At 28.9% G+C, this 60,948-nt stretch overlaps 3 protein-coding genes across 8 annotated transcripts; all 3 read left to right on the top strand.

Annotated features, from left to right (window-relative positions):
* Window positions 1-2,795: 2,795 nt before the first annotated feature.
* On the top strand, window positions 2,796-11,972 carry LOC137816600 (RNA pseudouridine synthase 3, mitochondrial). Of its 2 annotated transcripts, XM_068619802.1 has the most exons (10): window positions 2,796-3,028; window positions 3,857-4,186; window positions 7,504-7,575; window positions 7,740-7,898; window positions 8,026-8,073; window positions 8,161-8,241; window positions 10,595-10,711; window positions 10,842-10,943; window positions 11,051-11,209; window positions 11,381-11,972. In XM_068619802.1, the coding sequence occupies exons 2-10, from the start codon at window positions 3,857-3,859 to the stop codon at window positions 11,753-11,755; spliced, it is 1,443 nt and encodes a 480-aa protein (XP_068475903.1). In that variant the 5' UTR covers window positions 2,796-3,028; the 3' UTR covers window positions 11,756-11,972. The 2 variants fall into 2 exon arrangements, with proteins under 2 accessions (XP_068475903.1, XP_068475904.1); XM_068619803.1 differs by lacking the exons at window positions 2,796-3,028; window positions 3,857-4,186 and adding an exon at window positions 4,566-4,692.
* Window positions 11,973-13,219: 1,247 nt separating this feature from the next.
* LOC137816599 (endo-1,4-beta-xylanase 1-like) lies at window positions 13,220-15,273 on the top strand. The gene is made up of 3 exons (XM_068619801.1): window positions 13,220-13,681; window positions 14,464-14,831; window positions 14,920-15,273. The coding sequence occupies exons 1-3, from the start codon at window positions 13,604-13,606 to the stop codon at window positions 15,215-15,217; spliced, it is 744 nt and encodes a 247-aa protein (XP_068475902.1). The 5' UTR covers window positions 13,220-13,603; the 3' UTR covers window positions 15,218-15,273.
* Window positions 15,274-17,386: 2,113 nt separating this feature from the next.
* LOC137816598 (endo-1,4-beta-xylanase 1-like) lies at window positions 17,387-25,702 on the top strand. 5 transcript variants are annotated; one of them, XM_068619800.1, is made up of 10 exons: window positions 17,387-17,545; window positions 17,632-17,692; window positions 17,856-17,918; window positions 19,566-19,892; window positions 21,582-21,949; window positions 22,038-22,194; window positions 22,422-22,774; window positions 22,980-23,157; window positions 23,336-23,872; window positions 24,370-25,702. In XM_068619800.1, the coding sequence occupies exons 5-10, from the start codon at window positions 21,585-21,587 to the stop codon at window positions 25,483-25,485; spliced, it is 2,706 nt and encodes a 901-aa protein (XP_068475901.1). In that variant the 5' UTR covers window positions 17,387-17,545; window positions 17,632-17,692; window positions 17,856-17,918; window positions 19,566-19,892; window positions 21,582-21,584; the 3' UTR covers window positions 25,486-25,702. The 5 variants fall into 5 exon arrangements, with proteins under 5 accessions (XP_068475901.1, XP_068475900.1, XP_068475899.1 ...); XM_068619798.1 differs by lacking the exons at window positions 17,387-17,545; window positions 17,632-17,692; window positions 17,856-17,918 and adding exons at window positions 20,350-20,420; window positions 20,530-20,714 and having other exon boundaries at window positions 19,588-19,892; XM_068619796.1 differs by lacking the exons at window positions 17,387-17,545; window positions 17,632-17,692; window positions 17,856-17,918 and adding an exon at window positions 20,350-20,420 and having other exon boundaries at window positions 19,608-19,892.
* Window positions 25,703-60,948: the final 35,246 nt, after the last annotated feature.

Raw genomic sequence — 60,948 nt, 5'->3', positions numbered from 1 at the left:
TTTTATTCTGAAATTTCAAATCCTAAATAATAAATATAATTCAAAACCAAAAAAATATATTTAAAAAAAATCTGGAACACAAAATTAAAAATGCATTCTAGATAAGATTTTCCAGAATTTAAAAATATGTTTTCGAAATCTAAATCCAAAATATTTTTGGAAAAAGGTTTCATAAGTATTTTTTATCCACAACCTCTTTTTGTTTAAAATTATTTTCGTCATTTTGAAGAGACATTTTCATTTTCAAAAAAAGATCGGGTATATATTGAAATTGATATGGTAAAGGGAGAATTTGCCTTCTTCTTTACACACTTTTTTTTTCTTCAAACTTTTACTCTCTTAGCAATGCATATCTTAACATTATTTTAAAAATTTGTATTTTGTTATAAGATAGAATAAATTTTGTATTTTTTTATTTGTCAGTCAGAATTGATTGAAAAATATAAATTAAGAGAGAAAAATATTAAACAAGGTACATGACATAAAAAAAAAGTTAAAAAAAATTGAATTTAATAGTAAGAAACCGTGTTGAAAAATGAGTTTTAATAGCATTTATATTTCAAAATTTCTAGTGTAGATTTTTTTTAAAAGTGTGTAATATTTTTCAAGTTGTGAGAATAGTGAATTTTGATAATTGATTGAATTTTTTTAATTGCCTATTAATATTATTGAAATGATTTTTTTTAAATAAAAACTTTTATATTAGGTATCACTACAATTTGACATCTAAGCTATACTGACACCTCAAGTAACAATAAAAATAGAATAATATTATTATGATGGAAATTATTGACTTAACCACGGGAACAAATCATCCTTCTTACAAAGAAAAAATAATTTAAAATAATTAAAATTTGTCTATTTTATCGAGAACTTCTATCAAACACCATGATTCAATATTATTATATTAACTCTTTCGATGTATGTAAGTATAATTATTACATAATGATATATATTTTTTTTATTTGAAATAACCGTTTTCAAAAAAGTTTCAAAGTCTATCTAGGTTTTATCAAGTTTGTCTCTTATTAATTGGATTAAAGTAAATATTGATGATGTTGTTAGAGATTCTCTTGACCTTGATGCAATTTTAAAAGGGAGTAGTATGAGGGAGTTTGTTGGTAATTTTTCTTCTTTCCTTGGAATTGAGTCTTCACTCTTTGTTGAGTTTATTAAAGTTATCATTACTATTAAACATGTTATAACAAAGAGGAGGTTGATTCTACCTTTGTAGGTATTGCTTTTTCTTTCAGACATATTTATATTTTGGTCTATTGTAAATGAAATAAATATTTGTCTTTTTGTAAAGATATTGAATTTAAAGTTTTTCATATTTTTAGAGAGGGCAACATGATGAACTTGCTTCTTTAGAGTTGATATGTTTGGTATACTTAAATATGTTTGGTATATCAGTGTGTCGTCTAACATTTCTTTAGATTTCTTTCATAATAGGTATAAAATTCCATACATATAATTTTGCTTAGACTATCATAAGAAGTTTTGTTTGTATTTTTTTGCATGAGTTTGATTTAGTTCTCTATATTTGTTTGTTCTTTTTTCTCTTTTATGTTATGTTTCATGTAATGACATATGATTGATGGAGCATTGAATCTCATCTAGCTAAGATGTCAAGTTTCATAATAGTTCATAACACTTTTTATAAAAAATATATGAAAGCATAAGTCTATAAGTTTAAAAATTGTAAATTTTCACATCCCTTAAAAATACATTTGTAAGAAATATAATTAAAAAATAGTTTTAGATTAGAAGTGATATATTTTAAATGACACTTTAATATTTGATTATTAAAGTGAAAAAATATATGAATAGAAAAAAAATTATTCTTGAGGTTTTATTTTAAAAGAATAACTGTCTCTCTATAATTTATCTTTTTTCTTTCCTATGCCTCTTCTCTAACTTTTTGATACCCGATCATAATCCTAGTTAGAGTAAGTTCAATTTTGCTCATTTTTCCTTTGAGTAATTTTTTAGTTTTTAGGTTTGTTTCGGTAAATGTTTTGCATGTAATGTTTTTAGCTTCAGGATTAGTCTTAGTTTAGAGTTATAGTAATATAGGTAGATATTTGATCAGGATTTTGTGGTGTAGGTTAAGCTACCTTTAGGCTTTGTAGGATTTGAACTATTTATGAGCACATATGCTCAAACTCAGGTAAGGAGAGCTAGTTTTTATTTTTCAATAGAACCATAGGTTATAAATGTGGAAGTAATACGGTCACCAATTTCAAATTTGTTTGTCTTTAAGTAAATTGGTGTTTTGATTTAGATTGAATGTGAAAATATAACCATGATGAATTTATTGATTTGATAAAATATATGTTGATGGTGATTTAAACAAGTTATTTAATATTTTAAATTATATTATGAATAATTTGAAGTGTAAACAATGAAGTTAGTATAAAAATAATGAATTATATATATTAGTTCACATAAGAACTTTTATGATACTACAACTTTAAGCAATATGGTATAAATTTTGTTTTGATATGTTTGGAAAATTTACTCTTTGAGATTTAGTTTTTTTAGAAAAAACTTAAAAAATATCAGTTTTATGAGGTTTCAGTTAGCATTTTTCGCTTAAAATGGTGCAATAAAATTAATTTTATTTTCAAGTCCACTTTTACTCAAACGAGAAAAGTTCCAGTTCAAGCAAAAATCTCATCCATTTTTGCTCAAATAAGAGAAGTTCTCACTCATCAGATATTTTGGTTCAAACTTAAAAAAACTTAAATTATTATTGTTTATTGTTTTTAAGTATTTTTTTTATATTTAAAAACGTGGTTAAAAATCGCTTAGAAAAAAACCCGCGAGTTCTCTTCTTCTCACACTGTTATCTCTCACGCAGAACATTGCTGAGTTCCTTTTCCTCACACAGTGTCGCCAGTTCCCTCTTTCCGACAAAGCTCTCGTCGCCGGCGACGAAACCCTTGACGCCGTCTTGAAACTCTTCAAGAACTTTCCGACGCTGACGAAACCCTATTGTTAAGCCGCTCCGAAGCTTTCAATCGAGGTAACCCATTCTTAATCCCCTAAATACTGCCTCTTCACTGCTGTAAAAACCACATAATGTCTTAAATTGATGTTGATTTGAGGCTGATTTGGAATGTGGATTTGAGGCCATTGAAGTTGAGATAGTGATTGGGTGGGTTAGTTTTGTTTGGAAGAAGGGGTTGGTGTCTTCACTGCCAGGTCTATCTGAATCAGTTTGGCCATAAACCGTGTATCGATGCTGAGTAATATGAAGATAAGTGAGTTTTCTGATGAAGCAGAGGAAGAGATGACTTGTACAATTATTTTTTAAACAAGCTAACGGAAGAATGAATTTTGTGTGAAGAATGCGATTTGAGAAATCTCTTTACAATTTTTTTCTTCTTTTAAGATGAAATTATCAATGCCTCACACTTTGAAGGACAAATTTTGCGATTTCCTCTAAGTTTAACCAACTACTGAGCATGCTTTTTTCAAAAGCTGAGGTTTCTTGTTGATGTTGCGTGGAGGTTTGGTCCAGGCATCGTGTAAATTTTAGTATGTTGAGCAATCTAAAGCTTCACAACTTTTGACAAAAATGTCACATGACATGCAAGATGAATAAAGCCATTTTTTAGCAACTACTAATAAATGAAAAGAGAGGGAGAACGCGATCCTTAAACAACATTAGCAAGCTTTCTCATTTGTTAAACATTGGTCCTTTTTTTTTTCTCATTTTTTTCTGGTTCAACTTTTACCTTTTTACTGAATGTGATTACTTTTGAAGCATTCTATCTTGAATAAAGAAATAAAGGCCCAACAGTCCATTTGTTTCTGCTAACTAACTAGTGTTTTCCTTTGTTGGCTACAGATGTTGAATCGTGTGAGGAATAATAATAATAGCTGCTCATGGCTGTTGTTTGTAGTGAGGCACTACTCTAGAATTCAACCCCCAAGACCTGTTTCTGTTGAACCAGTAATCAGAGTATCTAACAATGTTGCTCGCCTGGATGCTCCTAAAGAAGGTCCAAAACCCAGACAACTGTTATCATTGCCTCCTTTTCCTGGTCACCCCTTGCCTGCCAAGAGCTCAACTAGTGATCCTGGACAGCGTGATTATGTTACTGCTGTGAATTGGATTAAGTATTACTTCAAGGGTGCATGGGGTTCTGTCATTGAATCCCATTTCAGAGAGGGTCTTGTAAGTATCTACTACTTATTGTATTTACAATTTATTTTAGCTGCTGCGGTGTTGTTATATAGGCGCTATAGTGCTATCACAGTGACATTTCTTGACTCCACAATTGCAACTCTTATTGCATTCACTATCATTGTTATGGTTGCATTGCAGCATGCGTCCTGCATCCTCTTGGCATGTCTGATAAGTCTTCAGCCAATTGAACTTTTGAGTTAATAGAATGCCAATTTTTGTTTGCAGATGACATATTTTTATATACACATAGAATTGATATGTATCATATATTTCAACTGTTATGTGACTTCTGCTGTATGATATAGCTTATTATTGGACTTCCTCTATTTCCGCAATCCACAATTGATAACATTGATGTGCTGCCTAATCTTATTATATACTTGTTAACATTTTCTTAAATTGGTTGTACAATCCTTACTGGGACCTTTTCTGAAAGAATTGGTGAGAGGTTGAATCTTCATATGCTCGAGGGAACATAGAAGTTACAACACATGGTAAGAATTAAGATTAAGAGCCAAGTCTGTAAGGGTTAGCATGTGATAACATTGTAGGTTTGATTTCCTACTCACCCGTCTCCCACAAACAGACCTTAGTGCTTACACCTTCAATAAAAGCAGATAAAAGGAGGAATAAATAATAGAACCAGTGCTCATTTCCTACAAAATATTGAACTTGGCCAATGTACCAAGTAACTGAATTTGCTTAAACTTGTGGTTCACAAATTATTTTCATATTCAAATTATACCTTAATTTCAATGAAAAACATAAGGGCTTGATTTGTTTCCAAATTCCAATTATTGTAATTCCTTTGTGTTAAGAAGGTCATAATGTTCAATTTGGTGGTCTTGGAGGCACCTATAATAGAAGAGCTAACTTAGCAAGGAAGTGCTTGCTGTTGTATACATGATGCTTTTGAATATTCTGTTTGCTATTGATGAGAATCTTGGAAGGTTGCTCTTGAAGGAGGGTTGACTATCTCAAGCTCTAAGCAAAGAATCCATGGTTTAAGGCATGGGGTTGCTTATGCTTGCTTTTTGGTTGTAGAAAGCTTCTTGATTGAATCTTGGAAGGTTTCTTGGTTGGTTATGATGTAGGTTTGTGGAAGCTATGAGGAAGAGTGGATTCAAGTTCTTGCTTGAATTTTGATGTTGTAGGCAAGGTTATCAAACTCGAGGATCTACATAAACTCGTGGGAGCTCCATAAACTCAATTCGTAAACTCGTAACTCTTACAAGTTTACTTCATATGAAAAAAATAATAATTTATACAAATAACATACTAATTCAATATTTCAATAATATAATTAAGCAAAGCAGTTAAAACAAATAAGTTTGCAATACTAAAATAACTACATTTATTAGCGAATGACAATTATATAAGTTCAAAGTACCTTGAATAAATATGTTCATACAAATATTACAAAACATAAATTATTAAAGACAGAAATTAAATAACTAGAAATGGACACATGTCAAGTTTCTATGTCCAATCCTCTAGTGACATCATCCTCTCCATCATCATCTTCATCACATTGTTTTTGAGATGAATGAGGTACCTACTGATTAAAGAAAAATAGTCCTTTTAGGACTATTCGCCAAGAAGTTACAAATAGAACACCTTTTTTTTATCCGTCCGCCCATCAAACATAATTGTGAAACATGTTCTCTTCCACTCATCCCCATATTCTTGATGGATTATATCAGTTTGGTGCACTGCTTGCTTCAAGAGCTTCTCTCTAGCATCAGAACCTGGATTTTTAATTGCACTCTTGTGTAAAAAATTCAACAACTTGAGCACCAACTTCTTTATAGCCTTTTTAAATTATTTGATTTATAGTAACTTGAACTTCCCCCTACTACTACCAACTCTTTCTTTTCCCTTAAAACCAAACATACTTTGTCTTTCTTCAACCCCCTTACTTTCTTTTCAGTCTTCATCAATTATATTCAACCTTCTTTTCTTCAATAAAGCTTCCTAGCTTCTACAACAACTTTTATCATCAAATTTTTTATTCTTATGAAATTGAAGCACATGGTTTAGAATCCTCCCTAGTTCCAACAATATGATGCTTGAATCTAAATATTCCACCACTAACAATCTTTGAACAATAATTACATTTCATTTTTTACCATTCCCATTATATATATATATATATCCCATGCTATCCAATATCTGGTTTATTTCCTACAACATTTTTACTACTTTTATATGACGAGGATGCACTTGGATTGCCTTGAGTTGATCTTGATCCACTCCCAGACATACCTTAAAAAAACTTGAATTTAAAAAACTGAATTTTTTGTAATTAAAAAACAAAATTCAAAAACCCTAATTTAATCCCTTGCCTGCTCTAGTTCTCATTTTCAATTAAAAATTAGAAAGAAACAAAAATCTTTGCAGAGCACGACCAAACCAAACATATCTAACGTTATTTTACCAGATGGCCACGACAAAAAAATCATTGTAGAGCGCGACCACATCAGTCGACAACGCACCACTACACAGGTGGTAGTGTGGTGAACAATTGGAACAAAGACGATGATGACAAACATAGTTAACCTCATACCACCATGCAATGGTGATGCGACGAACAAAGACAATGGTGAACAAAGAGAATGACAATGACAAACACGAACCAACGACCACAAACAAAATGTGAGCAAAAATGGAGGAGACGAACAAAACAAGTGAATTTGTTTAATTCCATAGAGGAAACGATATAGATTTGGGTTTAAAAATTCCCTCTGAACTCGCCAACTCGATTGCAGACTCGCAAGTTGGACCGAGTTCACAACTACATAAGGCTTTTGCATATAAATGACTCTTCTTTCCGAAGTAAAAGTCTTTACAAAATAGCCTAAGGAATTCCTTATATGGAAGGCATGGGAGAAGGGAAGGAGGCCAAATACTCCTCTCTTATACATGTAACCAAACCTAAGGTTACTAAGAAGTCTTTTCTTGTTTCCTTGCAAACTCTATACCCAAACAAAGGGTTTATTTCCTGAAAACTATTGCCTATTTTTTTTAAAAGTTTCCTAACTTTGTAGAGCTTTTACTTTTGCCTCTGTCTCTTTACTTCATCCATAGTTTGAAGTAATTCCTTCCTATTTATGATGACTTCAGTTATTACACTCCAAGGGAGATTCTTGTTAAACTGTATTTTCTTTGCAAATTGGAAGAACTAACAAGATATTAGCATATACATTTCTGTATTAAATATTATTTAGTTCATACCTAATGGTCAGATATAAATATGGTAATTGATAAGTGTACTTATAGGCCTTGTTCCTAATTTCCTATTCTAGGTGCAAATGGAGGACGAAGTTACTGCTGACTCTTACACTCAGAAAGAAAATCTGATGAAACCTATGCGAAAGGTATTCATGTCTATATCTATCCTGTTAATTCACTATTTTCTATGAAAAAAACCTCTGGGTAATTTCCTCTTCGTCTGTCTCGGTTTTTCAACAACAGATTTTAGTCAATTGCTTTAGATTTGTTTTAGGTTTAATAATACTACAACTTTACAGCTTAACTGCAGATTAGACCTAATGAAGTGATGAAACATGGTGCCAGAGTTCACGTTCCTGTATCAATTGCTGAGACTAGGGTTTCCAAAAGATACGATGCTATTCCTTGTGGAACACTATATCCAAATGCTGATGAAATTAAGTATCTGCAAAGGCTTGTGATTTACAAGGTATACGCTTTTGTTCAATATCAAATTTATTTTATTTCTTACAGTCTTATGTTGCTATTCTTATTGTTCAATTCCATTAAAATATATTTTATTTGTTGCGTATTGTGCTCAAATGTAATACTTTCAGGACTCAGCTATTATTGTGCTTAATAAACCTCCAAAGTTGCCGGTTAAGGTTCTAATTTCTATTTTTTCACATTTTTACACTAATTGACTTTGAGTTTATTATGTGATTTTAATTTCTTGCTTATGACTTTGTTAGGGGAATTTACCAGTTCATAATAGCATGGATGCATTGGCAGCTGCTGCACTGTCCTATGATTATGATGAGGGCCCTAAACTAGTAAACTACTCTTAACTCTTCTTGTTCATCGTTACAGGGGAACGATTTGGCATATACTTCATCTAACAAATAGATATTTATTCAGTTAGATATGCTGGCACCCCAGTTTTACTAAATTATTAGCAGATGAAAATCTGTGGCCACTCTGAATGGTTTTTTCAATTTGCTAGCTTAGTCCCAGTTTCTCATTGGATGAAAAACCTTCAAGCGAACTATCAATAGGAATAGATTCATTTGAGGCACAGTCCTATAATTGAAACCAAGACAATGAATATATCTTATGCTTAAAAAAGATACAGACTCTCGAGTATTCAATCTATCTTTGTTGATCTTTGAATATTTTTCTTCTTGTGTCCTTCTCACTGACAATTATTACATTTGTTATTGTTCGTATGTGCGTAGAAGGAGTCATTTAGGATTGTCTGGCCTGGCTATATGTACTTTTAGAGACTGAAATGGAATTTTAAGGTATGCGGGTTGACCAATCCCACCCTGTATCGGGCCTGCACGTGCTATGGGTTATGCGGGGCGAGCCTAAGTGGCCAACATGTTAAAATATCTGCATTGACATCCCTACTTTAAAGGCTTAGAGATGACATAAGAGAAATATTATCACATCTAGTTATTGGGATACGACCCATTGGTAACAATAATGTGATTATTAGGAAGAGAAACATATGATGTTAAAAGAGATAAGGGAGGGGTTATATGGTTTGTCGCACCACAGTTTAGAACCCAAGAGTCCTTACATGAAGTTTTAGAAACATTAAAAGAGGAATTGGAGTTCTTACCAGTCATGGTTAGATAGCAAGTACTAGAAGGTAGCTTCTGATAGACTCCATGAGAGATTTTAGTTGTCAATTTTAACATGTAAAGCAAACGTTCCTTCTTCAATCGAAGATGATGAAGGAGTCTTGTCCGGATTTCCAGAATTTGAAGTTGCATGATAAGCCTTCCCTAAGGGCTGTCCTTTTAATTCTACTAGACAATTGAGATTAGATTTTTCTCTTTTCCTTGTAGCTCGAAGCAGGTCTCTTTAGTGTGACAATGAGAGCACCAACAATCTTCCTTACCTTTAAGTTGAGTTTGAAGTTTGTAGGATTTAACGTTTGGAACCCTTTCCAGAGAACATGGCAGCTCTTTCAGTGGAGGTCTCATTCATCATGACCATTCGACAGGTCTCCTCACCTTAGACAATGTAGAAGACATCAGAAAGAAAAGAAAGTCTTTCCTTTCCAAGAATTCGTGCCTTAACAGGGCCATATTCAGAATTCAATCCTGATAAGAACTTAAATATCCGGGATCATTTAACGAACTAAGAAAGAGTGACATCATCTTTGCTATTTTCAAGCTTCAAATTTTGATATTAGTCCAAATCAATCCAAAACCTTTTTCTACATTTCATAATATTATGCAAGAGGAGTGTCCTTCTTGGCACCAAAGATCTTGCTTTCTAACTCATAACTTGTAGAGATGTCCTGTTGCATGGAATATGTATTTGCAAGGTCTTCTCAAATTGCATGGGCATTGGAGTAGAACATATAATTTGTACTGATTTCTGTAGTCATGGATCCCCATAATCATGTAATAATTTGTGAGTCATCATTGTCCCAAATTTGGAAATTAGGATTATCTTGAGATATGGCCTCTCCTTCTATATGGTTGAGTCTACTGGTATCCTTTAAGGTGCGTCCGATAAATTGAGCCCATCGGATATAATTTTGACCATTAAGGCGACTATCATTAGGAAAGTGTGGAAGATCAAAATTGCTTAGTGGAGTTGTTATGCTAAGATAAATAATAGGGATTCCTTAGCCTCCCTCCTAAGCGAAACGTTACAGTAAGACAAAGAGCTTTGGCGACAGTGACAACTAGCGACGACAACGAGAGTGGTGATAGAACAACCAGTTGGGTGCACTTCATGCTACCCCAATAATCAAAGGAAATCGGTGCATTTCAGGCAACCTGAAAAAAGAACCATAGCTAAACAGTAAAGAAGAAATGCAGAAGCAGGGCCCCTAACCAAGTTGAAAGGATTAATTTGGATGAAGGAAGATTTTTTATTCAATTGAATTATTTGAACCAGTACATCAACCTCTATATATAGAGAACTCTAGCCATAAAGTACTTATTAGAAAGAGATCTTTAGAATATTGTAGTAACAAGAAGCTTCTAGTAGTACATTTAATATCCTACTAACAAAACATTGATTATTTTCTTCATAGTATGTCAAATGGTGTAATTAAATTTTCAGCTCTTCTACTCTATTAATCTGTTTTGGACTGTGAAGATATTCATTACAAATGGTTTTTGCATATTAAAAACACTTAATTATTTTGTTGGCCCTTTTCAGGTTCACCGTCTTGACAGAGAGACCAGTGGCATCCTTTTACTGGGGAGAACTAAAGATAGTGCATCTCATCTCCAATGGTTGTTCACTAACATTAACAATGCCAAATCTTCTTGTAAGGTGCCTTACATACAAGAAATAATGAACTCCTATTTTCTGTACGTCGTGTCTAGTTAGTGAATCTTTGAAAACACTCTGGACAACTGATTGATATTTTCATTTGAATTTTAACATTGATTTGTTGTTTTAGGCTTGGAATGATGCATGTGAAGCTACGTATCAGAGGTATTGGGCATTGGTCATAGGGACTCCCAAGGAGAAGGAAGGCATAATTCATGCTCCTCTTTCTAAGGTTTATGATCTCTCATTTTTATACTCTTCTTTATATGCATTCAGTGATAACATGTTTAATGTGGCTGCCACCTTCCTGTTTGTTGATTGCACGCCTTCTTATTCCAGGTGCTTCTAAATGATGGGAAGACTGAGAGGATAATACTAGCTAATCATTCGAGTGTAGAACCACGCCAAGAGGCTGTAACCGAATTTCGGGTGCTTGGTCCGAAGATAAATGGATGCTCATGGGTTGAGTTACGTCCACTTACTTACAGAAAACATCAGGTATCTTGGTATCAATTTTGTATTCTCTCTCCATCTGTTTATTGCATGATGAATTCTTTATTTGTTCAAATATGGTAAGTTTAAGATATCAGTTAACTTTTTGAAATAGTTCCCTGTTTAAATATATTTCTGTTTTGCCAAGTAAATGTGATTTCTGTTCCCATTTTCCAGTTGCGCGTTCATTGCGCTGAAGCACTTGGCACACCAATAGTGGGTGACTACAAGTATGGCTGGTTTGTGCACAGTCGATGGAAGCAAATGCCACGAATCGATATCGAGCCAACCACTGGAAAACCATACAAGTTGCGTAGGCCAGAAGGCCTAGATGTTCAGAAGGGAAGTGTTTTATCGAAGGTTCCCTTATTGCATCTTCACTGCAGAGAACTTGTGCTCCCCAACATTGCTAAGTTTCTACATGTTTTGAACAATAGTTCAGAAGAACTACACAGTTCACTTAACCAGCAGCCTGAAGTTCTACGATTTGTGGCAACAATGCCATCCCATATGAGAATTAGTTGGAATCTTATGTCATCGTATTTAGTCTGAACTTAATTGCATGATGCAATTTGTTAATTAACTGAAGGGAAAATAGTGTTAACCAGCATTTTAGGCAAGGTATGCTTTGCTATTCAAAATTTATAGTGTTACTCTATCACAGGTTCAAGTCCAAGTACATTGAAGCAACATATTGAAACTTCTCTGATTTGTCAGAGTTCACTTTTTGATGAGTTGAATATATATCTGCATCAATGTACTCATGTTATTAATTTGTTCATATTTTCTGGAGACTTTTATAACGAATTCTGAGGTATAACTCGTATTAAACAAGAAGAATTACATACATATACTCTTTCAAAATCTTATTTGAGACGATCCATTTCAGAATGGAAGTGGGTAGATTAAGACTTTGATACTGTATTGAAAAAAATTATCAAATAATTGTCATGTAATCATTACAAATAGTGAGGTTCTTTTATAGAAGGTTTCTAATTGTTTTTGACAAAAATACTCTTGATCAAAATACGTTTTTGCAGCGTCAAAACATGGAAAAAAATATATATTCACTACATGTAAACAAATATCTATCAAAATACCTACAAAAAATGTTTGTTCTCTAATGAAAATATATTTTTATTATTAGTAACCATCACGATATGTACTGTCTAAAATTTGCTTCCATCGTATACTTTGAAATACGCAATAAAAATGTTTTTTTTTTATTAAGGGTGACTTTACTACAATAAGTTTCCGTTGTATATTCCGATAAACTTCGTGGAATTAAACAATGAAAATGCATTTATGACAAATGAAATTTTATTATATTTATCGACAAAAAATTATTAAAATATATAATGAAAATGTATATTTATTTATGTTTCATAAGATTTTTCTGTATGCACTTAGAAATATTAAAAGTAACGACTTCAAGAAAAAAAAAACACATTTTGATTATGTATGTTAAAATTACCACTAGAGTGTAATTCTTTATGTAATTGGTATGAGTTAATTTATAAGTATAAACGGTAATTTTGATTGACGTAAGAGTCCTATAAGATTTCATTTTTATAATATCTGTCTCTAAACTGCTGAAGAGAAAAGTTGCTTAAGTGATTTTTGACAATTACTTCCTTTACTTAACGCACCCCATTTTTATGTTAAATGATAAAGATGCCTTTAAATAAAAGAGATACAGATTAAAATACATTTTGGATTTAGATTTTCAGAACTTTCTTCTGATTTTTGGAACTTCTTTTTCAGAATACATTCCACTATTTTGTTTTCTGAAATTTCTTTTTTACTGTATTTTTTCTATTCTAAAATTACTTTTATGGAATTGAGATTTTAATTTTTCAATTTTATATCAGAATTTTATTTTAGGAACAAAAAAATCTATTCCAATTTATTTTTTCAAAATGTATTTTTTAAATTTTAGATTTTCTATTATAGAATTAGAATGAGCCAATTGCTTCCTGCACGTACCGAATTCCAATGGAAAAGACGAAAATGTTCTTAATGTATTATTTTTTGTATTGTGGATTTTCTTAACTTCCTACCCTTCATCCTTACTTAGGCTTCCATTCCAATTCAAGTATCACTAATCTGCAAGATAAAGCAAAAAGCACTAGTGAGGCAAGAACAGAGGCAGGAGATTCAAGAAAGCTACTTTCAATTTTTTAACTTTTTAGGTGTTTGGTTTGTTTGAAAGGGTCTGTTTAGGGTTTAGGGTCTGTTTAGGGTTTAGGGTCTGTTAATGTTGATTGATTGTTAAATTCATTTGATCCCAAAGGGTTTGGTTGGATAATAATATATCCAAATGAGGGATCAAGTTGTCTGGTTGGCCCCAGTGTTATCCGTAGCCTTCACTCACAAATTTGCTGAGGAAGAGGGTATATAATGAAGAGGTTTTCTGCCTTCTGCTTCACAAGCAGAATCTCTAAGTTTCACTCTCACAGGAAGCATAACCAATCTCAGGTATTCTACCCCTGAGGGTAGTTTCTTTCTGTGTCAAAACTCAAAATCATTCACATTGTCTTTGCTTAATGATTCATATTTTTTTAGTTATGAATTGTTCATGCCACTGTCATTTTTGCTTTAGCACTCCTTGATTAGCCAGCTTAGTCCTTTTATTAATGAAGGTTTTCCTGCATTAACCACATTGCCTAATTTGGTAGCCTCCGACAAGGGAAGCTTCATTGCCGAATTTAGCTTTTTTTTCTTTTCTTTTCTGCAGGTATGTAAGGTTACTGCTACTTAGATGTCTCCAGTTTCTTGTGTTGGATTTATAAATGTGTAAAACTATACAAACATAAGTGTTAGACATTTGTAAGTTGCAAGCTCACAAGGACTATTGTTGCAACCAATTAAGTACAACCTTAGTATAAGAAAGTATATGAAACATTGAACTCCTTCCCTCCTCCCCAATTGCTATTTATGGAAGGTCACATTTGGGACTCTTGGGTCCTTGCAAGGGGAAAGACCGGGAAAATTTGACACCAAATGAGTCATGAACATTCTATATAAGAGACCAAAACACCACCTCCAACTTAAAACCTTTAGATAATAAGTTTGAGTCTTTCTTTTATATATTGCTTATCTTGATTATTTTTACTCACCTGGGACACAAACTCATACTTGGAATCCTACCAGAGACTTATGAGAGTTCTTCCCAATATGCTAAACACATAACAACCAGTATAAATCATGCATAGAGTCCTCTCTTGGCTGTTTTCTCTGATATTGTTTTCTTTTGACAGATCATGGCAGGAAACATTTCTGATCCAAGTGGGAGCAAGGGTGCAAATATTTTACTTAATCATGACTTTTCTAGTGGCTTGAGCTCTTGGCATCTCAATTCCTGTTCTGGCTATGTGATTTCAGCTGAAACAGGTGCTCAAGGAGGAAATTCGATGCAGTTGAGTGCTAATTATGCTGTTATCACTGACCGAAAGAAATGCTGGCAAGGCCTTGAGCAAGACATCACAGATAGAATTTCCACTGGTTACACTTACTCGGTTTTGGCTTGTGTGGGAGTATCCCGTCTTTCTCAGGGATCTAGTGATGTTCTAGCTACTCTGAAACTAGAATATCATGATTCAGCTACTAGTTACTTGTTCATTGGAAGGTATGAAGATTTGTGATTTCATTGTATCTAATTCCTTGCTTTAAAGAAATTCAGGAAAACGCCCTTACATCTCCATGATTTTCTACAGAACTTCTGTTAATAAGGATAGCTGGCAAAAGTTGGAAGGGACATTCTCATTGTCAACTAAGCCTGATAGGGTTGTATTTTATTTGGAAGGACCTGCTCCTGGAGTTGACCTGCTCATACGATCAGTAGAGATAAACTGTTCCACTCCAAATAATAATGTATGTTATGTACTTGCAAGGTTGCATCCATCATGTATTTTCTATAAAACAAGTGGAAGAATTTTTAGTTGGATCCAATTTGTGCAAGCGTTGTTAAATGTACTTGCAAGGTTGCATCCATCATTGCTCAAAGAAAGATAGAGGACTAGGAAATACAATTTCTATGCATGTTTAATGATCAACATGCAATTGTTCAATCTCATGTTCTCATAAAAATATTTTCATAAGTTGCTTAACAAGAAAGACAATTATCAATGAACAAGACTTTAACCACTAATGTCACTACTACAACAAAATATAGTTATATCAATATTGTTGGCTCGGGTTCAAATTGTAATTTTTGTGGCTGAAATGGACACACTGAGAGTACATCTTTTCACAAACATGACTTTCCTTCCAACCTTGATCACAAGAACAACAAGGTGTGTCTCATTATGGTAAAATTTGCACTCATTGTGGTAAGAATGGACATATTATTCATGTGTGTTATAGAAAACATGGGTTTCCTTCGGGACATTGATTATACCATGACAAATTTTCATTCACCAATAGTGTTGTGATTGATGAAGGAAAAATCATAGAGAAAGGTAAGAAGGCTACTGCTAAGGAGCTCCAAGAGATTCACTTTTCACTTTAGTAATATCAAGCTCTATTAACTTTAATTCAACAACCATTGAATACACCTTTAACATCCCAAGTTAATCAAATTGGCTCCATTTCATCAACATACACACACTCCTCCAACCCTCGCTACAATAAAGTATAATGTGGATGGAAGTATAAAAAGATATAAAACATGCCTTGTTACCAAAGGTTACAACCAGATCAAAGGGTTAGATTACCTTGATATTTTTTTCCTTATTTCTAAACTTTCTATTGTTCCTTGCTCTAGCTTCCATTTATAATTGGTACCTTAAGCACTTTAATGTCAACAATTCTGACATGATGAACTACATGAAGAGGTTTACATGCACTTACCTCCCACCATTACTCCCTTTCTTCCCAATCAAGTATGCAAGCTCTAACGTTACTGATAATGGTTAGAACAAGCTAATCAAAAGTGTAATATTCTCAACTTTCTTCATTTCTTCTCAGCCATGGTTACCACCATTATGCATATGATCATTCCTTGTTTCTCAACTTTTCTAGATTAATGACCACAAATTTCCTTGTTAATGTTGGTGATATTGTTCTTGAAAATATAAACATTTATGAAATACAACATATCACCCAACTTCTTGATGACACTTTCAAAATAAAGGATCTTGGTAAACTTAAATATTTTCTTGGCCTTGATGTTGCTTGGAATAAGTTTGGTATTTACATCTCTTAATGAAAATACACTCTTAACATTCTCTCAGATTGTGGCATGCTCGTTTCTTGTCCAATTTCTACACTCATGGACTATTCCATTCGGCTCTATGCCACTATCGACAAACCTCTCTTTGATGCATCTACTTATTGTCACCTCATCAGTAGATTAATCTATCTAACCACTACCTGTCATGGCTTCACACATGTTGTTCATAATCTTAGTCAATTTATATATATGCTCCTACCAAAACTCATTCACAAACTATATGTCACATTCTTCATTACTTAAAGAAAACACTCAACTCAAGTATTTTTCTGTCAGCAACCAACTCCCTCCAACTCAAAGCCTTTAGGAATTTTTATTGGGTTGGTTGCCCAAATATTTAATGTTCAATTACAAGATTCTCTATTTATCTCAATGACTCTCTCATTTCTTGACGCTTCAAGAAGCAACCCACTATTTCCCGTGGTTCATCGAAAGTTAAATATTGTTGCCTAAACTATCAAAACCTTACACATTCCGTTTGAATGTCCAAACTCCTCTATCGTAATAATCAATTTGCTCTTCAAATAGTTGCTAATTAGGTTTTCCATGAACGAGCACATTAAGATCAATTGCATTTATGAGAAAACTAATTTTGGTTTATTCAAAACTCCTTCAAGTAGTTTTTTTTCATATCGTTAATATCTCTACTAAAATTTTATCACTTTCAATATTTCAACATTTTCGTTTCAAATTGGACATGTTAAACATACATTCCTAGCTTGAACTGGGTGTTTTATGTCAATATATTTAGTTTTCTTTTTTTTTTCTTTTATTCCCAACAATAAAAATATGCAGTTAGTATTATTATGTTTTTTCTCTAGGATTGTTTCTGTAAGGACCAAGAAAAATAGTCTTAGAGTAGAAATGGTACAATTAAAATGACACCTGAATATTTTATTATTAAAGTGAAAAGGCTATATAAATAGAAATTTAGTTATTCAGTTTTCATTATAAAAAGAACCATTATCTCTCTAAAAACTCTTTTTTCCTTTCCTCTGCCTTCTCTCTAAAATCCTGACCTTCTCGCTCATCTGTTTGACGATCGGAGTCCACCATTGGACTCCTGGCAGCGAGATCTACAAGATTGACCGATCAGAATCTTTCATAGAGTATGTTCATTTTTGTTCTCTTCTTCCTTTCATCTCCCTTCTCTCTTAGATTCTGACCTCCTCTTTCATCAATTTGATGATCAAAGTCTGCCATTGGACTCCTGGCAGTGAATTCTACAAGTTTGACCGATCAAAATCTTAGATAGAGTAAGTTCATTCTTGGCTCTTTTTCCTTTGAGTTAGTTTTGATCTGATTGGGTTGCCTTTTAATTTAAGTTTGCATGTGAGGTTTTTATCTTCAGAATTAGTCTCTGTTAGCTCAGGGTCCTAGTGATGTAGTTAGATTTGTGATCAGGACTCTATGGTGCAGGTTAGGGTATCCTTAAGCTTTTGGTGGGTTTGGAGCTCTTAGTGAGCATCTGCTAAAGTCCAGGTAAGGGAAGCTAGTTTAAAATCTTCAATAGAACCCTAGGTTAGAAGATTTGAATGTGAGTGTGACGGGGTCACCAATTCTAGATTTTGTTGCAAGATTTCTTGTTCTGAGTAGATGGTAGTTTGTTTGAAATTGAAAGTGTTGTGATTGAGAATTGGTTGTTTGATTTAAATGGTTTTGGAATTAGAAATCATATATATGTATAAATGGACATAATAACTCAATGATTCAATGAGAGTGATTGTATCATGCTGAACAGGAACTGTGTCAATGTGAATGAGATATTGATTTATAATCTAATAGGTATATTAAGTTATGCAGAATTTTTCTGCATATTTCGCTTAAGCTAGTAAGTGCTAGCTCAAGCTAAAAATTTTGGGGTGCTCTCTGGAGGATTTTAGCCCAAGCTAGCGAATTTTAGCTCAAGCTAAAATTATGGGTGCTCTTTGGAGGATTTTAGCTCAAGCTAGCGAATTTTAGCTCAAGCTAAAATTCTGGGTGCTCTCTGGTGAATTTTAGCTCAATCTAACGAATTCTAGCTCAAGTTAAAGTAAAATAAAAAAATAAAATAAAATAAAAATATTAAACTAATTTTTATTCGCTTTTAAAAGATTGATTTATTTATTTCTATATAGTTTTTCTTATAAAGTATGTAAACTTTTATTTCATGTATAGTTAATTGAAAATCTCTTTAATTAGACATTTATATAATTAGTCGATGAATTGTTGGGTATTTTGGAAATTCTAAACATTGGTATGATTTGATTATTTGATGTTGGATATTATGAGGTTCAAAATATGAATTCTAATCAAGACATAGTATTTTCAGGAAAGAGAATACCGTGTTGAGATTGTTATTAGGATGTATTGATTTGTGAGTGTCCTGTGAATGAGACGATCCTGACTCTACTGATATAATGGAATCACATAGATGAAGTTATTCAGTTGGTGAGAGTTGAAGGAGGTCCATTTGGCTGAGTCTGAGGTTTGAAAGAACCAATGTTGTCAAGATCGCGAGTTAACTCGCCGATCTTGCGATTTTACGATCTTTTTAGGCAAAAACGAGTTGGATCGGAGGTGAGATCGAACCCTCTCTGGATCGGAGCGATCCAGTAATCCAAGGGTTGGATCGAACGATCCATGAGCTTCCGCGATCCATGACGCGGTTTAAAAAAAACCCTAATGCGCCGCTTGTGCTCGCCGCCGCCTTCGCGCACCACCGCAAACGCATGTTGTGACGTCGGCGAAGTATGAAGAAGGAGCTGTGGCGGCGGCGCCGCGCGTAAGGAAGGAGGAGCTGCGACGGCGCCGCGCATAAGGAAGGAAGAGATGATGGCAGCACATGTCTAAACCTAAATTTTAAGAGACATAACTTTGGGCCTAAGGCCCATTTCAATTTTAACCTAATAAAACTTAATTCAAAATTTAAATATGAGATGTGCTCTGTTATGTGCAGCTGGAATCCTAAATAAAATTCACAGTTTACTCTCTGAAACCCTAAATAAAATTAACAGCTTACTCAAAATTAGGTTTTTTGGACCCATCTAAAAAATTACAAATTATTTTCATCTCCAACACATTTTCTTATCCTAAATAAAAGTCATAGCTTACTAATTTGGACCGTTTAATGAATTATCTTATGTATAGAAACTCGAATAGTAACTCTTCCGAGTCGAGTTACGATCTCCAAGTTACGAGTTTTTTTTCCCTCTCCGATCCGCCTCCGAGTTATTGGAAAGAACTGATCAGAGCAGATCAAATGGATTTACCCTGTTATGAAGATGATGAGGAGATATTGAGATAATTATGCGCATGTTCACATGAAGCGTTTTTCATCCAATGACAAATTTCATAGTCAAGGTACAAACGCAGCGTTTCTCACAGCAGCACCACCTCCTAATCGTACGAACCGCTCCTTTTCTCGTTGGACCGAACCGGAGACACACAAACAACAACTAGTTCATTTTGATTTAGGTAATGCGTCATATCATATTCCATAATTTATTATTTTATTTTTCAACGGCACGATTCCAAATATTCACAAACTTACGAGCTATATCTTATGATATAAACAAACCTTGTAAACGTGGTTTTACTTGTAAGATTAAGAGCAAAGTCACAAAGTTTTAGTACAAGGACATAAACATAGTATTTAGAATTTTGGTTTCTTTGGAATTTGAATGTTGCAAGATGCTATAGAGACTGCATTATAGTAGCAGTAGTGTTGTTGTGTCTTGTTGGGTATCTGCAATTCAATTCAAGTTTTTATGTTCATATATATACGGAGTAAATTGGATCCATTGTGTTATAAGTACGGATAGAAAAGCCAATTCCACCTAACACTGCAAAATCTTGTAATCAAAGACTCATCCAATTGGATCAGATTTTTTAATATTCCATTCTTAACTTCCTACCCTTCATCCTTACTTAGGCTTCCATTCCAATTCAAGTATCACTAATCTGCAAGATAAAGCAAAAAGCACTAGTGAGGCAAGAACAGAGGTAGGAGATTCAAGAAAGCTACTTTCAATTTTTTAACTTTTTAGGTGTTTGGTTTGTTTGAAAGGGTCTGTTAATGTTGATTGATTGTTAAATTCATTTGATCCCAAAGGGTTTGGTTGGATAATAATATATCCAAATGAGGGATCAAGTTGTCTGGTTGGCCCCAGTGTTATCCGTAGCCTTCACTCACAAATTTGCTGAGGAAGAGGGTATATAATGAAGAGGTTTTCTGCCTGCTGCTTCACAAGCAGAATCTCTAAGTTTCACTCTCACAGGAAGCATAACCAATCTCAGGTATATTCTACCCCTGAGGGTAGTTTCTTCCTGCGTCAAAACAAAATCATTCACATTGTCTTTGCTTAATGATTCATATTTTTTTAGTTATGAATTGTTCATGTCTCTGTCATTTTTGCTTTAGCACTCCTTGATTAGCCAGCTTAGTCCTTTTATTAATGAAGGTTTTCCTGCATTAACCACTGCCTAATTTGGTAGACTCTGACAAGGGAAGCTTCATTGCTGAATTTAGTTTTTTTTTTCTTCTGAAGGGTATGTAAGGTTACTGCTACTGAGATGTCTCCAGTTTCTTGTGTTGGATTTATAAATGTGTAAAACTATGCAAACTATAATTGTTAGATATTTGTAAGTTGCTAGCTTACAAGGACCATTGTTGCAACCAATTAAGTACGACCTTAGTATAAGAAAGTGGAAGTATATGAAACATTCTTAAGTTTTCTCATGGCAAAATAAAATAACTATAATTAGCCAGCAGATAAAACAATATATTGTACAGTTCAAAAGTGGAACCGTTGAATTCCTTCCCTCCTCCCCAATTGCTATTTACGGAAGGTCACATTTGGGACTCTTGGGTCCTTGCAAGGGGAAAGACCAGGAAAATTTGACACCAATGAGTCATGAACATTCTATATAAGAGACCAAAACACCACCTCCAACTTAAAACTTTAGATAATAAGTTTGTGAGTCTTTCTTTTATATACTGCTTATCTTGATTATTTTTACTCAACGTGGGATACAAACTCATACTTGGAGTCCTACCAGAGACTTATGAGAGTTCTACCCAATATGCTAAATCATAACAACCTGTATAAACCATGCATAGAGTTCTTTCTTGTCTGTTTTCTCTGATATTGTTTTCTTTGACAGATCATGGCAGGAAACATTTCTGATCCAAGTGGGAGCAAGGGTGCAAATATTTTACTTAATCATGACTTTTCTAGTGGCCTGAGCTCCTGGCATCTCAATTCCTGTTCTGGCTATGTGATTTCAGCTGAAACAGGTGCTCAAGGAGGAATTTCGAGGGAGTTGAGTGCTAATTATGCTGTTATCACTGACCGAAAGGAATGCTGGCAAGGCCTTGAGCAAGACATCACAGATAGAATTTCCACTGGTTACACTTACACAGTTTTGGCTTGTGTGGGAGTATCCAGTCTTTCTCAGGGATCTAGTGATGTTCTAGCTACTCTGAAACTAGAATATCATGATTCAGCTACTAGTTACTTGTTCATTGGAAGGTATGAAGATTTGTGGTTTCATTGTATCTAATTCCTTGCTTTAAAGAAATTCAGGAAAACGCCCTTACATCTCCATGATTTTCTACAGAACTTCTGTTAATAAGGATAGCTGGCAAAAGTTGGAAGGGACATTCTCATTGTCAACTATGCCTGATAGGGTTGTATTTTATTTGGAAGGACCTGCTCCTGGAGTTGACCTGCTCATACGATCAGTGGAGATAAACTGTTCCACTCCAAATAATAATGTATGTTATGAAGTTATTTATTTTTGGAAATGTTATTTCTTTGTGCAATTCTACATATTGACATAGTTTAGTACTCTGATAAATATCAAGCTCATTCTTGTACATTGGTTATTACTTTCTACGGTTAGATTGAAATTGCAATGAATATTTGTTAGTGTAATTATATGTCCTGTGGAATCTGTATGTTTTCAACTACTAAATGTACCTTTTTCCTCTTATTTTAAAAGACCACAAGCACAGCATGTGTTTCAGCGGGAGATGACAACATCATCATCAACCCGCAATTTGATGATGGTCTGAATAACTGGTCTGGAAGAGGCTGCAAGATTATGTTGCATGATTCCATGAATGATGGGAAAATTGTTCCAAAATCAGGGAAATTCTTTGCATCTGCAACAGAACGCACACAGAACTGGAATGGAATCCAGCAAGATATCACTGGACGCGTGCAGCGCAAGCTGGCCTATGAGGTCACTGCTTCAGTTAGAATCTTTGGAAACAATGTATCTACTGCTGATGTACGTGCTACTTTGTGGGTCCAAGCACCAGATCTTAAAGAACAATATATAGGCATTGCAAAGTTAGTATCTGTCTTTTTTTTTCTATAACTGTATTTCACATAGAATCTGAGGCATAACATGACTGTTTGTTATTCTTGATTCTTGATTCTTGATAAACAAAACAGAAAAAAAAAGTTTCTGTAGTATGTTTTAGTGATATAAGAACATTAGCATGCTCCTTTACCATTTCTTCGGCTTGCTGAACAAAGCTGGTGTGTTCTGAAGTTTGCAGGCAACAGATAAAGATTGGGTTACTATGCAGGGAAAATTCCTTCTAAATGGTTCTCCATCAAAAGTGGTCCTTTATTTAGAGGGGCCCCCTCCAGGCACTGACATTCTTCTCAATAATTTGGTCTTAAAGCATGCAGCTAAAACACCTCCTTCATCCCCACCAGATGTAAAGGTTGTACATTTGGAGCATTCTTCTTTAGTAAATTACTTTGATAACATTAATGCTAGTGTTTCCTGAAAATTGGGTTTGCACAAGCATTGCTTATGAGCTTAGCTGTTGCCTTAAATACTTTGGTTGTGCTGTCAGTTCTATGTTCCAAGCACCTAAAAAGTTGATTTTTGTTTTGCAGAATGTTACTTTTGGGGTTAATATAATTGAGAACAGCACTCTAGCTGATGGCACCAATGGATGGTTTCCCCTTGGCAATTGCACTTTAAGTGTTAAAACTGGTTCACCACATATAGTTCCACCAATGGCAAGAGATTCTCTTGGTCCTAGTGAACTCCTAAGTGGGCGCTACATCCTTGTAACTAATCGAACACAAACATGGATGGGTCCTGCTCAGATCATCACTGATAAAGTGAAACTCTTTTTGACTTATCAAGTGTCTGCTTGGGTCAGGATTGTCTCAGGATCATCAGGGCCACAGAATGTGAATGTTGCCCTTGGTGTTGACAACGAGTGGGTCAATGGAGGACAAACAGAGGTTTCTGATAACACGTGGCATGAAATTGGAGGGTCCTTTAGAATTGAAAAGCAGCCATCAAAGGTTATGGTTTATGTTCAAGGTCCTGCTTCTGGGGTGGACTTAATGGTGGCTGGACTTCAAATTTTTCCTGTGGATAGACATGCAAGATTGAGATATTTAAAGATCCAAACAAATAAGGTGAGATCAAGTTTCCCTGCATGTCTTTTGTCTTAGAGAATCTTCAGAAACATAAGGAATGTTCCAAAATTGTCTTGCACTTGAATTTGTTTGAATGAGTGACATTTGCTTAATACCCCTCCCTCGGCCATACCCGAACATAAAGAGAATAAAATATGTAGAATAAGTTCCATGCAGACACATGGTACCAGCACATAGATTACCAAATTTACCATTAACCTGTCCAAAGGATTGCTTGATGTATGATACTGAGACATGTTTACCTCCTTTTGTTTTTACATATTTCATGAATTGCTCAAGATTACTAAAAAGCATAATTTTAATTATGAACAAAACAAAATTTTCCAGGCAGGAAATAAATGTTACATGAAGCTAAGTATATTTCAGACTGTAGTACTTTATCATTACATCAATAATCCATTCTTCTTTGATAGGATAAGTGATGCTTTGCATTATTTTCTTACAAATTGTAATTTATACTGATTTACTTCATGCAGATACGTAAACGTGATGTTATCCTGAAATTCTCTGGGCTGGACTCTGGCAGCTACGCTAACACCTCAGTGCAAGTTAGACAAACACAGAATGATTTCCCAATTGGAACATGCATCAGTAGATCAAACATTGACAATGAGGACTTTGTTGATTTCATGGTGAAGCATTTTAACTGGGCTGTGTTTGGAAACGAGTTAAAGTGGTATTGGACTGAGCCACAACAAGGGAATTTCAATTACAAGGATGCTGATGATCTGTTAAGCCTATGTCAGAAGCACAATATACAAACTCGTGGTCATTGTATCTTCTGGGATGTGGATGGCGTAGTTCAGCAGTGGATCAAATCACTGAACAATAACGATTTGATGACGGCTATTCAGAACCGCCTAAACGGGCTTCTAACTCGTTACAAGGGCAAGTTTAATCACTATGATGTCAACAATGAAATGCTGCATGGTTCATTCTTTCAAGATAGACTAGGCAAGGATATAAGGGCTAACATGTTCAAAACTGCAAACCAACTAGACCCTTCTGCTACACTCTTTGTGAATGATTATCATGTTGAGGATGGATGTGACACCAGATCATGTCCAGATAAGTACATCCATCATATTCTTGATTTGCAAGAGCAAGGTGCCCCAGTTGGAGGAATTGGAATTCAGGGCCACATAGATAGTCCAATAGGGCCTATTGTGAGTTCTTCCCTTGACAAGTTGGGTATTCTTGGTCTACCTATATGGTTCACTGAGCTTGATGTGTCTTCCATCAATGAATACGTCAGAGCAGATGATCTTGAAGTTATGCTACGTGAGGCCATGGCTCATCCTGCAGTAGAAGGCATAATGCTGTGGGGTTTTTGGGAGCTGTTTATGAGTAGGGACAATGCACACTTGGTGAATGCAGAAGGTGACATCAATGAGGCAGGGAAAAGGTTCCTAGCTCTAAAACAAGAGTGGCTTTCTCACAGCCGTGGCCATGTTGATGAACAAGGCCAATACAACTTCAGAGGCTTTCATGGAACATACAATGTGCAAGTTGTGACCCCATCAAAGAAAATTTCTAAGACATTTGTGCTTGACAAAGGTGACACGCCACTGGTGCTGTCCATTGATTTATAAGCATTCTGCCTCACCCCAAGAACTAAAGTTGGTGTCTTTTTTATATCCTTGGGTTCGATGAAGCACTGTGTTGGTGGTTTATTGTTGTGGATTTAAGTTGTCTGCAATATGCACAACTGCACAAAATCTCGACAAAAAAGTATATTGTTTCAGCTTATAAATATACTTGTAAGAAACTGAAAAGTAAATGAAAATGATACTTGTTTGATCTTATAAACTGCATACAATCCTATTCCTATGGCTCATTCTATTATTAGTTGTTTTTCGTTTCAAACTTTTCATATGTTGTGAATTCGGGTTAGTCTATCATGGGCCAACATTTTTATGGGCCATTTTTGGCCAATTTGACTTCCTATTCAAGGTTCTAACTTCCCAAGGGCAAATTCGAAAATCAAAATCTTATTCTGTAAAAATAATTTCAAAATGAAAAAAAAAAGTTCTGAAAACAATTTCGAAAAAAGAAAATCTGGAAACATATTCCAGAAAAGGATTTCAAGAATTCAGAAAATTATTATGAAAATCCAAATCCAGAAAGGTATTCAAGGAAAAGGGTTCCGAAAGTATTTTTTATTCACATTCCCTTTTATTTAAGGGCATTTTTGTTATTTCACATAAAAATCGGGTGTAAGATCAAATTGATCCGATGCAAGAAGTAATTGCCCTTCATACACTATGATTTCTTTAACACCCATACATTTTGGATTAGACTCTCTCTAAAATGTAAGTATCTGAGGTGCCAAAAGAAAATTATGGGTGTAAAAAGAAACACTAAATTCAAAATTTTCTTGTCCCGCACGTCCTTCGTAGTGAGTCATGAGTCAAATGGACTGACCCATGGTCAGTTATTTTTAAATATATAAAACATTAAAAAATAACAAAATAATTTAGTTTTGTATAACATGTTAATAAAATACTTTTAATAGTTATAAACTCAAATATATTTGTACAATAAAATATAATACATAATAATAGAAATATAAGGAAGTGCGTCAATTATTGAAACAAAATAATAATAGAAATAAAATAAAGTGTATAACTTATAACAATATATAACTTCAAAAGTTATAAAAAAACCAATATCCATAAAATATGAACCTTATTAGGGATTTCTAATATTACATGAAAAAGTATTATTAAGTAAAAACAATAATAAAATATATTTATTTTGATCATATCTTCTTCACACTAATAAAATTGAGTCTAATTAATTTTTTAAATTTTTTTTATATATAAATATTCATATTTTAACTCAAGTCATCGAATTAATCCGATTAGTTCATCAAATTGTATCAAATTAAATTTATTTTGATGCTCTAATAAATATTATTATTAAAAGCAAGTTTTCACTAGCATTACTATGTTATATGCAATTTGAGGTAGGTTTACAAATCAAATAATATGAATAATTTGCAATATATTTAGATATTAATTAAAGAGAAAAAAAAACAAATACGTGATAGAAGTCGTATAAAATCTATGAAAAAAATTATTATTTGAAAGTCATAAAATCCCACTAATAATAACCTTAAAAGAATAAACTTGGTTAGTGCATATAAAATTTCTAAGTCAATTGTTTACTTTTTTAGATGAATTGTTTAACTGTTTTGTTCAAAGTAAAATAAACGATGGTGATATACCACACAAATAGTATAAAACATATACTTCACAAACTAATAAAATAATATTTTAATTATATTTAATTTATTTTTTAATTTTAAATATTATAATATGGTATCAAGTGTATGTTTTTATTGTGTGATGTCAAACAAATCTTTCCTAAAATAAACTTGAGAAGTACAAAAATACTATCAATATTTAGAGTAAAATCTATGAATAATGTACATAGACATCATTGCGAATTTAATTATTTTAATGAGACATGACCATCAACCTTAATATATACTCTCAATCATTTTAAAAGGTTCAACAGTAGTCTTTTTACATGTTTTTCATCATTCACACCAATCTATTAATTATCATATTCCTGCCAACTATATATATAAATGAAGTAGTAGTATAAAGAAAAAAAATTATAAACAAAGTTTTTTTCTTTTTCAAATTTTTTTTATAAGTGTAATGCAAAAAAGTTTTTATCACACTAGTCATTAATATAGTTACAAATATAAATATATACATATAAAGATTCAAAGATCTTTAAACGAATATAAATGTAAAAAAAATACGTTTTGTCCATCAATTCTCATATAGAATTGTGTAAACCTTTATTTTCATTCAAGTTATAAATCAAAATTTGTATTTGCTTGAACAATCAAGACTTCAATAGAACGATGTAAGACGGTTAATATAATTATTGTACATAATTTGAATCTGTATATTGCTCAAGTGATACATTAGATGAGAACAACCCAACTTATATTTTTTAACATTCTTACTCAATACCAATATTTTATAGTTTTTTTTTTCTTCATATAATTCATAATTCAATGGTTAATTGTATACATACAATAACACAGTTATAAACATATCAATTCTCAATTTCATCATATAATTTATACTTTATCAAACTCTATAAATCCATATATCCAAATTAACTAGTACATTGTATAAAATTACCATTAACTTTTCTTATTTAGATTAAAGTTTGTTTCATTCCAACAAACTAGTTAATCCTATAACAGAACATCTTTTCTTAAACGTCCACTTCTAAGAGAAGGAGTAAAAGATTAAAACACTACGATTGAATATAGTTACCAAAATTTATATTGAATCGGTCTTAAAATATTCTAAACTTTTTTAGCTTGTCAAAATCTCAATCTATTAGCAAAATACGACCAAGACTATGTTTTATTGAAGAGAATTGCAAACAAAAAAATTTGAAATTGAAATTTTATAATGAACTAATGAATCAACGTTCAACTTCTATTTATAGATTTATAGACTTTATTTTGTTATTCATTTTAAAATCTATTATTAGATGTTACACCTAATAATATTCTTCGGTAAACGATGTTTGATTTCGATAACCATATCTAAATATAATGTTATTTGTTTCTTAATTTCACTCAAAGAATTAGAATTGTAAATTAGAGAAAAAAATTTGTGGCTTAACTAAATTAGAAAATTCAAGTGTAGAAATAATAAAGAATAAAAATGAATTAAAATAATTAATAATTATGTTAAATAAAATTAACTAAATACTAAAAATTTTCTCATTAGAATTTGAATTAAATCAAAGATAATGTAAAGAAGGAGAAGAAGTTGTTTGAAAGTTTGGCAGAATAAGAAAAGTAAAAATATCCATTTAAGAATTGAAGAGGAGAAGAAGGAAGCATTATAATTGTTTGAAGTGGTTGATGTTAAAAGGAACATGGAATGATATTCGATGTTTCCAATGATTCTTAGGATGATTGATTGATTTCATCACCCACTGACTCAACTCTATCGTACGTGTTTTTTTATGTTTTATTTCGATAATGTAGTCAAATAAAAGAATAAAAAATAAAATAAGTAAGATGGTTTCAATCAGATAAAAAAACTAAAATAAATAAAATAAAATATATCTTTATTAAATATTTTTTATTATTATTTGTAATATCATTGTAATAATAATAAAATATTCATAACTAACTAATCAAAGTTATAATATTTTAAAACTAAACTAAATTAAATTAATAAAATATTTATAATAATAATATTTTTAAATCAAATAAATATTAATAAAATATTCATAACATAATTGACTATATATATATATTATAAGATCCATTAATATTTTATTAATAAATTTTAAAATGAATTACTTACATTGTTTATAAATATAAATTGATATTTATCTTTTTAATTCATCATAAAAGCTTCATCCTCAAGGATTTCTTTTCTGTTTTTTCTATTCAACAAAATAAAATTCTAACTGTTAAATTTGTGTCGTATTAAAATTATGAAGAGTTGGAGAAACGTAGATTATAGTGAACCAATTGAATCTTAGTTGTGGTAAGTAAAAATAATCCTATCTCGAGTTGTAGTTTTTCTTTTTTTTTGGATATATGTTAAAGGAAGGTATTGTTGATGAATGACTAATTTCTTGGAGGTTGATATAGGTTGATAGAGTGAAATAAAAGGTTTAAGAAAAAAAAATTATTTGGTAAAAAAATATTTCAAGTCAAGTAAACATGGCTAATAATCATTCTACTAAATGTGATGATTATTTGGAAGTATGGATTGTAATTTTTTTATAATATGATAATTATGATAAAATTGTGGAGTTATAATTGTATATTTGTCGTTGTGAGTTTAGGGAGAACTTTGTTGTTGAATATGTGAAGGAAAGAACCATTGTAGAAGTTAGAAGTTTTTAGAAAAACATTGAGTTTGAGTTGTTCAGTGTTCAGTGTGTGTTATACGAGGTTTAAAAATGTATATTAATTACACTAACCACCTTACATTATCAAATTGTCTAATTTGAGTGATGACTTACAACTTGAGCAAGAAAGAAATCAAAACGATTCTCTCCCTTCTAGAAGCATATCACTCAAACGTTGGAAAGAATGCTCAAGTGATATAACTGGCTAGAGTGATATAGTATGTGCCTCAAATGCTATTCAAAACACTTAAGCATGACAAAGTAGTGCACACATGTCTTGAATATGTGACGCTCAAATATCATAAGATAGTGGATGAACCTTTTTGCTGAATTTCTTTCAACAAAGTGATGATCACTCAAGCATGAGCTTTAATGCTCAAGTAACAAAATGATTGTTGGAATGACAAAAATCTTGAAGGAATGTTATTCTTTGAGTTGCATTTCACTCAAACAATAAATGTCACTTAAGCAAAAAGAGTATAACATTATTTATAAAGACGAAGCTATTTAATAAAACTTACTTAAGGTGTACATTATTTATTCCACTAATATGATAATGGGATTGATGGAGAAGTTACACATGGTAATTGATGGAGACTATTTATAATGATCTAAATATGTTTCTTAATAATACTAAAATGTATTACAGATCTTAAATCTAAGCTAATTTTCAAATTCTAGCTCAATCTCAAAATTTTGTTCAATCCCAAAAACCCTAAATGAGTTCATATTCTTTTCACAATTTAACAATCATCTTAATCTTTACTTAAGCCTTAATCTCTACTTGAATCTTAATCTTTCACTAATCTCACACCCATTTGTGAATTTGTCATGGTGTTTGATTAAAGAATTGAAGTTTTTATTTTTATTTTCAGAACTTGAGCAAATATCACTTCACAAAACAACTAAGACCACTAGGAAGAAACGTTTGAAGAGAAGATAGACATTCGAATTAAAACTCCCAAGTTCAATTAGTAAATTCTAACAACTTATCTACTTTAAATACTTTTTTTTATAATTTTCTTGTTAACTTAATTTTTTTTATCTAAATTATTTTATTTCTTTCAATCATTGAAAGGAATATAAATTATATATAACGAAATATTTGCATCACTCAGATTAAGTCCCTTTCCATAGTCAAACACTACCTACTTTTAATATTATACATATATAAATATAATATAATATAACATAAATAATTTATGAATGTGTAGCTGATAAAGATATAATTTATTGTGACAACATGCACCATCAACCCTAAACCATGAAACGGTGTAGATGACCCACTTCACCTATCACAAATCTATATATAATTAATATTTCTATTATATATTATATAAAATTAAGTAACTACAATACTTAGAAGGCTTACATTTCCATCTAGAATCAATAAAGATCTCAACCATATTTAATTCTCTGTTTACTTAGTTTTTCTTTATTTTTTTTTATATTTTTAAATTTTAAATTTTCTATTTTTTGTTATTGATCTCATTCGATATTCACATAAAAATATAAAAATGCAATCGACAATTATTATGTATTTTTCTCTTAGGATGCATTTCCTTTTTTCTTCCAACATGTTCTTTTTACATTTATATTTATTTTGTCATGATATTAAGAATTTAATTTTGTTTTCCATCATATTCCTATGCGTTTTGTTTTGTTATGTAGCCATAAACAGAAATGTTGATTCTTCTCTTGACATTCATAGTTAATTGTACTTATTTCTCCTTTTTTTATTTAACAAATAAATCAAAATTTATTTTGATTTAACAAATATATCAAAATTCATAGTTACTTGTACTTATTTCTACTCTTATTTCTCCTTCGATTTAACAAATTATATTTTTGGAATAAGTCAATGGTATCCTCTTAACTCCAAAAATAAAGTGGAATTCATTGATAAAAATGTTCTATATATAATTGGAAACAATGTAAAAATATGATTTTTTTTTCTTGGCTTGTGTATATCTTTTCATCATCACTACATCAAAGTATTTTTTGGATGGACCAAACAACCAATATTTGGAGCAATCTCAAAGCTCATTATTATTTTAGATATGAAATTTAAGCCTCTTCTATAAAACAAAGTGATTTTTTTGTCATATATTTCTTTTCTAAACTTCGAATAAATGGAAGAATTTTTAGTTGGATCCAATTTGTGCAAGCATTGTTAAATGTACTTGCAAGGTTGCATCCATCATTGCTCAAAGAAAATTAGAGGACTGGGAAATACAATTTCTACGCATATTTAATGATCAACATGTAATTGTTCAATCTCAAGTTCTCGTGATGGATTCATTGCCTCCTATGACAAAAAATATTTTCATAAGTTGCTTAACAAGAAAGACAATTATTAGTGAACGAGACTTTAACCACTAATGTCACCACTGCAACAAAATATAGTTATATCAATGTTGTTGGCTCAGGTTCAAATTATAATTTTTGTGGCTGAAATGGACACACTGAGAGTACCTCTTTTCACAAACATTACTTTCCTTCCAACCTTGATCACAAGAACAACAAGGTGTGTCTCATCATGGTAAAATTTGCACTCATTGTGGTAAGAATGAACATATTATTGATGTGTGTTATAGAAAACATGAGTTTTCTCTAGGACATCGATTATACAATGACAAATTTTCATCCACCAATAGTGTTGTGATTGAGGAATGAAAAATCACAGAGAAAGGTAATAAGGCTACCGCTAAGGAGCTTCAAGAGATTCACTTTTCATTTTAGTAATATCAAGCTCTATTAACTTTAATTAAACAACCATCGAATACACCTTTAATATCCCAAGTTAATCAAATTAGCTTCATTTTATCAACATACACACATCTCCAACCCTAGCTACAATAAAGTATAATGTTGGTGGAAGTATAAAAATATATAAAGCACGCCTTGTTACCAAAGTTACAACCAGATCAAAAGGTAAAATTACCTTTATATTTTTTTCCTTGTTTCTAAACTTACTATTGTTTCTTGCTCTAGCTTCCATTTATAATTGGCACCTTAAGCACTTTAATGTCAACAATTCTTACATGGTGAACTACATGAAGAGATTTACATGCACTTACCTTCCATCATTACTCCCTTTCTTCCCAATCAAGTATGCAAGCTCCAACATTATTTATAATGGTTAGAACAAGCTAATCAAAAGTAATTTTCTCAACTTTCTTCATTTCTTCTCAGCCATGGTTACCACCATTATGCATCTGATCATTCCTTATTTCTCAACTTTTCTAGATTAATGACCACAAATTTCCTTGTTAATGTTGGTGATATTGTTCTTGAAAGTATAAACATTTATGAAATACAACATATCACCCAACTTCTTGATGACACTTTCAAAACAAAGGATCTTGGTAAACTTAAATATTTTCTTGGCCTTGAAGTTGCTTGGAATAAGTTTGGTATTTACATCTCTTAATGAAAATACACTCTTAACATTTTCTCAGATTGTGGCATGCTCGTTTCTTGTCCAATTTCTACACTCATGGACTATTCTACTCGCCCATATGCCATTACCGACAAACCTCTCCTGGATGCATCAACTTATTGTCACCTCATCAGTAGATTAATCTATCTAACCACTACATGTCTTGGCTTCACACATGTTGTTCATAATCTTAGTCAATTTATATATGTTCCTACCAAAAATCATTCACAAACTATCTCTCACATTCTTCATTACTTAAAGAAAACACTCAACTTAAGTATTTTTCTGTCAACAACTAACTTCCTCTAACTCAAAGCCTTTAGGCCTTTTTATTGGGTTGGTTGCCCAAATATTCAATATTCAATGTTCAATTACAAGATTCTCTATTTATCTCATTAACTCTCTCATTTCTTGGCGCTCCAAGAAGCAACCCACTATTTCTCGTGGTTCATCGAAAGCTAAATATTGTTGCCTTGACTATCACAAACTTGACGATCTACACATTCCGTTTGAACGTCCAAACTCCTCTATCGTGATAATCAATTTGCTCTTCAAAAAGTTGCTAATTAGGTTGTCCATGAACGCATTAAGCACATTGAGATCAATTAATTTGAAGAGAAAACTAATTTTGATTTATTCAAAACTTCTTCAAGTAGCTTCTTTTCATCTCGCTAATATCTCTACTAGAATTTTATCACTTTCATTATTTCATTATTTCAAGATATTTTGGTAAGTTAGATTATTAAAGCGCATTAAGACTTATTTAGTTCATTATATTAAAATTAAGTTAGAAAATAGTGATAAATTCGATCCGACTCAATAATATATATGTTATAAATATTTTTATTTATTTGAAAATTTTATTATTAATATTTTTATATTTCTATCATATAAATATTATTTTTATATGAATTATAAATATTCTTATTATCTTATAATCACCAAAAACATTATAAATATTTATTTTAATATTTTAATATATGTATATATACATATTTAATCAAATTTATTAAGTTAATTAAAAAATTAAATTGAATTAAACTCAACTTAAACATTATACCTAAATTTTATGATTATTAAAAAGTTATGAAAATAACCCTATGAACTGACTGTGTTTAAACACCCTTGTAACACACCTCGTGAAACATTGGATAAATATAAGAACATATATTCTTAATTGTGTTTTAGTTTTAAAAAATAAATATTAATTTTGTTTTAGAAAATACCAAATAAGAGGTGTATTATTATTTAACAGAAGTGATGAATCCAATAGTGTGATGGGTAAGATCCAGCTTGAGAAAGACAGTGAACACAGAGTACAGACACCACTCATGTCAACATGACAACCTCCCACTATCCATTTATATCTACTAATAATCACTACTCTATATGGTAAATTAATAAATACACTTCTCTTTATATATATATATATATATAATATTTAGTTATCAATAATCTTATAATTTTTTATTTTATTTTTCTCAACCCTTTTATTTTATTTTGTTGCTTTGTGTGTATTTTTGCATACATCTAGGTACATGAGTTTTCAATTGCACTAAGATTTATATTTGGACTATGTTTGTAAGTTTTTTCAATATTTTCTCTCATCCCTTGTAATTGAAGTTTAACATTCTTTCAGAAAAGCTTAAAAAAATGTATTTTTTTAATTTTAATAAAATATTTTTAATTTTTTACTTTTGTTTTTGCATTATAATAAATATATATGAGTAAACTAATTAATAATTAAATAAAAATTAAAAAATATAAACCATAAAAAGAGTAATTAGTTTTTGTCTTAAAAATTGAAAAATATAGTTCAATATTTTTTTTAAGAAAGTGGGACACGAGGTCTACCAAAATAAATTTGTTTATTGCACGATTTTATTTTAGTAGTTATAATCATAAGTTAGCTTAAGCTAACTTTTTTTAAAAAATTTCACCAACTTATATAATTTATTATTTTATTTTAAATAATTAAATAATCTTTTTTATATTTATAAGTTAACTAATTAGTTAGATTAAATACTCTTAATTCAATTATTTCTTTTTCAGCTCTCAACATATAATTTATACTAGAGTGTGTAATATACAATACTATTCTAAAACAAACACCCCTATTTATCTTTGCATGATGGACATTTTGTATAAACTTAAAATAAGTTCTTTTAAATAAAAAGTTTAAAGAATTTTTTTACTAATTATTTTTTAAAATAAACTGACTAAACAAATACATCAAATTGTGTACAAAAGTATTTTGATTAAAAAAATAATTACAAACAAACTGATCCTATATATATCACTTTCTCTCGATATCTTTTCGTATCTCTTTCTTTTTCATACCTTAGTAAGCTTAATCCATAACCTTTTGGTATCACCCCCACCAAAACCCTACTTTAGGGTGTGAAATGATAAAGTTTTTTGACATGTTTTTGGTAATCACTTGTGATATAGACTTTTAAGGTAAGTATTAGAAAGGTCAATATTTTACAATTATAAAAAAAAAAAAAACAATAGGATAAACTTGTTTACATAATTAATAATATTGGCAAGTTCTCCTCTACCTCCAATACATTCCATACACCTTCATATATTTTTCCAACAATACCCTTCGGAGTATGATGAAAACTATGTTGTCTTCTTCTTTATTTTTAAGTGATGATGATTACTTGTGGTGACTAGTGATGAACATTGATGATTGAGGTAACTTTTGTAGTTTTTTTTCGTGGTGATGATTTGTTTTCGTTTGTAAATTTTGTTCATTTTTGTGAAAGATACAAAATCGAAGAAAATTCAACGAAATATAAAAATAGAGTACAAAACTAATTTTTTTTTATCACAAACTGATAAATGTCAAATACAAAAAAATCTTCTCATCTTGTTTTACACATGCTATCGAATACAACAACTAAAAAAATGAAAAGATAAAAGTTGAAAAAAAATATTAAAATGTTGTTGAAGTTATTTAAAAAAAAAGAAAAGTAATGTTTTGTTTACAAATATTAATTTTTTTAAAAAAATATTAAAATTAATTTTTGAGAATTAATATAAAAAAGAAGAAGAGAGGTTGAATTTGGAGGAAGAATTTAGAATAATATTAGAGTATTTATTTAATATAGAAAATAGGAAGATGGGAATGATGATTAGGCCCTTTTGGGTAGGCCCATTGGCCATACTTGAAGGTTCTCACCCTCCAATGGAGCCCACTCCTCACATGGGTACATAGAACCCCTTCCTTGCATTTCCTTTCACAACACACACAAATGGGTCTCTGTCAGATTGGATTTAAAGTTTGAAAGGATGGCCATTGGGCCCTTTTGTTCTCCTAATTAAGTAGTAAGGTATCACACCATCCCAAATATGTTACCAATCAATATCAAAATAATACTAAAATAATAATAATAACAATAACACTAATTTTAAACTTCCATCTTTCAAATTCAATCAATCAAACCCCTTTCCATCCAAAACAGACTAAATTCCAAACAACTTCTTAGGCCAAACGTCTGATTCAATCAAAATTAAGTCCAATGTACACCATTTTCTCTACACAGACACTGCCTGCGATATACTTCAAACTAATCAACATGCCACAAGCAAAAACACAAGAAAAATAACTAATTAGTTATCAAATATTAGACCAAAATTGTTAAATTTATTTTTCCTGTTCAAGAAATAAAAACATCTCATCATAGATTAATTTTTTAAAATTAAGTTAATTTTAAGATTTACCTTTTAAAATAATATCGAATCATATAAAATTTATTTTAATTAAAGTTTATTAAATTGATCAAACTACTTGTATCATGTCATTATCGAATCATTAATAGTTGACATACAAATTAACAAATCTAAGGATAAAAAAGTGTTGAAATTTTTATTAAATAAATATAAAAATATTTTATTAATATAAATTGATTTTTTTAAAAATTAAATTAAATTTAAAATTTATTTTTTAATATTATTTTTTTATTGACACATGCAGAACAAAATTGAGTAAAATAGGAGTTTGATTTTGATTAAGTTTTGTTGATTAAAATATAATTTATAGTTATTTATGATAATGAGATGGTAGGTGCATGGAGGATATGATGGGGGTGGGGGCAGTGGAGCAGCGCACGCAGTTATGACATAATGAAGTGTGCAGTGCATTGGGAAACAGCTCCCGCGCTGTTCCCGCGCGCTTTCCTCGAAACGACACCGTTGGTGGGTCCCTCAGGAAATTTTTATACATATAACCTCTGAGGTGGGACCCACGACTGTGACAACGTGACAGTGACACAAAATTGCAGCTTCTGTCAGAAAACCACTCAACTCAAACTCACAGTGAAACAACAACAGTGGTCGTTAACTCTATGTTTCTATCTCCTCATTCTCATAACATTTATATATACGTATTAAAAATTCATACACAAATGGGAAGTTTAAAATTGAAATTAAAAAGATAATGTGAATATATAAATATTAAATTTGAAAGAATATAAAATATTGAGGTATTATAAAGATAGTGTTTGTTTGTTTGAAGAGAAAAAGAGAGAAGTATGGGTTTGAAGAAAAATGTGAGTACTGTTTGAGTCTCAAAGTTTCAGACACCACACAGTGGTTCAACGTACGGGTTTTCATGATTCCAATTTATAAATTTTCGCTTTCCCTACTCTCTGTCGGAAATAACAAAACTAAATTCCTGTAAAAACTCATATTATTAATTATTACTAAAAAAGTATAGACATTCCAAGAGATAAAAAATCAGATACATGAGATTCGTAAAATTAGTATATGTTGTGATACCAAGAAATTAAATGTATATTATAAGAAAATTATTAGATACAAAATAATTTTAAATATAAAAAATTAATTATTATATCAATTAAATTAAATAATATTTTAAAATTTAAAAAATTATTGATATTTAAATTAGTTTTAATTATTATAATATCCAAATTAATATTGAATTAGTTATTAATAGTTTGCATATCAACATTAGGATTTAAATAATTAGTAATTAAAAAATATATATAATTAATTAAATATTAATTTAAAAATTATTTACCAATAACAGAAATTAATTTAAATATTACTAATTTTTTAATATTTAAAATAATATTTAATTTAATTAATTAATTTATTAAAAAATATTTTTTATTAATATTACGAGTCTTATTTCATATTCAATAATCTTTAACTACTGTCATAGTCTAATCTTTTAGGACTGACTAAAACAATTCCATTGTATTTATCCTTCATCTCATAGTTTAAAGTTTATTTATAGATTTAAAGACCCACTTAACTTTTCAATTGTTTTCTATATTTTGTATAGTTTTTTTTTTTTTTTACGTTATTGTGTTAGAGACCAAAAAACTTCAACATTAAATCATATCAAATTAATTTGACATACTTTACTCTGTGACTGATCGTAAAAGTCAGTATGTCGATCATAACCCACCTGAAAGTAAATCATAATTCACAATTTTCAATCAATTTTAACTAATATCAAACAATAATGTAGAAACAGTATATTGCAAAAAAAAAAAAAAAATCTATCTTATTTTGTTTCTTTTCTTTGTCGATGAGTGAGTGTGTCACGAGAGCTTTGAAGAAAGTATTACCACTGTTAAGACATTTTTGGCGTTTTATTATTCTGTCAAATCTTATTGAATCATCAAATAGTGTGTGCCTAATCCATATTAGTAGGATTATAAGGATATATCAGCTAATAAAAAATATATTACTGAAAATATGACACTAAAGAAAAGTTTACGTAATTGTTTTTTATAAAACTCATGCTTTACAATCAATCTTACCATTTTTCTTTTTTTCTACATAAACTTATGTTTTGATCATCCCCTTATACTTATTAGGGTGTGAAAACAAAAAGAAATACTTTAAAAATATATTGTTTTTGAAAAATACCCTTCCATACAAAATAAATTATTTAAAGTCAGGCTAATAAATTATTTAAAGTTAGGCTAGTTAGTAAAGTTTGATTGTAAAGATATACTTTTAAATTTTAGTGAACTAATTAATATACCAAAATTGAGAATATAGAATAAGTTTAGGAAAGTGAGTCAAAGCACCACCAAATTCAAACAACTTAGATATATTAATTTATGTAACAAATCAATCCAATCCAAACTAAATATAACTTCTAGGAATATTGACTCTATTTTATCTACTTACTTAAATATACAAAATTGTTTGAAAAATAAAATGAATATTACAATTTAAAATTGTTTAAAAATAGAATATCATCATATCATAATACAAGTTCGTTTGGAAAGAAGCGATTGTCATAATCTAAAGTTCTTAATAAACAACCATCACATAAGATAATAATACAAATTCGTTTGTAAATAAGTGACCATCATTATCATCCTAAGTGGTTTGAAAATAAATGATCATCCACATCGGATCAAAGTAGTGCGAAATCGTTTGAGAATAAACAACCATAATAATTACTACTTTAATTACACTAAGCTTGGACCATGGACCTATAATTGTTGCAAAGTTCAATTTGGAGTTAGTCATGATAATATGACTCATTTTTCAAAGCTCGACCAAAAATATGATCAGAGCTAAACTTCAAAACAAGGTCCGATTACCCTAAAAATGGGTTTTCAAGCTTGGAGGGCTTTTGTTTTGCCCAATACCAAAAAATAGTGAGAATATAAAACACGTTTGAGATAGTTGAGTCAAACCACTTGCAGATCTAAACCACTCAGATATATTCAAAAACAAATTTCTATTACAACAAAAATCAATCCAATATTTGATAATAGATTAATCAACCCAATATTTGATAACAATTTTTATTGGATATTTCACTAGACTGAAAAACTTGTAAATATAACTTCCAAGGAGTACGACACAATCTCATCCAATTACTTAAATACTCTTATCTCAAAGCTCTTACGAACCTGAGCATAGTAGAATCTTCTGCATAGGGATCATTTTTCGGTTTCCATCGAACAAAACTCAATAATCCATTAATAGAGAAACCAACTCGTCCAACAACTTAATCATCCACCTCGAACGATTCCTCGTTAAAATCAATTAGTAAAATTTAAATTAAATAAATAATAAACTGTTTCTTACATATGTTTTTTATCTTAAAAATATATTTTTTAAATTAATTTACTACAATTAAGGTCTATGAAAACACTTTTCAATGAAAATTAGTTATATGTATATATATTATCTTGAAACACATTTGAGCTTTATTTCTCACTACAAATCTTCAATAGACACAGCTGCGGTCTACCCTATTTATGACGGACAGAGCTTGCATATAATTTCTTTGTATTTTTGAATTTAACGTTATAAGAAGAATATTTTATATTATTTACGTTCTAATAATAATTTTATTAAATAAATTCATAACAAATAATGTATGCAACATTTATTACAAGTCACCACTAACATGTAAAAAGGAAAAATTCTTTTGTTGTGGTACTAAAATATTAATTGTTTATACAATAGCATTATGTGACTATTTATTAATTGAAGTATATTTGATTACTTAATGAATATTTAATTTGTTTATCATATAGAAATAATAATTTATTTTAAATAGTATTGTAACACTAATCTTGAAAACGAAACTATTATTTCTCTCGAAGAAAGTTCCTCAAGCATGCTCTAATCTTAAATTCGACTTTTATCCGGATTTCCTCACTTATATCTGTTAACCTATATTCTTCTCAAAGTTTTAGCTTATAGTTTTTAGAAAACAAAAGAAAATTTAGTCATCAAGAACCAATTTAATTTAAAAAAAACACTTATTTATAAATATTTTATTTTTGTCTTCAAGAATGTATTAAAATGACACAACAAGTCAAACAAGCAAACAAAGAAAAATGTTTTCATCCAACCAATATAATATGTGAAACCCAATTTTCTCTTTAACAAATCTAAAAAATAATAAAAATTAAAATTTCAAGATATATTAATTATAAAATTAAAATTTTAACAATTTAATTATTTATTTATAAAACTCACAATTTCTCTAAATATTATTTTTCATTCTCTTTGACTTCTTTATAACCTTTTTAAGTTGATCTTTTCCTTTCCTTGATCAGATAATACCAGTGAGTTGGTGATAAAGTATGTACCAATTTTAATGTTTTAAAATTTCTTTTAGAGCAAGTCATTTTCTACTTTATAAACTTTTTAAATAGTTTTTTAGGTTCTTGTGGATGTTTTGGATTCGTACAGGTTTATGAGATGAGAAGGCAACGTTTCATCAATATCAATTTTTGATTTTGATGATTTGATATTTTGGATGTTTTCTAGGTCATTGGAGTTTCCAAGAGTAGTTTCAGGTCCTTTTCTATCCTAAGAAATCTCTTTAGCTTAGCAGACAAATTACTCTTAAGTGATAAGAGTTAATTTGATTACGTTCAAATTATTTTGTTCAAATGTGTTAAGAGTGCAATAAATGTGGTATAATGATGTTGAAATCCTTTATATAGGAATTTCATAAGGTTTTGGCGAAACTGAAAATAGTTATGTGGAGTTTATACGAGTTGAGGAATAGAAAAATTTAGTTTAAGTTAGTTCATAAGCATAATTGTATGTTTGATAGGTATTTATGATTGTTTTGAACATGTTGGAACTCCTAGTATCAAAGTTAAAGAGTTCAAACCTTATTTGAAAGTATTAGAACCTTAGAATTAAAATATTTTTTATAGTTGTTTTGACTTATTTTGAGTGTTGGATATACATTTTTGGTTTGAGTTATTAAAGTGGAAACATGTTTAAATTTAAGTTTAAAACTTTAAGGTTAGAATTGGTAATTTTGGACTGGTGCACATGATGAGTGATTTTGCAAAAAAATAAAATAAAATGATTTTGCATAGCTTGCTTGATCCAAATAATTGGATAAGAGTGTAAATAGGTCAAGGTCAAATTGCTAACCATATCAACTAAAATTTAACCAAATATTATATTTTGGGATTAGCCACTTGCTTACTATAATGAATTAGGACTTTTTAGTTTAAAAAAAAAATTGGGTACTACATTTTTTCCAACTCAAAGTTAGCAATCATATTTTTTTTACATTGGCAAGGGATCCTCATCTTGTCTCTAGGGAGAAAATCATATTATCACTTTTAGAAACCTCATTTCTGTTTGACATCAACTATGCAATTTTCAACTTGATCTTGACTAAGATATCTTCGCTTGAACCTTTTTTAAGTTATTTTTAGCTCTACTTCAAATTTGAAAACTTTCACTCAAATTTTAATAAAGATTTTTTAACTTGGCCTAGGTATCTTTGTCTTAACCTTAGCCAAGGCATTTTCAATTCAACCCCATTTAAGACATCTTTGATTTTACCTTGATTATGTCCTTTTTACTCGATCTCAATTTGTCTCTACTTCAATTAGATCATCTTCATCTTAATATTAACTAAGACATCTTCAACTCAATAAAGAGTCTTTAAATCACCAAGAATATCTACACGGCAATTTAAGTTTCTACTTTATTTTGGACATACAACTTATTCTTAACGATAATATATTAAATTCAACCTTGATTTTTAACTATCTTAATCTAAGTTTTAACTAGAGTATTTTCAACTTGATTTCAATCAAAATATTTACAAGTTGATCTTGAATACAATATATTTAACTTAGTCTCATTTTAAATATTTTCAAATCGATCTCGTCATAATATTAATATTAAAAGCGTTAATCAAATTATTAAAACTTAATATGTATAACCCAATTCTAACCCACATGATCTTTTTAAGTCCTTTCACCTTGTACGCTTATTTTAAGCATTAAGTAAGAGGATTAAAACTAAATATAGGCCATTTTGAAGACTCTACTATTTGATGCTGCAATGCAACAGGTCAATATTAACATTTAACCTAGATTTTTTTTATATTATTACTTATTTATATTAAATAACAAATTTATGGAGCTTAGCTTGAGGGAAATGTATTTTATAGTAACATTTTACTATTTTGTTATATTTTTTTAATAACTTTAAGATTCTATAAAAAGTGTTAGATAAAAGGGACATCCTTAATGTCTTAAAAATTATGTCTCATGTCTTCTTTTATCTGATATATATATATAAAAAAAATCAAAGAATTGAAAGGTGTTCATATTATTTTTTCCTTTTCTAAATTCTAATGATTGATTTCACAAGGTGGTGATGAAGATCAGGGTCAACGCCAACTATAACTCCAAACTTAATTATAGATGACAAGTGGCAAACATGCAAGGAGATGAACTACTAATCGAGATAGAATCGAATCCAGCATTTTCTAAATCTTCAATTCAATCATGCAATCACTTATAAGTGTTCTATGCATCAATCAAATTGGATATTGATGAAAAATGGAACAATTTTCTTGCTCAGATTCTTGCTTTTGGCTGCTTGTGCTATTGTCAACATAGTCGCTTCCATTATTATGATGGTCCTCACTAATGGAAAAGTGATTCCTCCCATTTTATCTTTTTATTCTGTTATATATATAAATATTATTTGAGAATGCACATAATATTGGCTTATTTAATGGCTTTGAGTGCATAATGTATGAGTGAAGAAGCTTTGAAGTGGTCATGCCCTAATATTGCAAAAAAGTTGGAAAGAAAGTGTAATCTTTGAGCCTCATTGGGACCATCAATTACAGGAAAAAGTATATAAAACAATTAATTGTGATGTTGTAGAGTACAGAAGATGCATTAATCATTGAATAAAAAATGTTATCCAAACCTACCTTTTCATGGTTAATTGTTTGGTCATTGTGTTTTGACTCAATTCTATAAAAATTTCTAACACAATCTGGTGATTGAAGGTCTTTAAACTAATTGATTTCACACACTCTTGTTGTCATCACTCTGATCTGATGTAATCTCAATTTGTTATGAAAAGGGCTATAAATAAATGTTTAAATAAAGAGTTTTTATATGACAAACTTATACCACAATCAGCATGTGTTCATTTGAAAGGGAAAAAAAATAAAATAATGATGGAGATGATGATCAGATTGTGCTAAGAATGATGATCACAGCAATTTTAAATTTATGTGAATAGCTTATATATAATTTATGGATTTTGAGAATATGCAAAACTATTTCATCAAACAACACTGTATCTATTTTCAGCAATTAGGGTTGGTTTGGAAAATAACTAAAAGAGTGAAAATGTTTGAAAATAAGAAAAAATAAAGTGAAATATTTAAGAGATAAAGTATTTAATTCAAGAGAAATGTGAGAAAATAAGAAATAAAATAAAAGTAACTAAAGAATTATTATTTTTTGTCTCTCATTTGTTTTTACTCAACACTCTCATATCTTTATTTTTCACGTATTTAATTCTTCCTTATCCTTTTTTTTTCCTGCATAATCAAAGATTATTTTTTAAATACTAAGATTGATCACTTTCAACAAATTATTTTTATGTCAATTGAATAGTTACACTTTCGTATTGCTAAACACATTATACTTATATTGTAAATTTAGTAATTTACTTTTGAAAAAAGTTAACCCTTAAATTAACTTTTTAGGTTGTGACTGTTCCTTTCCATTTTGTGTTTTGAGTGTGATTTTAAAACATGATAAAAGAAAATACAAATGGAACTATAGAAGGGATTTTTCAATATAATAATGTAGCAAATAATTTATTATTTTATGAACAAAAATACCTTTAGCTACTGTTATTTTTTCTGGAATCCACTGTTTTGATATTTATGCGAATTTTTTCTACTTTCCCTCAAATCGATTTTGCTTATCTCTTTAAATTGACATCTTATGTCTTTTCCAAGTTTTAGTCAATAGATAGTGCTAGTTACTGTTCTCACAATAAATTAATAAAAAATAATAACACCTTTTATTGAGTAATAAGTTGTTTAGGACGCTTAATTCACCTTTTATTTCCGCTGTTTGACAGCAAAGCAGAATAATAATTTACCTAATAAAGCAAGCAAATTCTTTTTATTTTTAAATTTTCCCTTTTCTTTAGGGCAATAATTACAATTAATTATTTTGCAGCTGGAGTTCATTAATATTCATCACTATTACAATATGCTAATTATTTGTATTGGAACCAAACAAGGATGTGGATGATATTGTTCCACATGTTGTGAATCAAAATTACATTATCCTTCGGATTCTTAGGTTAAAATTAGGTTGATTGTTTGTATTTTGGTATAAACTTTTTTTATTAGTAAAAAAAAAATTATTTTAGAAGTGGTGAAACTCTTAAAAGCTCATTTCTCTTAAAAGCTAAACAAATATTGACAAGAAGCATCAACTACCTAAACAACTAATCCCAACTAAAATCACAAAAAAATCAAAACTCAATCCGACCATCTATAAATAACTTTTAATAGAGTACATACAAATTAAGAGTTTTAGACACTAATATAAAAAAGAGAAGTTCGTTGAAACTACTTTTGAAGAAATCAAAGAAGAAAGATTTAATTCTTATATATATAATAATTTTATATTATAAAAAAATTGAGATTAAAGATAATTTATATAATTTTTTTAATTTTTTAAGATTTTTAAGATTTTTTTTTTATGATAAAATTTAAATTTAAAAATAAACATTACTTTAAATCACTAATCTCAACAAATTTGATATGAAATATTTGAGATAAAAAATAGTTAAAGATAATATTGAGGCACTTACATTTCTTCTGTAAATTCTTCAGTTTTGTCTTTCTTACGCAACAAAGTTGTTTGGTATTTTGACTTATTAAATATGCAAAAGTTAGCTAAACACATTTGATTTGATTTAATGGCAGACATGGGACCTCCATGGATAGTTTCTTCTTTAGCATATAATTTCAACCAAACTATTAGGATTTACTATAATTGATAGTGGCAGGCACACAAGAGATGTGCTTTCCCTACCGAACAAAAGTACATAATCAAATTACAAGGATTATAAGAAAAACACAACTCTAAGACAATTTATTATTGTTATTAATCTTAGTATTTTAATGAATATATAGGACAACATGTGTTATGCCTTTGATTTTTATAAAGTATTTCTAATCGGGTATGCATCAAAATAAGTAATTAAGGATAAAAAAGTACAAGATCAAGGTAAAAAAAATTCCATTTTCAAACAACACGTGTAGATGATGACCTTAATGTTAATGGACAAATGCTAGTACACTATTTCAGGAGATACAACCAACACTTTCTGTATTGATTTTAGAAAGGTTTTTTAAGTTAGTTGCAAAATAAAGATATTTTATAGATGTAACTAAAAGTGAGACTTTCTTAAATCGGATTTTTTTCAAGATATTTTAGGAGTGTCTTAACTTTTAGGCTTTGTTTGGATGAGGGAGTGGAAAGGAGGAAGTGGATTTGAGATGATTTGAAGGGAAAGTGTAAAGAAAGTTTGGGTGTTTGGATTAAGGTAAATAGAGTGGAAAGTGTGAGGAAAGTTTATAAAAGTTTGTGAGTGATGTGATGGATGTGATTGAAATTATATTTTTTTTATATAAATATAAATTTATATTTATATTTAAAAATTGTTAAAAAGTTATTTTAATATATTTATTTAGAAATTATAATTATTTTTAATTAAAATATTATTTTTATTGAAATATTATTTTTAATAATGTATTAGAACTAACTTTAGAAAAAAATACAAAATGATATAAATTTTGATAAAAATATTTAAATATTTATAATTATAAATATTTGATAAAAAAAATATTTTTATTAAATAAAATTATTATTTTTATCTTTTTTTTATAATTAATATAATTATTATATAAATTTAATTTTTATTTTTAAAAAATATATTTATTATTTAGGGTTTTATAATAAAGTGATTAATTATTATATGATTAACTTAAATATAAATTAATATAATATGATTAATTATATTATTTTATAATAATTATGTTTTTAGAATTTTAGTTATATTTTTATATTTAAATTGTAACCTTTTAAAATAAAAGTAATAATAATTTAAATTTAAAATAAAATTTAATTAATAAATTATAGACAGCGAAGAAAGTTTAAACGTATTGTTATTCTCGTTTTTCGTGTTTTTTATTGATTTTTTATCTCGTTTTTCGTGTTTTATCTCTTAACAGTAAACACACACCTTTCCTCGCTCAGAAACAAACAAAGGCTTATAGAGACATTTCAAAGGTGTTCTAACTCTTATACAAAAGGAATCAAGGTCAATCTGTTCAACACCTGACCTAGAAGCATCCATCAGACTTTACAACCCACAAAACCAATCATCAAGAATAAAAAAAGAATAGTAGGTCACATCAAAAGAATTCAACAACTATCTTATTAGAGTTTTCATAATCAATCTTTAGTTAAAAAAGGACAAATTATAATACAAACAAAACATCTTGAAATACAATTGGAAGCCCACAATAACAATTACTAAACAGAAGAGATTCATTCACCCAAAAACAAGTCTCACACAAATCTACTCAAAAAGGGAATCCACTTTCTTGAAACCTAAAAAACTTTAAATCGAATTTGCATTAAGGGTAAAAAAAATACTTTCTATGTCAATTATGATGATAACTAATGTAGAAGAGAATTTTCTTTTTCAAATACAAAGTCTCTTTTTAAGGAAACTAACTTACCGGACAAATGCAATGTAAATTGTAGTTTATGAGAATAAATTTGTAATGTATATAATTAAAACCTAGCAGGTATAAATAATAAAAAAATAGTTTTAAACTTCTTAAGTATACTATAAACCCTAATCACTTGTAAAGATATTGTAATTCTTTTTGAGCTTGAGAAATGATCTTGGCCACTCAAACCAAATATATTTATTAATCTCTTTGAGACCACTTCTATAAAAAAAATAATAATTTAGTAATACTATATTTAAATATGTTAACTTAGTTTAGTGCATTAACCACATGTTACAATTTAGTTATTATTCTACTAATCTAGTCAAAGACATCAACACAATCAACCACTTTAGTCTTTGAGTGAACAAAACGTTCGTCTAATGAGTATTTAATTGAGAGTTTTTCACCAAAAATAATTGACTAGTCCAACAACCAAATCACTAGAAGTTTTTTTTATTTAAAAGACTTGTCTAGTGACCAAAGTTCTCGGATTTTTAATTTAATGAATTTCGCTCAGCAAGAGTTTGGCTCACCAAGTGACCAAACCACTGAGAGTTTTTATTTAAAGTCTCGTTCAACAACTAAAACTCTCGTAATTTTAATAAATTGAATTTTTCTAAACGAGCATTTAGCTTGTCCAACGAGTCTGGATAACTAAGCAAAATTATAATAATGCATAAGTCTAAATTGGTTCAAGTTGATTTTTTAACATCATTCTTTATGAATGCAGAAAATTACATATATTATTTCAAACTAACTACATCATTTACTAATATACTCTAATTCAAGATGGAGTTTTTTTTGTTAAAATTTTCTTTGCATTCATGGAGAGATTTGCAAAGAAAGTTGACTTCACATTATTTATTTATAAAAATTAATAAATTGTATACTGATTATATATATAAATTATATTTTAATATATATATATATAAACTTTATAATTTAGTTATTAATTATTAATATTAATTTTTATATTGTAATAAAATAAATAATAAATAAAAGATTAATTTAATTATTAATATGTATTTTTATTAATATTTAATATTAATTTTTTAATTTGAATTTATTTTAATTCTAATCTATATTTCTAAATTCTTTTATAATTTATTATATTTATCAAATTTGTAAACTTACATTTTAAAAAATAAAAAAAATTTACAATCATCACATCATTCACAAATTTTAATAACTTTTCTCTCAAATCTACTTTAAGACATTCCAATCAAAACAACTTCACTTTCCTCTCAAATCACTCTAAATCCACCTTCTCAAATCTCATCCTCAATCTAAACACACCATAAATGTTTCATTCGGTGAAACATCTACTAAATATTCTACAAATTCACAATTTGAGAAAGTCTAACCCTATTAATGTTTCATATTCTAATAAGAATAATGAATATTTTTAAAATTGGAAAACAAAACTAAGATTTTTTAAAAGTGTGAAATTAGTTTATTTATAATTGAAAAAAATTATTTTAAAAAAAGCATTAAAAAATCATTTTTATATACATCTTTTAATCTATGAAAAATATTTTATTGTTTTTTAAAGTGTTTATAACTTTTTTTTAAATATATTTAGTTTAAAAATAAAGATAAGAAAGTATTAAAAGGCATCAATGATATGAACTAAACTTAAGTTTAATAATTATTTGACTTAAAAGGGTTCATGTAGCCTCCTTTTTTCAAAAGCTTATAGAGGGAAAAACTAAACGTCCAAACACTACACTGTGACATGACAAGAACAGCTCAGACACACTGATGCAGATGGCGATGTGATAGGCCAAAAGCCAATATCACAAATACCAAACTTTTGTAGGAATTAATTAATTAATTATTTGCTTACTGCTCATTTGGTTTTAGATGGAATGAACCTGCCCTGTGACAAGAAGATAAAGAAAATATATGTAATGTTTGGAAAGAACAAAAGAAAATTGAGGGAGGAGAAGAGCAACAAAAATAGGTGTAAATAAAAGTTTTTTAATTAAAAAATAAAATTTAAAATATTTTTATAAATAAGAAAAATATATAAAAATTTCATATTTATAAAACCAATATTATAAATATAATAAATTTGTATAAATATATAATTGATTATATTAATATATATATATATATAATTATTTATGTTTTTACATATGGTCAGTTTTATTCTTATTGTTATTAGAATTTTTTTTTCTGTAAATATTATGGAACTTTATAAAATTCATTAATATTTTTTTTATTTTGCAAATTTTAACAAAAAATATTAAAGAAAAAAGTTACAAATATTTTTTTAGCTTAAACTTAAAATAATTATTTGCAAAATAAATAATTTTTGAAATAATTACTTATTTAATAAATAGATAAAAAGATTTATAAAAATAAACACAGTTTTTTTTTAAATGAACGGATTGATTAAATACAAGAAAGTAAATTCACCTAGTACCTTCGTGTTTTTTTTTTCTATTATTTCATCCTAAGTAAAGGAACTAGTAGGATTGTTTTCTCATTTTCACTTTCTCTTATGTTTGCTTTACTCCAAAAATAAAAAAGGACAAAACCTACATTTGACTGCTTTGTAAAATGTGTTATAACTTAAAATGTCTTCTTCTCAATGATGGTGGTAAGATAAGACCGAAAAAGTTGTACTTACATTTAAAGTTTTAATAAAAAGATAAACAAATAGTAAGCAAATATATGTTTTTCTAGGAGATGACATATTTAAAAATTCAAGTAACATTGATATCTTTTAAGTATATAATATTTATTGTTAAAACTAACTGAAATTGGTATAGATGAGAGGGTCTAGATGTAATTCGTATAATGTTATATGACCTAGATTGTATATGTTATTATTAGAACTGTAACATCCCTAAATTTTTACTCATATATATAATAAAATAAAAATAAAATAAACACTATCTATTTAACATTTCCTGTAACCTCATATGCTCCCATGTACAACACGATCCTCACAGATAAAGAAACAAACACAAACAAATAATAGGGTAAGCTAGGTATAACAAAATTTTTTATATAATTTAAATTTCAAATTAATACACAAAATTCATAAATTCTCATACAATTTCTCAAACATTTTACAAAACCATCAAGTGTCTATCAAAAATTTCAATATTCATCTTTCTCATGTCAGTCATCTACTGACTCACAACCTATAGACACTTGACTCTACTTCTGGAAGACTCGTGCGTTGACTTAGACTCAGAGATTTGCACCTGTCATACCATCTCACTGTGAAATCCACACAGCTATGGGCATAAACAATCTCAATATCATCTCTTTCCTAGTATGACAGGGTTAATTCATATAAGAGGTCAAGTTAATTATCTTTCAAACAACTTACCCATTCATATGAACCTCCTTCGACTCTCACCACCTGAATAACTTCATCTATGTGATTCTATTATCTCAGGAGAGTCAGGATATCTCTAGACGAATCCCTAGTCAATGCACATCCTAAACAATCTTAACACGGTATTTTCTTTCCTGAAAATACTATGTCTTGATTAAAATTCATATTTTGACTCTCACAATATCCAAATTACGCAATCAAATCATACCAAAGTTTAGGATTTCCAAATCACACAACAATTCATTCACTAATCATATAAATATTTTAAACTTTTCTAAACAATTCAATTATATCTTAAAATTCACCTAAACACATAATTAAGTTCCAAATATATGTTTTCTAAATGAATCATCAACTAAAATCAAACAACCACTTCTCATCAAACATCTCATTTAAGTAATTCAACAAAATATTCACAAACAGTTCAACTCATTTATATTATCATTCAAACACAAACAATTTCAACAACTTATTCACCTTAAAATCAATATAAAATATTTAGAATTAACCATTTCAATCAATATATTACTTTACTCCTCAAAAGAAACAATCTTGCAAACAGAAATTTGAACTGGTGACCACGTCACTCCCACATCCAGATCTTCTAACCTAGAGTTATATATAAAATATAAAAACTAGCTTCCCTTACCTGGACTTGAGCATATGCTCACTAAGAGCTCTAACCCACCAAAAGCTTAAGGATAACCTAACCTGCACCACAAAGTCCTGATCACAAATCAAACTATATCTCTAGGACCCTGATCTAACAGAGACTAATTTTGAAGATAAAAACCTCACATGCAAACTTAAACTAAAAGGCACCCTAACCAGATCAAAACTAACTCAGAAAATGAGCCAAAAATAAACTTACTCTATCTAAGATTCTAATCGGGCAATCTCGTAGAGTTCACTGCCAGGAGTCCAATGGCAGACTCTAATCGTCAAACTGATGAGTGAGAAGATTATAATCTTAGAGAGAAGGGAGAGGAAAGAAAAAGGGAACAAAAATGAACTTACTCTATGAAATATTTTGACCGGGCAGTCTTGTAGATCTCGCTGCCAGGAATCTAATGTGGACTCCGATCGTGAAACAGATGAGCGAAGAGGTCAGAATCTTAGAGAGAAGGGAGAGGAAAGGAAAATGAAACTTCTAGAGAGATGGTGGTTCCTTTAAAATGAAACTTGAATAACTAATTTTCTATTTATATAGCTTTTTCACTTTAATAATAAAATATAATATTCAGGTGTCATTTTAATTGTACCATTTCTACTCTAAGACTATTTTCCTCGGTCCTAACTGTCTCTGATTTTTCGGTTGTTTCTCCTTTGTTTTCGGTCGAGAGTTAATCTGTAAAAGGTTATTCGACGATCAAATAAATATTTTGATCGTCGAATAAGAGTATATGATGTATTTGATAGTAGACACTTTTCTCTAGTGTAACAATACTTATTTATAGTGTTAATAGTGAGTTATTTTATTTATGGATCATACACATCTTTAATAAAAAGATATTACCTGATTTCTCATGGTTACCATATTTATAAGATATTACTTGATTTATTGTGTATTTTTTTTTATTTGATATAACTAATTCATCCAATCAGACGGTCACCAATACTAAATGACATGGCTTGTTCAACTTTGACCGGTAAACTAACATTTGAACAAATTATGAAGATTGATACGTTAATCTCAACTTCAAAATCGAAAGTATTAAAGTGTAGCAATTTTTTATTGCTGATAAAAAAAGTGTTAATAATAACCAAATTAAAACTTTGAATAAAAAAACAATAGAATAAAATTAAAGCTTTGAATAAAAGGAAAATCTGAAAAATGAGATGAAAATAGACAAAAATACGAAAAATTTGTTAAAAAAATATAGATGAAAATATTGTATGTTTTTAATATTATTAAACTTAAGACAAATTCCAATAAAAGTTCAACAATATTAGTTATCTAACTTTTTAGATTTTTATTTTTATAACTTATTTTTCTTTCAATAACTTTTTTTAGTTATTTTAAATTTTAATTTTTATAAATGTACACATGAATATATGCGGACATTTTGATTTAAACTTTTTCAATAAAAAAGGTATTTCATTCTTTTTATTAATGAATTTTCACATAATTATGTTTATCTTTTAATATGAGAATTCTTTTAATATGAGAAATCTCAAGAAGTCAATTCTTTGTAAATTTATATAAATGAACATTAAAATTGTCTTTTTTAAACCGGAATTTAAAAGAGGATTGTATGGATCAACTAGTGGGATTCATTGAAGAAGGAAAGGAACACATGGTGTGTAAACTTAAGAAATTAATATATGGACTTAAACAAACTTCGATGCAATGGTATCTTAAGTTTAATGATACTATTATGTCCTTTGGATTTAAGGAAAATGTTATTGATAAAAAATATATATCTTAAGGTCAATGAAAACAAGTTTATATATATGCTTTTTTATGTTTATGATATCTTGCTTATGGGAGATCTTATCATCTTGAGGTTATTGGATATATAGATTCAGATTTCGATGGATGTATGGATACAAGAAAGTCTACATTTGGTAATGTGTATCTTTTAGCCAAATGAGTGATTTAATGGAAAAGTGTAAAACAATAGTCTTTCTTGCATCCATCATGGAGACTGAATTTGTGGCATGTTTTGAGGTCAACGTTTAGGCTAATTGATTGCATAATTTTATCTCAGGACTTGGAGTAGTTAATAATATTGTCAAGCCGTTGAGAATTTATTGTGATAATTATGCAGTTCTTTTATTTGTTTAGAATATAAAGTATTTCAAAGTGTTAAGCATATGAAATTTAAATACTCTGTTGTTAAGAAAAAAAAGTTTAGAAATATACAGTATCAATAGAACATATTAGCACTTATCTTATGATGATTTTCCTTTAACAAAAAAGTTATCATCCAAAATAGTTATTGACCATGTTGAGAATCATGTCCCCTCCATATCGTGATATTTTAATTTAGAGTACTATTAAAAACTAAAGGAACCACTTCAAAATCAAAGAAGCTAGAACAAGTTATTCAAATGTTATCAAATTTTAATATGAACATCATCAAGTTGAGAGAAATATGTTTTCCTACTAGACACTGAAAAATTGATGAACAAATTTTAAGGAAAAACATTAAATAAATAATCTTTAGAATTTATAAACTGTATCTGTTTTAAAATCTAATCAAGTAAAAATATTTTTATTGAGAAAAACGATTTTTATTTCTTATCTAGTAATAAATAAGATATGAAAACGAAATCTTAAAGAGAAAAAAGAAATTTAAAATTTAATAGGGACATATATAATGTAAAAAACGAGAATATAGTGTTTTTTTTAATATATGTGTATTGCTTCCTGTCGATAACTGACAGTGCCTTTTCTTAAGTATATTATCACATCCACATCTTTTCAATGTTCTTTAGGAAAGAAGAAAGTCATTACTGACTTACTGTTCACATTTTAAAAGGATAAGTTGACTGAAAAACTATTAAAATAAATTAGAACATATTACAGTAACCATTTCTGAAATTTCGTGAACTTAAGTATATAAAACATAGTAAGTTATTTAATAAAGAATTAAGATAATTTAGTAATTTAAATAGAATAAGATGGAGTACATATTTATATACATGTTTTTATATATTTTATTTACAAAATCAAGTATTATCTATATTTATATGCTTCTTAAAAGAGGAGTAGCTTGTTTAATAAAAAGAAATTATATTAAAATCATTAAATGAAAATAATTTTAAAAATTATTAATTATTATTTAATTAAATTATATATTATTTTATAAAAAATTAAGAAATTATTAATATTTAAAATAATTTTTATTATTAATAAATATTTATAAATTAATTTTTAAATTGATATCTAAGGTTGTTAAAGTTTAATTATTAATTATGTTAATTTTAAATTAGTTGTTTAATTGAATTAAAATAATTAATAATAATATTTAATATTAAATATAAATTTATAAATTAGTTTATAAAATTTTATTAATAATAAAATTACTTTAAATATTAATATTTTTTAAGTTATAAAATAATAACTAATTTAATCAATAAAATAATTATTTCTTTTATTTCTTGAAAATCAATCATATAACAATTTGAAAAATAACATATATAAAGTAAAAAAATAAAATAAAGTATAAATAATAGCTCTTTAAGTATATTATCGGATTGAGTTACTCATAATAACATGCCATTTTTTTTATTAGATTTTTTTTCTTGTAAAACCTGCTGATAGTACATGTTTGACCAATATTACTATTTACAAACCAGAACTTTTCTACTTATATTTATTCAATTTTCCATTATTTTTCCTTACTGACACATCTAAATATGATGATTTTAAAATAATAAAAATAAGAAGTGATGAATTATTAACTGTAGAATTTTATACAAAATTATTAAAAATGGATTATAACTTTCGATTATATGTGATGTGATGGATTTGACCCATCTGTAGTACAAATGTAGCTGTCACATAATTCGTAGCAAAATTTGTAAAGTCTTTTCTGAATCATATAGCATTTTTCAATGAATTATCGGTAACTACTAAATTTGTAAAGTCATGCTTTAGAATTTACTATTTTAAAATTTGAAAAATAGTTACTACTTTAATAAACAAATAATAACTTCATTACAGTACAATAAAATTATTAAAAATAATATAAAAATAATTAATTATAATATTAATGAAATTATATATTATTTTAAATTTTAAAAAAATAATAATATTAAAATTAGTTTATATTACTAATAAATAATTTTTAAATTAATATTAATTTTTTATTAAGATTTAGTAAAATAAATAGTAATTAAAATCTTAATATTTAATTAAATATTAATAATAAAAATTAATTTAAATATTAATAATTTTTTAATTTTAAAATAATTTTTTAATTTAATTAATATAATTAATTATTTTTTGTTTTTAAGATTGATTTTTATTTAATAATTTGAGTTTTCTTGAAAAATAATTGTCATATTAGAGATTATTGTTTTTTCTTTTCACAATCAATTTACTGATAAAATAAAATTATTCTGCAATTTTTACACTAGAAGTACCTTATTTTATTAAATACATTTGAACTTGTAACTAATTTTCAATTAAAGAAGTTTTTTTATTTTTTAAATAATATATTTTTCATGTAATAAATTGTTTAATGTGTCGATATGCATAGTGATATATAACATAAATATTTAAAAATAAATACATTCAAATATGATTTTTTTCTATTAGAATATTCATGTGCAGAAGAAAGAAAATATGTAAAAATAATAAATTTTAAAACCAATTATTTTAAGTTTTTTTAATTGTCTACCTATATAATGTGTTAAAAATATAATGTGTGCAAACAAACCTCAAAAACATACACCAAAACCTATTAAAAAATCCTATTAAACCACAGTAACACTAATCTATTAAACATTTTGATTAAAAGAGTTATTATCAAACCTATTGACTCCAAATTATGAACACCATGAAATTACCTAATGAATCCTAACCCTACAAACTTCATACCCGAGGTATACATTCAATCATCCATGTAGAAAAAGTGTGTTAAAAATGCTTATAACTATGCATACATGTAACTAAAATTGATATTAAAACCCGAATGAATAGTGCATGAAGTGGTGTTGAAGTTGCAGATGTTGAATGAAAAGGGTGATGATGCATGGGGAAGATGCGAAGAACAGTGAAGTTGAATGACAAATGAAGAGAAATGGAAGAAGAAGATGAATGTGTGTGTGTGTGGCCCCCACTGTTAGGAGCGCGGGACTCTCGGGGGATGCATGTTTGAGAATGATAGTATATATATAGTAATGTTGTGCAGTGGGGTCTTCAAACTCTGAGACACACACACACTGTCTCTGTGAAAAGGTTACAGAAGAAGCAGCAAAACTTAAAAAAGCAATACTAAGACCATGAGGTGTAGTACTATGACCACACGGTTACCACGCACAGACTCCATTATCCTTTTCACTCATCATTTTAACCTAGGTTGGTAACTATGAGGGCAAGATGTTTGTTATAATGTTTGACCTAACCAACTTGGGTTTGAATCCAACTTCATCAAAGTCATTCCAAACCAATTTTACATTCCAAACCAATTTATTTTGTTCATTACACTTAATTTAACATATTTTCTTTTCAAAGCTTAACTTTTATGTTGTTTTTGAAGTGCATTAAAATAGTTTTTATGTCATATTATAATTAACTTTCGGGTCTGTTTTTATTTAAGTGAGATTCATTTTCGTTTAAATGAGGTAATTTTTTTTTAAATTAAGAAAAGCATAAATTTTTATTTTTGTGTCTGGTTTATTATATTTTTATTTAATTATGTGGTTAAAAGTAAGCATTTATTCATTTGGGATCCTCTAGCTTCATTGATGATCTAAGCCATATAGATTAAAGTATCAATTGATGAGAAGCTAAAGAGGGAGTTCATACACATCGTGACAACTTATCCTGGTTCGATTGGAGTGGATTAGATGTTAGTCTCTGGTGGGGGCATGCTTAATGAGTCTTCTAAAAGAGAATAAATTCATATGTTATCACTAATTGAAATGAAATCAAAAGGGTACTAAGGATTGAGAGGACATCAAGGTACTGTGAAACAAATGGATTTTATGTGCCACAATTTGATTAATGAGTCTTTCGGAAGACAATAGATTCATATGCAGTCATTATGATTGGCCTAAAATTAAAGGTACCGAGGGTTGAAAGAAAATCAAGGTATTGTGAGGCAAATGAATCTATGTCAAGTCACTATGATTGAAATGAAATCAAAGTACTATAGATTGAAATGAAATTGAATTATTGTGATTGATATTTGGTGATTGTGTTTCAGTTAAAAGAAAACTAAATTAATTATGAATTACTAATCAAATTAGTTAGTTTACTTGTATTTTCGTGTGTCAGAACTTTATTTCGATAGCTTACCCTTACATGTGTTTGTTTGTGTATGAACTTTGATAATTGTACTATGTACATGAGCAGATGATCATAGAGGTGCATGAGAGTCTAGAAGGCTTTAAAGTTTAGCTTTGAACTATGAATTGTAAATATTTGTATTTTTATAAGTCGTACTCATGTATCAGAAATGTTTTGAAAAACTCTAAACTTGTACATAAATATATAAAACTTGTATTGTAATAGTTAGATGTATTTTTGTAGTGTTACAAAAACTATATCATAATATATTTATATGAGGATGTATCTTTTGTGACTTAAAAAGTAAACATTAACATTTCTTTTTATACTAGGTCGGAGGAAATCATTTTTCTTTGTTACTGTTCTCCTTAAATGATTTTGAGATGTCCTCGTTTATATATATATATATATATATATATATATATATATATATATATATATATATAAACCTTTCATTGAGTTTGTCTATGACAAGTGAAAACCATGACTTATTTGACTTAATTTTTTTAATAAATAAATTAAATAAAATTTATCATTAATTATGAAGTAATAAATTAATTAAATAATTTAATCATTCATTTTCATTAGTAGCTGTAACTTTATAGTTTTCCTAAGTAGTAGTTATATTTAATATCAGAAACAAAAATTGACATCATATGAATGTGCTATTTCTGTTAGTATATTAGATAATAAATCATATAACTCTAACATGTGTTATAGGTGCATCAATTATCTTATGTTAGAGGTATGTGAATTGAGTCACAATTCAAAATGTTTCCGTTGATACGTTCCAAATTAGAAAGAGTTTTGTTCAGACTATAAGTAATAATTGTTTTTCTAGTGGTAAATGTTTAATCTAACAATTGAAATTAGAGTCAAGGTCACATGTTCAATTTTTAATGGGAAAATTATTGATGGAGAGATTTTTACAGGTTAAATCAATTTTCTTGTGACGAAGGCTAAGTAGGTCGTGACACAATCAAATAATATGATTCTTAGTGGAATAATTGTTGAGAAAGACATTGTTGTAGGGTAAGCCATGTAGTCCAAGTCATAATTGAATCGTAATGCTTAGGTTGCTACCCTCTTAAGTATAACGAGTTGTGCTTAACAATTAGTTATAGTTTTTATCTAGTGATAAGTGTTTAATCTAACAATATTTTCTATAATAACATCCAGTCCAATGTCCTTTCATCCATGTATTGATTAAGCATGAGACATAACTTTGCCTACTTTTAAGTTCCATTGTAAATTATTTTAATGCTATAAAAAACTCATTTAATATTAGTTATGTGAACTTTTCAACATGGGTTATTGTAACGATGTTGAAAATCACTTTCAACATTGATTATTTTTTAGACTAATGTTTGTAATTCTTTTCGATATTTGTTTTGGTGTTAATAGATGTTGATTCGGTAACTGTCAAATTTAGTTAAGGTAATAATTGGTGTTGAAAATCTAACTTTTTTTAAATAAATTGTCTGTTTTAAAAATAACTCACTTGAAAAGTAGAAAATTGAATACAATAAATAATTTTTTTACATAACATTGAAAAAAAAATAGTACATTATTAGACCCACTTCTAAGTATTTCCTTAACTCATTCAAGGGATGAAAATAGAAGTTAATATATCCCAACGGTTGAGGGGATCAAGTGTGTTCTATGTACATTACAACTTTAGAGAATCTAGTAATCATACAATTTATCATGATTAAATTTTGAGTGTACTTTTTATATAAAAATCAAGTTATGAATAGAAAATTTACAACGTGAATTATTCAACTTTTATTTATTTTTCAAATACTTGGGTAAAAAATAACTTATATTTATATGAAAGGAGTCATCCTATCACATTAAAAAAAAATCTTTTGTACTCTATTAATAAACATTCAAAAAGTCTCAATCCACATAATCTTAGCAATATTTTACATTGCTCTCCAAGTACACAAAAATGAAAATGGTCAAATTAAATTCATCATAATAAAGTATTCACTAACAGAAAAAAACAAAATGCACCTAAGTTGAAATTTCATAAAATAATGAGACTTAATATGTATAGTATTAATCGAGTAAAAAATAAACATTTCCACAGACTCTCCTTTACTTTTTTTTTTACAAACCAAATTTAACAACTTACCAGCTAATGAGACATTGACAATATATAGTTAATCTCACAATATTAAAATTATTAAGTCTAAACAAACTTCAATATTTAACTCACTAAATCTTAGTTTTTAATGAAAATTCGGCCAAATTTTCTCCATTTTTTTCATAGTCAGACTTGTCCATTTTTTTTTAATAATATATAACCAATCTAAGCTAAAACTGTCTCAATATTAACATACAACATACATATTTATAGTTTTTCTATAATTTTTCTTCCCTTTTGTCTATTTGTTTAGGTACTTAATTAATATCAATGACTAGTCATATTTTTATAATTAATTTTGTCCTTGGTACAAGTTATATATAATAGTTGTTAGTGAGAAGTGATCAACTAAAACAATTATTTTAACAATAATAAGTGACTATACAGCAAGAAATTATTTACATCTTTAAAAGGAAGAATTATTCACAACCAAGTCATATATATAATTTATAAATCCTAAATACTAACTTGAAAGTAAAAAAAATTGGTATAAAGTCTCCAATTTTCAGATGCAAAATCTCTTTGGTATAATCGACTTTGTTTCTCGATAATAAATAATTAAATAAGTAGAAATATTAGAAATACTCTAATCCATACACAAATTTTATATTTGGTTAAGATATAAAGTTAAGTTTTATTTTATTTATGTATATTTCG

The sequence above is a fragment of the Phaseolus vulgaris genome, chromosome 1, assembly GCF_000499845.2.
Source record: "Phaseolus vulgaris cultivar G19833 chromosome 1, P. vulgaris v2.0, whole genome shotgun sequence".
Classification (NCBI taxonomy): Eukaryota; Viridiplantae; Streptophyta; class Magnoliopsida; order Fabales; family Fabaceae; genus Phaseolus; species Phaseolus vulgaris.
Note: the sequence above shows the minus strand (reverse complement) of the source record. Positions and strands in the feature narration are given on the sequence as shown.

Coding starts and splice junctions, on each gene's coding strand:
- LOC137816598 (XM_068619796.1), top strand. CDS start 19,739: ATGAAGCGTTTTTCATCCAATGACAAATTTCATAGTCAAGGTACAAAC. Junction 20,421..21,581: donor CTAGTGAGGCAAGAACAGAG/GTAGGAGATTCA, acceptor TTTCTTTGACAG/ATCATGGCAGGAAACATTTC. Junction 21,950..22,037: donor AGTTACTTGTTCATTGGAAG/GTATGAAGATTT, acceptor GATTTTCTACAG/AACTTCTGTTAATAAGGATA.
- LOC137816600 (XM_068619802.1), top strand. CDS start 3,857: ATGTTGAATCGTGTGAGGAATAATAATAATAGCTGCTCATGGCTGTTG. Junction 8,074..8,160: donor CTCCAAAGTTGCCGGTTAAG/GTTCTAATTTCT, acceptor TGACTTTGTTAG/GGGAATTTACCAGTTCATAA. Junction 8,242..10,594: donor ATGATGAGGGCCCTAAACTA/GTAAACTACTCT, acceptor GGCCCTTTTCAG/GTTCACCGTCTTGACAGAGA.
- LOC137816599 (XM_068619801.1), top strand. CDS start 13,604: ATGAAGAGGTTTTCTGCCTTCTGCTTCACAAGCAGAATCTCTAAGTTT. Junction 13,682..14,463: donor GGAAGCATAACCAATCTCAG/GTATTCTACCCC, acceptor TTCTTTTGACAG/ATCATGGCAGGAAACATTTC. Junction 14,832..14,919: donor AGTTACTTGTTCATTGGAAG/GTATGAAGATTT, acceptor GATTTTCTACAG/AACTTCTGTTAATAAGGATA.